This window comes from Lathyrus oleraceus, chromosome 4, assembly GCF_024323335.1.
Source record: "Lathyrus oleraceus cultivar Zhongwan6 chromosome 4, CAAS_Psat_ZW6_1.0, whole genome shotgun sequence".
In the NCBI taxonomy this organism is placed as follows: Eukaryota; Viridiplantae; Streptophyta; class Magnoliopsida; order Fabales; family Fabaceae; genus Lathyrus; species Lathyrus oleraceus.
Genome location: NC_066582.1, coordinates 54,639,037 through 54,711,125, shown reverse-complemented (window position 1 = coordinate 54,711,125; position 72,089 = coordinate 54,639,037). Strand labels below are relative to the sequence as shown.

Sequence of the window (72,089 nt, the reverse complement as noted above, 5' to 3'; positions counted from 1 at the left end):
ATGTTTCAATAATAAGGTTGGCCCTAGGATCAGGAATTCCTATGCAATGTAATCTCTTGACCAATTGTTTTAATTGTCTAACACTCTCAGTCATGGAATCATCCTAAAGAGTGTGTGTGTGTGTGGGGGGGGGGGGGGGGGGTTCTAAGTCTTTTAAATAAGGGTAAACAGATATTTCTAAGATTAAGGATAAAATCAGAAACGTAATTAAGACATCCTATAAACCTTTGTAGTTATATTTTGTCTTTTAATTCAGCTGGGAACTTATTAACAAAATCTAAGGATATGCTAATAGGAATATACATACCTTGGCTAATGTCAAAACCCAAAAATCTAATCTTACTCTGAAATAAGTTAAGCTTCTTTTCTGATGGAACTAAATAATTATTCTTAATTAAATCATAAAATTGATTAAGGTGTTGCATATGCTGATTAATGGAGTCTGAGAAGACTAAAATGTCATCAAGGTGTTGCATATACTAATTAAATATTTTTTATTAGGGATGGGGTATCTAATCCACTACAAAGCCTTATTAATAGGCTTGTAATTAATCACAAGGCGAGGACTACATCGTTCTAACTCAGTTGCGTTAACAACATAAAAAGCATAACAACTCCAAGGTGACTTGCTTAGTCTAATTAAACATTTTTCTTGATAATCATTTGCCTTTTTTTTAAATAATATAAATATTGTTTATTCATTTGTATTGGTCTAACCTTAGTAGGCATTTCTTTTTCTTTGAAATCAGGTTAATATGGTACAGGTATAGTGCGGGTCTTTCTTTTCCAGAAAGCATTAGGTTGTTCTGAACAAAGATGTTTAACAAACCTATCTTTCATAATTTTAATTTTCTCTTGAATACCAGACAAGAGTAACTATTCTTCAATTCTTTTAAGATAATTTTTCTTATTTATGAAGTTAACTTGTTTCCTTTTATTGTTAATAAGATCAATAAAAGAAATTCAATTACTTTGGATAGAGTTAAGATCTATAATTTTTGGTCGATCTAAAAATTTAAGTTGCATCTCACGTCCTAAGGCTTTGGTAGTAATAACTAGGTTAATAATATATTTATTAATTTAATTAGATAATTGGATTATTATTATTATTATTTTGGAATTATTGAATTATTATTATTATTGGAATAATAATATAATTTGGAAAATATATAAGTTGGGATAAGGAAAAAGAGTTTCATTTTGGAAAATAAGGTTTTCACGTGAAACACAGAGAAGCGATTGTGAAAGAGGAAAAGGGCAAGAGGCAGAGCAAGAGGAAGAGGATTGAAGAAGAGAAGAGCTCGGAGCTTGAGATTCGCCGGATTAACTCAGGTAAGGGGGGTTTATCGTCGTTTAATGGGTATTATGGGTTAGCATGTAATGGGTAGTGATAAACCGTGAATTGACCCTAATTGGGATTTTGAAATGCTGAGAAATTTGATGAATAAGTTGTGTTAGACTGTAATTGAATCTGTGTTTGGGTTAGTTGTAAATTTCCGAAAGTGTAGCTTTTTACGGAATTGGAATCGGAGGTCCGGAAGTCCTCCAATGGCGGAAAATGCGGAGAATTCTGCATTCTGCCTTGAGTTAGCGCAGGAACAGCTTCTGTCTTGCGTTAACCGGTTAACCCAGGGTGTTAACCGGTTAACACTGTTTTGAATTGTGAAAAATTTGCTGTTTTGTCTGCGTTAACCGGTTAACCCAGGGTGTTAACCGGTTAACACTGTTGTGATTTCTGAAATATTGCTGTTTGTGCTGCGTTAACCGGTTAACCCAGGGTGTTAACCGGTTAACACTGTTAAGTCTTGGGACAGGAAGCGTGTTGTGCTGCGTTAACCGGTTAACCCAGGGCGTTAACCGGTTAACACTGTTGCAGAGTGGAAAATTGGTGTTTTAAATGTTGTGTGCCTATTTGAGGGTTGGTCTATGTTGGCCTATGATGTAACAGGGATTAATTCCCGCTGTTTTGAGCAGTATAGGTATTAGTAGAGTGTGCTAATACTGTGTTTAATTATTTGACATGATCTGATGTGTTGATGATGTATAATGATATGCATAATGCTGTGAATATGTATATTATGCATGTATTTGTGAATGGACTGTTGTATGGCTTAGAGTGTGAGCATATGTCCATTGTGGATTGTTGTTGTGATGTTGCATTGCTAGATGATTAGCGTGCATAGCATAGCCTTCGGGGCTGTAGCTAATTCCCATGGTGAGGAATTAGTGAGTGAATCATTGTGGATTTGTTGTTGATGTTTGCATGCTAGATGATTAGTATGCATAGCATAGCCTTCGGGGCTGTAGCTAATTCCCATGGTGAGGAATTAGTGAGTGAGTCATTAGATCTCAAATGAGTGGGACTAGTGAGCTTAGTAGCCGTATCTGGATTTGATCGGTGAGCTTGAACTATATGTTCAAGAATAGTCGGTACCGCATGTGTGGAGTCTCATTGCATAATGTAGGTATGGCGTATAATATGAATGGATGTATTCCAATATTATACGTGTGGTTGTGTTGACATTGAGTATGAGTATGATTGAGTTGATATTGCCGTTGCTGAATGTGTAATCTGATTTGGGTGATGAAATGTGTTATTTACTTAACATGACATGATAAATTATAATGCTTATTATATCGATTGAGGAACTCACCCTTACAACTATTTTTCAGGTAACGAGAACTGAGTTGAGTAGAAGCGAATGCTTGGAGTCTAGTGTAGTCTCCTTAGTGGGTCATGCTCTGATAGATGTAACATCGGGAGGGAGCCTTTTAATTATGTTGTTAATGATTGTTGAACCAGTTTACATGTAGTATGTTACATGTTTTGATTGATTTGATTTATATCCGCTGCGATTTATGCAAATGTTTAATTGATTAAATAAAGAGCATGACAGTTATTTTGGAACATGGTGTGAATGATTGTGTGACACCCTTGGATGCATAATTACTCTGATATATGTTTATTGTTTTAATTAAATAATTTGGGTATTTTAGAAGGGTGTTAAATTAGTGGTATCAGAGCATAGTCGGTCGAGTCGAGTCGTAATTATTTTGTTTCCCCTGTACGGTATAGGTGTTATGTAACCCTATCAGTACTCATTGTTTTAGTTGTTTGGGTTTTCAGAATAGAGATGGCTGGAAGAGGTAGAGATGATGCTGCGATTGCTGAGGCTCTGGGTATGCTAGCTGGAGTACTTGGAGGGAATCCAAATGTTGTGGGAATGGGAGCTGCTCGTCAATTGAGTGAGTTCCAGAAGAACAATCCTCCAATGTTCAAGGGAGCATACGATCCAGATGGTGCTCAGAAGTGGTTGAAGGAGATCGAGAGAATCTTCCGAGTGACTGAGTGTGCCGATAACCAGAAGGTCAGGTTCGGTACGCATATGCTGTCAGAAGAAGCAGATGATTGGTGGGTTGCTACCCGCACTGAGTTGGAATCTGCTGGGAATGCTGAAATCACTTGGGCTGTGTTCAGAGAGAGATTCCTGAGGAAGTACTTTCCAGAGGATGTCAGAGGAAAGAAAGAGATAGAGTTCTTGGAATTGAAGCAGGGTAACAGGTCTGTTACTGAGTATGCTGCTAAGTTCACAGAGCTGTCGAAGTATTATACTCCCTATAATGAGGCTGCTGGAGAATTTTCGAAATGTGTGAAGTTTGAGAACGGGTTGCGTCCCGAGATCAAGCAGGCTATTGGATACCAACGGATCAGAGTGTTTTCTGACTTGGTTGACTGTTGTAGGATTTTTGAACAGGATTCCAAAGCCAGAGCAGAGAGCTATCAGCAAAGAGTTGATAGGAAAGGCAAGAATCAGAATGATCGTGGAAAACCGTATGCAGCTGGCAAAGGTTTCCAGAAGCAGAGTGGGATGAAGAGGCCTAGTGGGGGAGACTCTAGTGCCCCTGCTAAGTGTTATAGATGTGGTCGGGCTGGACATCGTGTCCATGAGTGTACCAGTGCTGAGATGAAGTGTTTCAAGTGTGGAAAAGGTGGTCATTTGGCTGCAGAGCGTCGGTTGAAGACTGTAACTTGTTTCAACTGTGGAGACTTGGGTCATATCAGTCCACAGTGTCCTAAGCCGAAGAAAGAGAATCAGTCAGGAGGCAAGGTCTTTGCTTTATCGGGTTCTGAGACTTCTGCAGATGATCGTTTGATCCGAGGTACGTGTTATATTAATGGCTTTCCTCTTGTAGCTATTATTGACACCGGTGCTACTCATTCCTTTATATCTTTGGAATGTGCTGTGAAACTTAAGTTAGAGATATCTGAGATGTATGGTAGTATGGTGATTGATACTCCTGCAAAGGGTTCAGTGACTACTACTTCAGTTTGCTTGAGTTGTCCTTTGAGTATTTTTGGTAGAGACTTTGGGATAGACCTTGTGTGTCTTCCACTAGTGCAGATTGATGTTATCTTGGGAATGAACTGGTTGGTGTTTAACCGAGTTTCTATTAACTGTTTTGATAAGACTGTGATATTTCCTGAGATTGAAGAAGGAAAGAGTTTGTTTCTATCAGCCAGGCAGGTGAATGAGGAAGTAGCAGATGGGGCAGAGTTGTTTATGCTGTTAGCAACTTTGGAGGCTAAAGATAAACTGGTGATTGGCGATCTAGCCGTGGTATGTGATTTTCCTGATGTGTTTCCGGAAGAAGTGAATGAATTGCCGCCAGAGCGTGAAGTTGAGTTCTCGATTGATTTGGTACCTGGTACTAGACCGATATTGATGGCTCCGTACCGTATGTCTGCTGTTGAGTTAGCTGAATTGAAGAGTCAGTTGGAAGATCTGTTGGATAAGAAATTTATTCGTCCGAGTGTGTCACCGTGGGGTGCACCAGTGTTATTGGTTAAGAAGAAAGAAGGTACTATGAGGTTGTGTGTGGACTACAGGCAACTGAATAAAGTGACGATCAAGAATCGGTATCCTTTGCCGAGGATTGATGATCTGATGGATCAGTTGGTTGGTGCGAGTGTGTTCAGCAAGATAGATTTGAGATCTGGGTATCATCAGATACGTGTGAAAACCGAGGATATTCAGAAGACTGCTTTCAGAACAAGGTATGGACATTATGAGTATTCTGTAATGCCTTTTGGTGTGACTAATGCGCCTGGAGTATTTATGGAGTATATGAATAGGATTTTCCATCCGTACCTAGACCAGTTTGTTGTGGTGTTTATTGATGACATTTTGGTGTATTCGAAATCTGAAGAAGAGCATGCTGAGCATTTGAGGGTGGTTTTAGAAGTTCTACGAGAAAAGAAGTTATTTGCTAAACTATCCAAATGTGAATTTTGGTTAGAGGAGGTTAGTTTTCTTGGTCATGTGATTTCAAGAGGTGGTGTTGCTGTGGATCCTTCTAAGATAGAAGCGGTGTCTAAGTGGGAAGCTCCGAAGTCTGTTGCTGAGATTCGAAGTTTTCTTGGTTTGGCTGGTTATTATAGGAAGTTCATTGAGGGATTTTCTAAGTTGGCGTTACCGTTGACGATGTTGACTAGAAAGGGGCAAGCGTTTGTTTGGGACTCAAAATGTGAAGAAGGTTTCCAAGAGTTAAAGAGAAGGTTGACTACTGCTCCTATTCTGATATTACCGAGTCCGTCGGAACCATTTGAGGTTTACTGTGATGCTTCATTGTTGGGTTTGGGTGGTGTGTTGATGCAGAATAAGCAGGTTATAGCTTATGCTTCGAGACAATTGAGGGTTCATGAGAGGAACTATCCGACACACGATTTAGAGTTGGCAGCTGTTGTATTTGTTCTGAAGTTATGGAGGCATTATTTGTATGGGTCAAGATTTGAGGTTTTCAGCGACCATAAAAGTTTGAAGTATTTGTTTGATCAGAAAGAGCTGAATATGAGACAGAGGAGATGGTTAGAATTTTTGAAGGATTATGACTTTGGTTTGAATTACCATCCGGGTAAAGCAAACGTAGTGGCTGATGCATTGAGTCGGAAATCATTGCATATGTCTATGTTAATGGTTAAAGAATTGGATTTAATTGAGCAGTTTAGAGATTTGAGTTTGGTGTGTGAGAGTACTCACAATAGTGTTAAATTGGGAATGTTGAAGTTAACGAGTGGTATTCTGGATGAGATCAGAGAGGGTCAGAAATCCGATGTGTTTTTGGTTGATAAGTTGACTTTAGTGAATCAAGGTCAAGGTGGTGAATTCAGAGTTGATGAGAATGGTGTTTTGAAATTTGGTAATCGGGTGTGTATTCCGGATGTTACCGAACTTAAGAAGAGTATCCTGGACGAAGGACATCGTAGTGGCCTGAGTATTCATCCTGGAGCTACGAAGATGTATCATGATTTGAAAAAGTTATTTTGGTGGTCGGGGATGAAAAGAGAGATTGCGAGTTTTGTTTATTCCTGTTTGACTTGTCAGAAGTCAAAGATTGAGCATCAGAAGCCGTCTGGGCTAATGTAACCGTTGGCTATTCCAGAGTGGAAGTGGGATAGTATCAGTATGGATTTTGTTTCTGGTTTGCCGAGGACAAATAAGAATTTTGAAGCCATTTGGGTGATTGTTGACAGGTTGACAAAATCGGCTCATTTCATTCCGATCAGAATGGATTATCCGTTAGAGAGATTAGCTGAGTTGTATATTGAGAAGGTTGTAAGTTTGCATGGTATTCCGTCGAGTATTGTTTCAGACAGAGATCCTAGATTTACATCGAAGTTCTGGGAAGGTTTGCAGAAGGCTTTGGGAACTAAGCTGAGATTGAGTTCTGCATATCATCCGCAGACTGATGGTCAGACTGAGAGGACGATTCAGTCATTAGAGGATCTTTTGAGAGCTTGTGTTTTGGAAAAGGGAGGTGCTTGGGATTGTTATTTACCTTTGATTGAGTTTACCTACAACAATAGTTTTCATTCGAGCATTGGTATGGCACCGTTTGAAGCTTTGTATGGTAGGAGATGTCGGACACCGTTATGTTGGTATGAGTCCGGTGAGAGTGCTGTGGCTGGACCGGAGATTGTTCAACAGACTACGGAAAAGATTAAGATGATTCAGGAGAAGATGAGAATTGCTCAGAGTCGTCAGAAGAGTTATCATGATAAGAGGAGGAAGTCACTTGAGTTCCAAGAGGGAGATCATGTGTTTCTTCGTGTTACTCCGATAACTGGTGTTGGTCGAGCTTTGAAGTCGAAGAAGTTGACACCTCGATTTATTGGTCCTTATCAGATTTTGGAGAGGATAGGGGAGGTAGCCTATCGTATCGCTTTACCGCCGTCGCTTGCGAATTTGCATGAGGTTTTTCATGTGTCTCAGTTGAGGAGGTACATTCATGATCCGTCGCATGTAGTCCAAATAGATGATGTACAGGTGAGAGATAACCTGACTGTTGAAACATCACCTATGAGGATTGAGGATCGAGAGTTGAAGCAGTTGCGGGGTAAAGAGATTGCCTTGGTGAAGGTAGCTTGGGGAGGACCAGCAGGTGGCAATGTGACTTGGGAACTGGAGAGTAAGATGAAGGAGTCTTACCCAGAGTTGTTCGCTTGAGGTATGTTTTCGAGGACGAAAACTCTTTTAGTGGGGGAGAGTTGTAACACCCCGATAATAATATGATAATTATTTAAATTAAGTTAATAATATATTTATTAATTTAATTAGATAATTGGATTATTATTATTATTATTATTTTGGAATTATTGAATTATTATTATTATTGGAATAATAATATAATTTGGAAAATATATAAGTTGGGATAAGGAAAAAGAGTTTCATTTTGGAAAATAAGGTTTTCACGTGAAACACAGAGAAGCGATTGTGAAAGAGGAAAAGGGCAAGAGGCAGAGCAAGAGGAAGAGGATTGAAGAAAAGAAGAGCTCGGAGCTTGAGATTCGCCGGATTAACTCAGGTAAGGGGGGTTTATCGTCGTTTAATGGGTATTATGGGTTAGCATGTAATGGGTAGTGATAAACCGTGAATTGACCCTAATTGGGATTTTGAAATGCTGAGAAATTTGATGAATAAGTTGTGTTAGACTGTAATTGAATCTGTGTTTGGGTTAGTTGTAAATTTCCGAAAGTGTAGCTTTTTACGGAATTGGAATCGGAGGTCCGGAAGTCCTCCAATGGCGGAAAATGCGGAGAATTCCGCATTCTGCCTTGAGTTAGCGCAAGAACAGCTTCTGTCTTGCGTTAACCGGTTAACCCAGGGTGTTAACCGGTTAACACTGTTTTGAATTGTGAAAAATTTGTTGTTTTGTCTGCGTTAACCGGTTAACCCAGGGTGTTAACCGGTTAACACTGTTGTGATTTCTGAAATATTGCTGTTTGTGCTGCGTTAACCGGTTAACCCATGGTGTTAACCGGTTAACACTGTTAAGTCTTGGGACAGGAAGCGTGTTGTGCTGCGTTAACCGGTTAACCCAGGGCGTTAACCGGTTAACACTGTTGCAGAGTGGAAAATTGGTGTTTTAAATGTTGTGTGCCTATTTGAGGGTTGGTCTATGTTGGCCTATGATGTAACAGGGATTAATTCCCGCTGTTTTGAGCAGTATAGGTATTAGTAGAGTGTGCTAATACTGTATTTAATTATTTGACATGATCTGATGTGTTGATGATGTATAATGATATGCATAATGCTGTGAATATGTATATTATGCATGTATTTGTGAATGGACTGTTGTATGGCTTAGAGTGTGAGCATATGTCCATTGTGGATTGTTGTTGTGATGTTGCATTGCTAGATGATTAGCGTGCATAACATAGCCTTCGGGGCTGTAGCTAATTCCCATGGTGAGGAATTAGTGAGTGAATCATTGTGGATTTGTTGTTGATGTTTGCATGCTAGATGATTAGTATGCATAGCATAGCCTTCGGGGCTGTAGCTAATTCCCATGGTGAGGAATTAGTGAGTGAGTCATTAGATCTCAAATGAGTGGGACTAGTGAGCTTAGTAGCCGTATCTGGATTTGATCGGTGAGCTTGAACTATATGTTCAAGAATAGTCGGTACCGCATGTGTGGAGTCTCATTGCATAATGTAGGTATGGCGTATAATATGAATGGATGTATTCCAATATTATACGTGTGGTTGTGTTGACATTGAGTATGAGTATGATTGAGTTGATATTGCCGTTGCTGAATGTGTAATCTGATTTGGGTGATGAAATGTGTTATTTACTTAACATGACATGATAAATTATAATGCTTATTATATCGATTGAGGAACTCACCCTTACAACTATTTTTCAGGTAACGAGAACTGAGTTGAGTAGAAGCGAATGCTTGGAGTCTAGTGTAGTCTCCTTAGTGGGTCATGCTCTGATAGATGTAACATCGGGAGGGAGCCTTTTAATTATGTTGTTAATGATTGTTGAACCAGTTTACATGTAGTATGTTACATGTTTTGATTGATTTGATTTATATCCGCTGCGATTTATGCAAATGTTTAATTGATTAAATAAAGAGCATGACAGTTATTTTGGAACATGGTGTGAATGATTGTGTGACACCCTTGGATGCATAATTACTCTGATATATGTTTATTATTTTAATTAAATAATTGGGGTATTTTAGAAGGGTGTTACACATCTCACGTCCTAAGGCTTTGGTAGTAATAGCTAGGTTATTGACAATAAAATGATATAGAAGAGCTAGGAACGGTAAGCATGGCAACATAACCCATATCCGCGGGTACCCACCCGAACCCGCCCCGAAGTTGACGGGGAAAACCCGCTTTGACTGGGTTTGGGTTTTCCCCGATTATAAAATATGGTGACGGATCGGGTAATGGGGACACTAGTACCCACCCCGAACCCGTCCTCGAACCCTCCCCGTTTATTTCATTATGTATATTATTATTTATTTTTGATAATTTAGAATATTAAATATGTGTTTAATGTTTTGATATTTTAATTTGAATTTATTATTTAAAATATTTGAAATGTATGTATGAAATTTTTTTGGATTGTTTTATTTTATTATTTGTAATGTAATTTTATTTTGAAAAAAATAAATATTTCTATTAAAAAAATATATTTTACTAAATGAGTGGTGACGGGTCGGGGATACCCGAACCCAACCCTAACCCGTTTGGGACGGGTTTGGGTTTTGATTCCCCATCCCCGTTTGGGCTTAGGGCGGGAAACGGGGATTGTTTGGGGATTTGGGTTTGGGTTTGGGGGAGGTAACAATCGTCCCCGACTCGCCCCGTTGCGATGCCTAAGGAACGGGGTTCCTAGAATAATAGCTTCTTGAATATTTTTTACTAAAAGATAAAGATGTTAAATGTTATAAATGTGGATGTTTCGGTCACTATGCTAATAAGTGTAAAGTTCAAGAAAAGATTAATCAATTGAGAAATTTGGATATTATTACAAATCTTTTTTAGAAAATAATGTTGCGAAGCAGCAATTATCTCAACGGATTCAGGCTTTGATGCCAGAGCTTAACTTAAAGGAAATTTACAAAATTATCACATATGATTACCATAGTAAGAAAATTATTCATATTGTTGAATATGCTAAATTTATATGTAACAAACATGGAACTATTAACTTACTTGACAGAAATTTGCTAGAAAATCATCATAAATAAGGATATCATTATATCCATCTAGGCTTAATCCAGATTGTTGTTAAACCTCTTCATAAATTAGGACTTAATACTCATATACTTTTAGTCCTTGTGATACCCATATTAAAGATTTTTACAATCTGACTATTGTTATAGTTGAATCTAACATTAATGATGGTCCAGTTTACTTTAACTGCCATCCGAATTACTCTATGAATTTATCTGATGAGTTTACAAAAAACTCTTTAGTTGTCTATGTTCAAGGCATATGCGATACTTTTAATCATGGAGTCTCTAACATAGATGCCATTAGTAGAATTACATACAGAGTGTCTAATGTCAACTATAATTTCAAATCTCTTAGATCTACTCCCAGATGAAACTTGCACTATTGAGGCCAATCTTAGTAAGTCTAATGTTATGACCCTTGAGATTCTTATTGCGAATGATATTATTGATAAATCTCCTCAAGAGTGGATTTTATTAGATGTATTTAAATTTGAAAAGATTGAAGTTAGATCCATTAGATATTCCATTAAAGACATTGATGGATCTCATATAATTAGAATGAATATGATTCAATCATTTTGTTATAATCGTCTAGAAGCATAGTTTTGCATCCAGCGCTAGGCACTCTGTAGATTCTACCATTAGGGTCAACTTTGCATGGGTAAATTTTGCTCCTACAGTACCTCAGCCTTTATACACAAAGAGGGCTTATAGATCAGCCTCTCCTACTAAATCTCAAACTTTGGGAGTCATTACTCAAGAAGAACCCTTTGTCATTGATAAAGCTTGGATTAGAGCCGACTTTGAGGCTGACTATAATTTTAAAAAAAGAAACAGGTATTCATCATCGTTTTCCAAAGAACATACTCAAATGTATTTACAAGAGTTTTATCACTTCTTAGAATAACATAAGATCAATGTTTACTTCTTTATCTAGTTTGAATTATTTTGTCTAGAAGAAAGAATAGATAGCCTTTTTGTTACTAAAATGTACTTAGATGTTAATGTTAGAATTAGTATCAAGTGGAAGACTATCAAGAAAGAGATCATAGGGTTTACCCATCCTCCTTTAGAAGCATAAAAATTACACCTTTTAAAGAAAATATAGAGATAGAAGCTTATCCCTTTAAGTCTATTATCAATCCCATAGAACAAATAAAAGATGTTAATAATTTACACAATCAGATGAATTACTTGAACCAGATAGTACATACTATTTCTTAACAGTTAGACAAAATAGTAAACTTTGTCCTTCACCCTAGAGATGTTAAAGACTACAAATTAGATCTTACTCGTCCTATTTATCATTATTGTACACTTTACACCTAAGAGTTAAACGGTATGAGCTTAGGTCATGACACTAACCATAAAATAGACTAATTAGTTGAAAAGTTAAAAACATTGAAAGTAGGAAGTTTTTCTGGAGAAATAAATACCTTATCTTGTGGAGAAGAATTTGATAACATGATTAGAAAATTAGGTGGAAAATCCCCAAAACCTAAAACCCGAAACTATTACCCTAGACCTTCATCTGCAGATGTGCAATTTGAAGAGAGAAATATCTTTATAAAAAATAACTATTCAGGAGATTCCATTGTGGAAAGGAATATTGATGGAGCTTCTGAGCAGCAGTTTTAGATACTATACAGAATATGACCATGGTGACTACCACCTTTAAACTTAAAAGAAACTCCGATAAGCAAACCAAAGATATTCTTGTTATGGGTTTTACATGTCAATTAAAGGGATGATGGGATAATCTCCTAAGTCCTGGATATAGCTATTAAAATTGAATCTAATGAAGTCATTTGTGTTACTACTCTCTTATACACCATTACCAAGTTCTTTGTAGGAGAACCTCTTAAGTTTCAGCAAAGAGCAGCCGATTAATTATTAAACCTCTATTGCCCATCCATGTCAGGTTATAGGTGGTACATAGATATGTTTCTCTCTAAACTCTGCCTTAGATATGACGGATCTATGGATTATTGGAAAGAAAGATTTATTAGTGGCTTACCTAGATTATTTGCTAAAAAGGTTAAGACTAACATTAAACAAAATTTTAATGGAACTATTCCTTATCAGTCTTTAACTATAGGTTAATTATCTAATTATATTATAGAAACGGGAATACAAATATGTACTGATTATAAACTCCAGAATAAAATTAAAAATGAGAAAATAAATAATAGGCACGAGATATGTTCCTTCTGTGAGCAATATGGAGATATCCCTCTTAGAGCTTCCAGTAACCCTAAGAATAAGAAAGTTGTTAGTAAAGGAAGAAATAACTTTCGTTACCACAAAAAAAAACCTTATAAAGAAAACTCTGAATTTGACAAAGCACCTTACAAGAAAAATTATGGTAAAAAATCCTACAAGAAGTCGTTTACCAAGTATAAAGATTCTTAAGCTCTACTAATAGAGCCTGAATCCGTTGAGATAGTTACTTCTTCACAACATTATTTTATAAAAAAGATTTGTATTATTTCAAGGTTTTACTTATCATTTCTTTCATAACCCTGACTCTTGTTTTCTTTGTTGGTACCTGCTAGTAGTGTGTAGTCCAGGTAGTAAGACTCGTTAAGTGAGGCAGTGAATCTGTCGGTTTAACACATTATAGTTACTTCTTAGAAAAAAAATTATAAGGAGGAGAGAGGAGTTGTAAGTTTAACTGAGTTATAAAGAATCATTTTTTGAATTTGTTTTGTAAAGCTGTGACATTGTCTCAATAGTCATGTCTCAAATCATCAGAGCCTTAAGTGAGATAGGGAGTAGTTCTCATAGTATTAGAAGAAGACCTTTGATTCTCATTACTTCTAATAATGATAAAATTGAATTAGAGCAAGATACATTTCAAAATCATGAGGTAGAAATCCAAGAATTAGAAAATAGATTAGTTAACTAGTCCATGGTATCGAAAGTAATTTAAGACACATGAAAACAAAAACAAAATTACTTTAAATAGTGATTTTATTTTTGTATGGAAATATAATGGTTAAAAAATTAACTTTTATTTTAATTGGAAAAATAAAAATCAAACACTTAAAATGAACTTTCATTGTTTTAAAGTTTAATCTGTAAGATAATGGAAATCGTGTCCTTCTCATTGATCTGAATAAAATATATATACATCAATATGTAACATTTGGTCAACTATCTAATTATGATACAACATAATTATATGAAACTAATTATGACTAATTATAACAAAATATTTTATTCTATCACACCTCCGCAGTCAAAGCGAGAGGTTCACGGACGCTTAGACTGGTCCGAAAATCATCAAAGAGAATGCGAGGAAGTCCTTTGGTGAAGATGTATGCGATCTGATGTCTTGAGGGAACATGAAGGACGTGATCCTGACCACGAGCTACCTTTTCCTGAACAAAATGAATGTCCATCTCAATATGCTTAGTACGCTGATGCTGCACGAGATTACCAGATAGATAGATGGCACTAACATTGTCACAATACACCAAAGTGGCCTGAGGAATAGGAAAATGGAGTTCCAAGAGAAGATTGTGAACCCAACACGATTTGGAGACAGCATTGGCAACCCCCATATATTTGGCTTTAGCACTAGAACGGGAGAGAGTTGGCTGCCTTTTGGAAGACCAAGAAAGGTTGTCACCTAGAAAAACACAGTAACCAGATGTATAATGTATGGTGTTAGGACATCCACCCCAATCAGCGCCAGTGTAGGAGATAAGTTTTGTAATGGGAGATGGGGATAAGTGTAGTCCAATGTATGATGCCCTAAACATAGCGCAAAATACGCTTAAGAGCAAGCATGTGTTTTGTGCAAGGGGCATGCATGTGAAGACAAAATTGTTGAACAACATATGATATATCAGGCCGAGTGAAGGTGAGATATTGTAGGTCCCCTGCAAGACTCCGATATAAGGAGGGATCCTCATAAGAAGTGTCGAAGGAGGGGATGGGTTTCTTCTTGGTGTCAACAGGAGTCGCTGATGGTTTATAGGACGCCATGCCAGCACGTTCAATGATCTCTAAAGCATAAGTGCTTTGACTGAGAAATATGCCATCAGGATGATAAGATACTGCAATACCCAGAAATTAACTCAGAGGGACCAAATCCTTCATTGCAAACTCAGATGCTAAGAGTGGCATAATTGATTGGCGAAGGACCTGAGTGGAGGTGATGAGGATGATGTCGTCTACATACAGAAGAATGTAGGTCATGCCTAAACCTTATCCATATATGAAGAGGGAGTGGTCTGATGTGTTATGGCGAAAGCTTGACGTCAATAAAACACTCGGGGAAAGCTTGACCCCAAGTTATGGATAAGCTTGACGTCAATAAAACCAGAGTCGCCACCGCGCTTTTATTGTTTCCAAAGGAAAATGGAAAAGTACGAACAAAACCCAAAGATAAGAAGTTTTTAAATCAAAACTAATAAAATGTCAGAGATTACAGGTAAGGAGGTTGGTTACATAGAGGGAAGGTGTTATCACCCAAAGTGTCCTATGTACTCCTAGGGAGCCCTTTTTATGTGTGCATGTGTTTTTTGGTATAAATGATGTTTGAGAAAAATGGAGTGTGGGGGTGAGAAAAGAATTCATTGGTTATATTTTTGTGTTTGACAATACCTTCGGTCTTGTGCCTACGTACCAACATAAAAATAAGGGATCAAAACCTCGTAGTTCATGGTAAAAAATTTAAATGAGTTGGTGCATTTCTTTTAACAAAAGTTAATAAGAAAAGGCACAAAGGTGCCCAAAGTTTGAATGGAGTTGTTAGTTCTTTTTGTCTTTTGAAATATCAAGTCAATATGATTAAGTTTATTTACAAATTTGATTTAATAAAGAGTTTGAAAATTCAATAGCATAAGGCCAAAATTTCTAATTATTAAAACAAAGTCTAAGTTTGAAATCACAAGCAAAGAAAGTTTTTAAAAAGGGGGGAGATTTTGAAATTTAAGAAGTGAGAGGAGATGAAGAGGCTATCCTAAGAACAAAATTAAAAGTTAAAAGTTGAAAAGATATGACCAATGAGATGCAACCCAACAGACAAGAATGTCGTATAGAAACCCATTTTCCTTTGAACTTTAATCAAGCAACAATCAAATCAACAATGAGCAATATCCAGACATCATGAAGATCAACGCATCAAATAAAGATAGCCACATCCAAGCAAGCAACTCCAATAGCTAGCAGTCTTCATTATCTTTCAATGTATCAGATGAAATATTCCTTGATCAACTCAGAACAAAACATCAGACACAAGATCAAAATAATAATTAAGCACAAAGACAGAGTGGCAAATGGATCAAAGAAATTCTCAAGTCTTGCATTAATGAAAGTTATCAAGAATAGATCAGTCTCAGATGTTGGCATTGGCCAAGTCCTTTAGCACAAGGAAAGTTGCCTAATCCTAAGTCCAAAAGTTTAGATCAAGTTCAACAGTCCACCAGATGTTTTTTAGGGTTTTTCTTATTAATAGGTATTTTAAGGTCCGAAGACCATAAACAAAACCAAAACACACAAACAAAATATATACAATCACAAGATATGACTCAAATGAGCAAAGTGAAAATGACATAATCATAAACAAGTTATATGAAATGTAAATGGGAATGAATGATAAATGACTGAAATTTAAATTGCATAATATAAATGACTTGAAAGTAAAGCAATATTAACAAGAGTTAGTCAAATGTTAGTCAAAAGTTAGTCAAGTGTTAATGATGATTTTAATTGATTAAGTCATTCTTTGGAGAACACTCAACCATTCATTCACAAGTATGAATCCTTAAACCAAGACATCTTCCATGAGATGGGCTCCAACTTGGATAATTCAACAAGTATGCCACTAGCTCCCAGGAAAGAAAAAAAGGTCAAGTCTCCACACAATGCCATGAAGAATGGGATACTTACAATCTCACTTACTAGAATGTTATGCCTTAAGGGTCAAATTTAGCTCTATGTTAAGCAATCATACTTGGACTTATGTAGAAGTCACAACTATTTGAGACCGGGCAAAAAAAATATAGGTGTTAATGTATGTTAGAGATTTGGTATGAAGAATCAAACTCCTAAAACATACCACACACTAAAAGAAAATATCAAAAGGAAGGGCCCTATCTCAGTCATACTTGTATTGATTCATCTGACACAAGGTCATTGATGAATCAATTAGCCTTTAGACATTAGAGATTTCATTGGCCCAATAAGGAAATGAGAAAGAATAGGGATGAAGATGAATAGGGGGGAGATAGAAACACAAATTGATCATGGGAGGACTTTCATCAAATCAAAACCATCCATTCATTTTGGGAGATGAAATATACATTTCATCAATCCCCTAAATCCAATGGTTTTGATCCAACAAAAGTCAAATTAACCTTGACCAAGGCCAAAACAGAAATTCAAACATCACAAGACCACAAAAATGGCTCAACATAACTTTCAAGCATTTAATCAATTTAAAAATAAATTAAAATACATTTTTATTTGGTGAAAACCTAAAATCCCTTCAAAAAACTAAATAAATGGCCAAGGGATTTATCCTAGGTCAAACAAGGTCAAAGGACTTTAGACAAAAAAAATCACTATTTTTAAAAAGTCAGAAGTATTTTTAAATAATTAAAAATATGCACAAAAATATTTAATTCATGAAAAATACCAAAATTAATCCAAAAAATAATTTTAATTCAAAATATGGAAGAGGAAAATATTTAAAGATTTATGGTGAAAGTCCCATATTTTTTCGATTAAAAATGATATTAATATGAATTAAACAAAATAAAGGGATTAAATGAAAATTTAGAAAATAAAAAGAAATTCAAAAAACAAGGGCCATCAGATCTCCCCCAGTAATCGAGGTGGCAGATCTGATGGCCACACACGCGCTATCCACGATGGACCAAGTCAAACGCGTTGCAAAGCTGGTAATCAAAATGGACGCTCAAGATTAAAACATTGGAACCAGATCAGATGGCTTGGACCTTGCCAACGCACCACCGGAGCCCTAGCTCCGATCATCGTCTCCGGTGGACCTCACCGGACTGGTCCACCCTCAACCAAATGAAAAATGGAAAGTGAGTACATGTTTTTGAAGGAAAAATGCCCAGGAGCACGAATCTGACCTCCATTTCTTCCAATTCCAAGTATATTGAAAGACACATGGATTTGAAATTTGAGGTTCATGATTTGAGTTGCTTCGATTTGACCTCAAAGCAACTCAATCTTATTGCCTACATTGGTAGGACTCCAGCCAACCAAACATCAAAGAGAATAGTGTAGAATTGAGAGAGAATCGAAGGCTCAAAGTTTCTGAAAAATCACTTTCGGGTAGCTTTAAATTGTCTTGATCTCGATCTTAATTTGCTTGATTCTTCCTCCCCTTGCTTGCAGTGATCAATTGAGATGGAAAAGGCTATGAATCCTTGGAGTTTGAACTTCAAAACAGTAGGTGAAATTCAAACTCTATTTCAAAGAAATCTTCAAGGAACTCTATGGTGTGAGGTTCTGAGTTCTCTTGGAAAAGCTTGGGCAAGGTGTGTTTGTCATTTATGAGGCAATGAGCTTGTTTAAATAGGCAATAGGATTCCTTTTTGCACCCTTTGAAAATTTTCCAAAATGAGCAAGTTGGTGCATGGATACATGGGCAATAATTTGGGCTCAATTCATGATGCAATTACATTCCAATTCGTGTACAATGGATCCTAAAATGATAACATGTAAGCATGTAAAAGGAAATGGACAATTGAATTCAAATCTTACCAAAACAAACCTACGAAAGGAACCATGCGCAAGTCCCTCAATCTTGGACCAAATGAGGTGATGTTGGAATTTTTGGAAAGGTGAAATCAAGGGGGAAAACTTTTATGTTGAACACTTTTCCATTTGGAGCTTGGATCATGATAAAATTTTAGGTGGAAGTTTGGAAAATCAAACATAATTGAAAATTTTCTAAGTACCAAGTCAAATGTTCACTTCTTCCACCTTGAATAACTTTTGTTATGAGCTTCAAATGGAAAACGTTACTTCATCAAAGTTGTATATATTTAAATCCTATTAAATTTTGTCACAAATTTTACCTCATTTAGATTTGGCATGAAGGAGTTATGCATTTTAGAAGTTGAGGAAAATTGCTTGTTCAATGGTAATGGCCCAAAATGACCTATAATGTTTCCTCTTGGCACATGCCCTTGCAAGTTGAATTTGAAGTTTCTCAAAGAATAAAAGTTGGAGAGGACATCTTGAAATTGATCATGAAACTTAAATAGCATTCATATTATAAAAAATTAGCAAGTTATCGTCCTTGGAAGTTGACCTCCTAACTAGGGCACAAACAAAATGACCTATAATCTTTCACCATACAAATTGACTTTCTAAGCAAAACTAGATCTTGATGTAAACATGAAAGTTGTTTGTAATGTCATAAGGAGTAACTTTTCTCTTGGAATGATTTTAATATGACAAAAAGTGTAGGATATAGGGTCTAGGGAACCCCAGTTTTGACCAGTTGATTTCCTCTGGTCAACCTCTTTGAACCAACTTGCAAACTTGAAGTTATCTTGATATTTTGGAATCATGGAGAATCATATATGCATAAGATGATGTATAATAAAGTATCCCTTGATATATTTGATCAAATGTTGAAGAAACTTGCCGAGGAAGTCACACAATATACCTAGATGGATTAGGGCTTCCAAGGCAAACAAGCTTCAAACTCTTGATGAATTATTGATAAAAATGATAAATAAAGATTATGGGGACCCATATATGATGTATAGAACCAAATTTGAACCATATCTTGATTGATCTCCTTGCATTGAGGGTCTCAAACCCTAGTTATGAGTTTGATGAGGCATTGGTGGATGCACACACTACCTACAAAAGAAACAAAGTTATACATAGACATATTTTTGGTACTTTGGTTAGTAAATAATGAAAAAAAAGTATGATGCAACCAAATATGCTTGGTGATCCCTCCCAATGCAAATGATGAGATAGCATGAGGGGTAAAGAGGATGTCAAGGTGTGATCCCAAAGCCAATGCAAATGATGAGATATCATGAGGGATCTTAGGGTCAAAATTGAGGTCTTACAACGAACTACGAGGTTTTGATCCATCATTCTTATGTTGGTACGTAGGCACAAGACCGAAGGTATTGTTAAACACAAAAATATAATTAATGAATTCTTTTCCCATCCCTCCACTATGTATTTTATCAAACATCATTTAGACCAAATCACTTACACACAAAAAGGGCTCCCTAGGAATACCTAGGATATTTTGGGTGCTAACACCTTCCCTCTGTGTAACCAACCCCCCTTACATGTAATCTCTGGAATTTTATTAGTTTTGATTTGAAAACTTCTTAACCTTGGGTTTTGTTCGCACTTTTTCCTTTTCCTTCGGAAACAATAAAAGTGAGGTGGCGACTCTAGTTTTATTGACGTCAAGTTTATCCATAGCTTGATGGTCATGAATTCACCTCTATAGATGCCCTCCAACCAATCCTTCGTGCGGCCCATCAAGGAAAAACCAAACAAACATAATTTTACCTAATCGTTGGAGATTTCACCACTTGGTTTACACATCGAGCGAGTCTTATAGAATTTAGAGAGATGCTCCCAAGGATCTCGGATTGCTTGCCTATTGAATAGGTTCTCCTTCAAACCTGTAAGTATAGAATTTTAAATGTCAAAGGTTACAGGAATATCCTATTGAAATCCTAAACAACTTTGTTCTGAGTCAGTCCTCCTGTAATAGACCCCCAACATTTGGTGTGATGGTAGCTTCTATAAGATACAATATGGTCCTTCCAGCTTATATGCTCTATGTGGTAGCTTCTAGAAGATACGATATGGTCCTTCCTAATTGAGGTGCAATTTTCCCTGTTGGGCAGGCAAAACGACTTGTGTCAACACCAAGTTGTCATCTTGCATTTCAATTCGCACCACCTTAGTGTTATATATTCTAGAAGACCTTTGCTTAGTAGAGAATTCCAGGATGTGGGTGACATATGTTTTCTCATAAATTAGATCTACAACGCACCTTAGCCTGTACTTATTTACTTATGGATTAAATTGAGAATGTTGCCATGAGGGTGTGTCGATCTCCACGGGTAGTATCACATCCTCTTTGTATACCATGGTGAAAGGAGTCTCCTTGGTGGTTGAATTAGGAGTGGTATGGTATGACTATAATATTTCATGGAGTAATTCAAACCATAGTCCTTTGGCATCATCCCATTTCTTCTTTATCCCTTTTAGGATCACCTTGTTTTTTGACTCTACTTGTCCATTGGACTGAGGGTGGACGACATATAGGACTTTAGTTGTACTCCTAAGTTATGACATAATAGTGATGGTGGTGATGTAAAATTGGGTCCCATTGTCTGATATGACGATGCTTGGTAATCCGAACCTACACATGATTTTTTTCTCGTAGATACGGTAAACTCTTTCTGCCATAATCTTTGGAGACAACCTCCACTTTTATCCAATTTGTAAAGTAATCAACCCCCACAATCAAAATTTTCAATTGTCGAGGCTCCAGAGGCAATAGGCCTAGAATGTCCATGCCTCATTGGTAAAAAGGCTAAGGAGATGAACTCCCACAATCAAAAGCTATGGAAGAATTTCTCTCCATTGACTCCACTGTGCTCCAAAATCGCCCAATGAATGTCCTTGGACGTCACTTTCTCTCTAAGATTCAGAACCCTTGAAAAAGTAGCCAAACATCCCTTTAAATAGCAAAAAGTGTGTCCGCCAAAAAGCGCCTCATCGCGCCGCGAAAAATCAGTATTACATCGCGATGCAAGCCTTATTGCGAAGCGATGGGATGCATCTCAAGCGCAAGAATTCCAGAAGAAAACCCTTTGTTTTCTTCATAAATTTCACTAAGACTTTGTTTCTTCATTGCTTTGGATTTTTGCTTAATTCTTCACACTTTTACATGGATATTGATAATTATTTTTCATAATTCACCCGAATTTATTCATAAAAATCACATAATGACGATTTTCACCACTGGGCCAATAGTAGCATGCCCTTAGTAGTTTGTGGAGGCCTCAACCTCCAACGTGGTTGCCGCATGCTCCTTGATGAACCTCAACGGGGACTAAGGAAATTTCGTGCTATCCTAGACATTTTAGCGTAGGTGATACCTTCCATAACTTGTATACATTTCCCTCCAAAAGGGTATAGTTAAAAGCACGCTTTTGAGCCTTATTTGCTTCTATCTCATCCTGTGGAAGCTTATCCTCCTGCAAGTAGTACAATATGGACGAGATCCATCCCTATTCCAAGATGGCTTCCATAACATAGGTCTCACCCTCCTTAATACCGAGGCGGTGAGAGTCTCTTATATCACTGTTCGATTATACCTCTATGTATTCGTGTTTGCGAGCTTAGACAAATGGTCTGCTCTGAAATTTTCTTCCCTGGGTACATACATTACTTTGAAGGACTTGTAGTGTGTTGATATTTCTTGTAATTTGTGGAGGTACTTAATGAGTTGACGTTATTTTGCCTAATATTCAACAACGATTCTATTAGCTACCATCTGGGAACCTCTCTTCGCCTTTAAACATTAAGCACCCATTTCTAAGGCGAGAACCATGTCGACTATGAGGGTTCATACTCGGTCTAGTTATCTTTGGCCCTGAATTTAAATTTTAATGATGGCTTGATTATTACGTTTACTCGGCCTTCTAACATTATCCTGGTGCCACTCGTAATATTCGAGGTGTCGCCCATTGAGAGTGTCCATATGTTAGATGCCCAAAAGTGCTTATTTGAGCTATCAAATGTGGGCATCTTTCACTCCTTTTTATCGTTAAAGTGTTCGAAACCGCCTTTGCCTTTGATGATTTGCAATACAATGTTAAATGATCTTGGTACCCTTAATTTGTGTGTTATTATGCAGAAATTAGACATGAAAGAATAGAAAATAAAGGCACATGAATGATGGCAAAGGGACCAAGAAAGGAAGCATTCATCAGCATGCTCGTTAAGCGAGTGTTGTAGCGAAGTGCTCGCTAGGCGAGCTTCCAGCGAACATCCCCAGAATTTTACAGTAGCAAAGTCAGCAAACTCGCTAGGCGAGCACCCAGCGAAGGAGGTAGCGAACACTCCCAGACTTGGGCAAATTCACAGCCAGCACTTACTCGCTAGGCGAGCCGCTAGCGAGCTTCCAACGAGCAATTCCAGTAGCAAAACCACCTAAACTCGCCGGAGCGAAGGAGGAAGCGTGGGCTTCGCCTAGCGAAGGTTTCTTCGCCTAGCGAACATGCAATCTGAACTTAGATATTTTTCTGGGCGCAGGCACTTCTGGTGGCCTATTTTCGGGCTCACTAGGCGAACCATTCTGCTCGCCTAGCGAGCATGATAGCTCAGACAGCAGTACTATAAGTAGCAGGGGCTACTTTTTGGAAGAGATGCTTTTTTTAGACTTAGATATTTTCTTCATTTTCTTGGGATCATATTTTGTAACCTAGAAACATTTTTTCTTCATTTTTCTTCATCTCTTAACATTATTCTACAAAAAGAAGGTGGATTCCCATCCAATCTCGATTCTTCGACTTGGATGTTGATCAACCTTCAACCGAAACTTGTTGTACAAGCTACCATAAAAATGAGTAGCTAAGTCCTTCATTTTGTCAAGGTTAGATGTAGATGATCATAAGCTTTGTGTGTATATGAGATGATCTTCATTTGTAAACTCTTTAATGATGAATATATGGTGAAAACTTTGTTTTATCGATAACTCTTTGTGTTGGTTTATGATCGAGAGATGCTTACCAACTCTTTACCTAGGTTTTCATCCAATCTTGTTTGTTAGCTAGAGATAGTAATGAATGATTTTGTTCACCATAAAGTTGAACCAAAAAGTTGTCATTTTGATAGATTGTGTGAGAGATCAACAATGGATCAAAATGGGAAGACCCACAATGTGTGTTAGAGATAAACACATTGGGAGGACTTTGTGAAATAGTTTATCATCTAAAGGAGTTTATAAGTTTTGTTGGTCGAACATATGCATGCAAAGTGATCGTCGAACCCTAACTTTGACAATCTTTATCAAATAGAAAAACCAAAACTTTTACCGCATTTTCTTACACTTTTATGCAAGCTACCGTGACTAAAACCAAAACCCCCCTTGTTACTACGAGTTAAGAATTAAAACAACTGTCGAACGGCGGTGATATCTCACAATCCCTGTGGAGATGATAACAAAAACCCGACATACCAACCCTCTTCAAACAAAATGGCGCCGTTGCCGGGGATTGTGAATTGATATTGCGAGCATCGCAATAGTTGCTTAATTTTTAGCTTTCGAATTTTTTGACTTGTGCTTGTAATTTGTTCGGTTTAGTGTGCAGCTTTCGTTTTATGCGAGGGCAGGTTCCTGAGGACGAACTTCTTTTTAATCCCGAGATCGAATGAACCGCAAGGAGACTGAATAGCAGAACGAGACGAAGGAGGCAACAAGCTAGACAACGACAAGAGCAAGGAGAAAGTTCTTCTACAATACATCCACCACCTTTCACACCTATCATGGATCAACCACCACAACCACCGCCCATCTCCACACCTTGTGTCAACAGTCCAAGGAATACTGCTCAGTTTGCCAACCACACGGGAAGGCAAGCCGAGATGAAGACGGGAACTCTTAATTTGCTATATGGAAGTCAATTCACCGGAATGGACCAAGAAGACCCCTTTGCTTTTCTCACCAAATTTTACGAGATAGCATTGGCGGCCGGAGTTGATCAAGCTCAAGAGCTACCGTTGTTCAAAAGATTATTTCCTCGTGCTTTTCTCGGCAAAGCCAAAGATTAGTACTTGGATCAAACACCTGCAGTCATGACGGATTGGAACGTGTTGGAAGAGAAGTTCATTGAAAGATTTTTCTCCCACAACCGTTTCATGGAATCCAAAACGGTAATCTCCGTGTTTTCACAAGGGACCAACGAATCATTGAATGAGGCATGGGAAAGATTTAAATCCATGCTTCGGAAGTGTAAAGGGCATGGTTTTGACGAATTGACTCAAATCCACATTTTCAAAAATGGCCTTCAACCAAATTGCAAGACTTTGTTGGATGCTACCTCGGGTGGTTCTTTGTTGTCTAAAAGCGTCAAAGAAGCTACTGATATCATTAACCGTATGGCTCTAAATGACCTTCAAAGTCAAAGTAGAGGTAACTCTTTGAAAAAACTGGGAATGCTTGAACTTGGAACGAACGATGCTATTCTTGCTCAAAACAAACTCATTTCACAACAAGTTGAACTCTTAACTCAACAAATAAAAGAGTTGAGAGAACCTTCAAAAGCTAAACAAATAGCTTATTGTGAGCTTTGCATGGGTGATCATGACACCGGATTTTGTCCACCTCCCGGGTTCGAAGAAGTGAATTACATGGCGAACCAACGAGACTACCAACCGAGGCAACAACAACAACAACAACCGTATCAACCACATCCTCAAAATCAACAACAACACTTTCAAGGGAATCAAGGGTTCCAACCAAGGGGTAACTACTACCATAACCAAGGTTATGGGGGTGGTTCTTCTTGCCGTCAAAACCCTCCCCAAAATCCTTACCAACCTCAACAACCGCCGGTCGTGACATCAAAGTTAGAAGAGACATTGACACAATTTATGCAAATGTCAATGGCTAATCAAAAGAGCAACGATGCGGCAATCAAAAATCTCGAAACTCAAGTCGGACAACTTGCTAAACAACTAGCGGAACAACAAATCGGACCATCTTTTTCGGCGAACATGCAAACGAATCCTAAAGAGCATTGCAAAGCAATAACGACGAGAAGTGGAAAGGAGTTGATTAGTGAGAGTGAAAAGAGAGATGAGAGTAAAAAAAGAGAGGATGAGAAAAAAGATGAGGAGAAAATAATAGAGGATAGTATTGATGGTGAAGTTGGGGAGTGGAGTGAGGAAGAAGTTGAAAAGGACGAAAAAAATGGTGAAGTAGAAAACAAAGAAAGTGTGGAAGTAAAAAATAATAAGAGTGATGAAGGGATGGTGGAGGGAGTGAAAAAGAAAAGAGCGAGGAGTTCTAGAGTTGCTAAAGGAAAGGAGGTAGTGAGCGCTACTCCAATCCAAAATCTTCTGTATCCACATGCTCCATCTAAAAGGAAGAATGAATGGTATTACGCCCAGTTCATGGATATATTCAAACAACTGCAAGTGAACATTCTGTTTGCCGAAGCATTGGAGCAAATGCCTAAGTATGCAAAATTCATGAAAGACATACTTACTAAAAAGCGGAGGTACACGGAACTGGAGACCATGTCCTAGATGCAAGTTGTAGTGCAATCATCCAACAGACGCTTCCAAAGAAAGAGGTTGACCCGGGACGAGTTACTTTGCCGGTTAAAATTGGTGATGTCTATGTCGGAAAAGGACTAATTGATTTGGGGTCAAGCATTAATCTAATACCATTGTCTATTGTGAAGAGGCTTGGCAACATTGAAATGAAGGCCATCCGGATGACTTTGCAATTGGCCGATAAGTCGACTACCCATCCTCATGGCGTAGCCCAAGATGTTTTGGTCAAAGTTGACAAATTTTTCTTCCCGGTTGACTTCATTGTGATTGATATAGAAGAGGATGATGATGCTCCGCTCATTCTTGGCCGACCGTTCATGAAAACTGCACGCATGATGATAGACATTGACGACGGTTTGATGAAGGTAAGGATCCAAAATGAAGAAGTTACTTTTGATCTATTCGAAGCCATGAAGCATTCAAAGGATAGAAGTGATAGCTTTCGCATTGATGTGATCGAAGAGGCAACTTTTGAGGTTTCTAAGCATATTCATGAGATATCTCCTATGGAGTTAGCTCTTGATGACTCATTTGAAGTTTTCACAGTTGAAGAAGATCAAGCTCTTGATGAATGTCTAAGGGAACTTGATAGTCTAGAAGAGTTGCATCCATGGGAAGTTGAGGAGGAAGACTTGAAGAAGGAGGTTAATGAAGAAAAATCGCCGATTGAATTGAAAATGTTACCTTCCACTTTGAAGTATGCCTTCCTCGACGAGACCGAAGCAAAGCCGGTTATCATAAGCAACCTTTTGACAAAGAATGAAGAAGCCCGTTTGATCAATGTTTTGAAAAAGAATCAAGAAGCCATGGGTTGGACTCTTTCCGATCTCAAAGGAATTAGTCCTTCCTATTGCATGCACAAGATCTTAATGGAAGAGGATTTTAAGTCGGTAGCTCAACCACAACGCCGCTTAAATCCTACTATGAAGGAAGTTGTTAGAAAGGAAGTTGTTAAGTTGTTGGATGCGGGAATGATTTACCCGATTTCGGATAGCCCATGGGTTAGTCCTGTGCATGTGGTTCCGAAGAAAGGTGGCATTACCGTGATTCGGAATGAAAAAGATGAGTTGATCCCGACAAAAGTTGCAACGGGGTGGCGTATGTGTATTGATTATAAGTGGTTGAATATCGCAACTCGAAAAGATCATTTTCCACTCCCGTTCATGGATCAAATGTTAGAAAGACTCTCAAGGCAACAATATTATTGTTTCTTAGATGGCTATTCCAGGTATAACCAAATTGCGGTTGACCCGGCCGATCATGAAAAGACGGCTTTCACATGTCCCTTTGGAATTTTCGCATACCGTAAAATGCCTTTTGGGTTATGCAATGCACCGACGACTTTCCAAAGATGTGTGCAAGCTATTTTTGCCGACCTTATCGAGAAAACAATGGAAGCCTTTATGGATGACTTCTCAGTATTTGGTGGTTCCTTTAGTCTATGCTTGGCAAACTTGGAAACGGTTCTTGAAAGATGTGTAAAGACCAATCTTGTGCTTAATTGGGAGAAGTGCCACTTCATGGTGACCGAGGGGATTGTGCTTGGCCATAAAGTCTCTTCAAGAAGGCTTGAAGTTGATCGTGCTAAAGTTGAAGTGATTGAAAAGTTACCTCCTCCGGTGAATGTGCAGGGAATCCGAAGCTTTCTGGGGCATGCCGGTTTCTATCGGCGCTTTATCAAAGACTTCTCAAAGGTAGCTAAGCCTTTGAGTAATTTGCTAGCTAAGGACCAGGTATTTCTTTTAAGTGATGAGTGTTTACAAGCTTTTGAGATTTTAAAGGAAAAATTGGTTACCGCTCCAATTATAGTCGCTCCAAATTGGAATTTAAATTTTGAGCTCATGTGTGATGCGAGCGACTATGCAATCAGAGCGGTATTAGGCCAAAGAAAAGAGAAAAAATTTCATGCGATACATTACACAAGTAAAGTTCTTAATAAGGCTCAAATTAACTATGCCACCACTGAAAAAGAATTACTTGCGATAGTGTATGCGCTTGAAAAGTTTAGGTCTTATCTTATAGGGTCCAAAGTCGTAGTGTATACTGACTACTCGGCGATTAAATATTTGCTCACCAAACCGGACTTGAAGCAAAAGCTCATCCGTTGGATCCTCTTGTTGTAAGAATTTGATGTTAAAATCAAAGACAAGAAAGGATCTGAAAATTTGGTGGCAGATCATTTATCTCGCTTAGTTAATGTGGAGGTTACCGCTTCAGAGAAGAAAGTCCGAGAAGAGTTTCCTGATGAAAAACTTTTTAAAGTTCAAGTTAGGCCGTGGTTTGCGGACTTTACGAACCACAAGGCTAGTGGTTTGGTGCCTCCCGACCTAACTTCGAACCAAAAAAGGAAATTTCTCTCGGATGCCAAGTACTACGTATGGGATAACCCATACTTGTTTAAGTTGGGTGGTGACAACCTTTTGAGAAGCTGTGTTACCGGTGATGAGGCGCAAAGCATTCTATGGCATTGTCACAACTCGCTTTACGGCGGCCACTATAATGGGGTAAGAACGGCCACTAAAGTCCTTCAGTCAGGATTTTATTGGCCTACTATTTTCAAAGACGCACATGCCCATGCGCAAGGTTGTGATAGTTGCCAAAGAAGCGGTGGGATTGGTAAGAGAGACGAGATGCCTCTCCAAAATATCCAAGAGGTTGAAGTATTTGATTGTTGGAGTATCGATTTTGTAGGACCATTCCCACCCTCTTATGGTAACGAGTATATGCTTGTGGCGGTTGATTACGTTTCTAAGTGGGTTGAGACGATTGCCTCACCTCGGGCAGATGCGAAAACGGTAATAAAATTCTTAAAGAAAAATATATTTTCCCGTTTCGGAACCCCCCGAGTGTTGATTAGTGACAGAGGGTCACACTTTTGTAATGCACCGTTAGAAAATGTTTTAAAACATTACGGTGTATCACATAGAGTGGCGACTCCGTATCACCCACAGACTAATGGTCAAGCCGAAGTCTCTAATCGTGAGATTAAGAGAATTCTTGAAAAAACCGTGTCAAATTCGAAAAAAGAGTGGTCACAAAAATTGGATGAGGCGTTATGGGCATACCGTACCGCTTTTAAAGCTCCAATTTGGCTAACTCCTTTTCAATTGGTGTTTGGTAAAACTTGCCATTTGCCGGTTGAATTGGAGCACAAAGCTTTGTGGGCTCTGAAATTATTAAACTTTGATAAGGATTTGGCCGGTGAGAAAAGGAAAGTGCAATTGCTTGAGTTGGAAGAGATGCGCAATATCGCATATCACTCGAGTTGGTTGTACAAAGAGAAGGTAAAAAAGTATCATGACAAAAAGCTTCGAAAGAAGGAATTTGTTCCCGGACAGTTGGTCCTATTGTTCAATTCCAGGTTGAAGCTATTCCCCGGAAAATTGAAATCTAAATGGTCCGGGCCATTTCGGGTCAAAGAAGTCAAGGAATATGGAGCTATTGTCATTGAGGACATGGAAAAGAAAGAGAGTTGGACGGTTAATGTCCAACGTTTGAAGGTTTATCTCGGAGGTCATGTGGATCGCGGGAGCTGTGCTATCTCCTTGGATGCTCCTTTGTGAGCATCGAACCGTCGAGCTTATCCGACGTTAAACAAGCGCTTGTTGGGAGGCACCCCAACATTGTAAGTATTTACAGTTTTTTTGTTGTGTTGGTATTGGTGTTCAACTTGAAGAAACTTGCTGAATTGTGCTTTGCATGCTGTTTTAAAAGAAGCAAAATACTGTCATGCTCGCTAGCTGCTCGCTAGGCGAAGGCAGTATCGAGCTGATTCGCTAGCTGCTCGCTAGGCAAAGCAGTAGCGAGCGCTGCGTGGCAGAAACTCATTAAATCCTCAGCAGGCCACTCTTTTGGGTCCAAAAACCATTTTTAAGTGTTGTAGTCTGAACTAGAACTCACAGTCACTCTCTCACTTTTCATCTCACACAAACCCTAACATTGCATTGCAAACCTAACCGGGAATTTCAAATTCAGTCGATCTCTTAAATCAGGTTTGCCCTTTCTCCATTACTTTAAGTTTCCAATTTGTAAAATTCTGAAGTATGTCACATTTAGGGTGAATTTGGGAGAGTGGGTATCATTAGGTTTTGCATGTGGGTCTAGATTTGCATGTATCTTAGAACTATGCCTCGCATGATATATCACTTAGTTTCTGAAAATGGATACCATGAGACTTAGGGTTTTCTGGAATTTGGTTGTTAAACATTGCAGAACCCAGAACCCGTAACATTCGCTAGCACCTCGCTAGGCGAATCAGTGGCGAGCATTCTCTACCACTTCGCTAGGCGAACCTGTAGCGAAGCTTTGCTAGGTCCTCGCTAGGCGAAGCAGCAACGACCATGACAGTAGTTGGATTTTCTGTTTTTCTTTCTAATTTGTTCTGTGGTTTTGTGTATTTCTTTTCTATAACTTTGCAGATGGCATCCAGATCGAGCGCTTCTAAAAAGAGAAAGGTCGGGAGCACTTCCCGTACCGTGCCCATACAGTTCGACACCGACAAATTTGTCGGGGAAAAGCAAGCCGCTTGCTATGTGGTTTTGGAAAAGAGAAAAATTTTGCCAGAGAAAAGGTTTATAATCAACCCCGAAGGCGAATACCGTACATTTGCTGGGTTGATTCATAGCAAGAAGTGGGACCGATTAATTGCTCCGCTTGAGCACTATGACATCGAAATAGTGCGTGAGTTCTACGCGAACACACTACCTAACGATGACGAGCCATTCACATGGATGACTAGAGTGTCCGGTCGTCTGGTTGCTTTCGATCGGGATGCAATTAACCGTGTACTGGGCGAACCGCTCCATCTGGGGGCAAATGAGAGGGACACATACCATAGGGATTTGAGGCTTCACCGGGATACCGATTCTATTTCTGCTGCCCTATTATTTGAGGGGAAATCAGTTGAGTTGAACCCATCTGGGGTTCCGATGAGGTACCATAGGGAGGACATGATTCCCATGGCTCAGCTGATCCTTATGTTGGTTCTAACAAAATATTAAACCCAAGTCCCACACTTCAACCGTGCCAATCCCAGTGGCACACTTGGTTCACTGCATTCTCACGAATATTCAGATTGATGTGGCGAGGATAATTGCTTTAGAGTTGAAGTCCGTGATTGAGAGCGGGCTAAAGTCGGGGGCACGAGTTAACTGTCCCCTTGCTTTCCCGTGTCTCATCATGGCTTTGTACCAATATTCGAGGGTGAAGCTACCCTCCCGGAGTCAAGTGAGGATCCCGCCAGCTATCGATGACAGATATGTGGCCAAGTACTGCAACCCGAAGAATTTCAGGAGTAGTTCAGCTGCTGATGTTACCGGGGCTTCTGATGGTCCTAATACTTTTGCTCAGGGATCCGATCCTTTCCAGCAGGCTGTCTGCAACTATAATTGGGATTGGATGGCGACAACTCAGCGCGCCATGCTTGATATTCACGATTCTATGCAGTTGTTACAATTGCAGGTACGTGACCCCTCCGGTGAGCATTCGATGATGACACGTGAGCAGTTTCTGCAGCACGCTAGCTGGCCTGTGGACAGGCCTGTGTTCGGAGAGGGGGCGGGTGCCGGTGCTTCTGGTGCTGATACTTCTGGTGGTGCTGAGGATGGTGATGACGATGATGATAGTGATGATGCTACCGGTTCTGAAGTCGGTAGTGATGAGGGTTCTGAGTCCTTTGAGGGCTAAGTTTGTTTTATTTTATTGTATTTTCAGATTTGTTGTATTTTGGTTTTGGTTGTGTACTTTTGGGGTGTTTTGTCCCCCACGCACATTTTAAATTTTTTAAGTAATAGTTATTGTTTATGTTTTTAATTTGTGTGTTTGGTTTAAATTTCTTTTGTTTAATAAATGTTTGGTTGTTGAGTGTCAAACCTTCTAGATTGGTTGCTCCTCAAAGAAGTATCCAATGAAGGTGCATCCGAGCTTGGATGGCAATGATAAAAATAAACAAGCGAATAATGCTAAGGTACATGGTTACCTCCGGTTAGAATTTTAGAATGCATTAAGAACTTTACTCTTTTTTGTAATTGAATATTGTTCTTTTTGCAACATAATTGAATGAATGTTTCATCTAGGACTTAAAACCACAAATTGTGAGGAAACCTCCATTGTACACTTAAATGCTGGATTCTAATAAACTTTGTTGATTCATTTGATTCATGCTTTGTCTTTTATTATTATGAATTTGTGGAAGCAATTAGAAATGATCAATGCGCTTGTTTTCTTATGAGCACAACCAGTTCCAAATACAACTTACCCATGAGCAGAGAGAGTATTCGTTAACCCCTTTGAGCTTAAACAGTTGAATCTGAGCTTGAAATAAAGCGAGATGTCAAAAATCTTTTTTCTTGAAACCCGAAATTTTTTGATAATTGTTCTTTTGCCGTAAAAAGTCAAGAGCATTCACTTAGGGTGAGTAAGAAATAAGTTGGGGAGAACGAAAAAGAGAATCGGTAAGTGCCACAACTCTTGAAAAACCGAGCAAGCATTGAAAAAAATAAAAAAATTAGAAAAGAGAAACATCTATTTTGTGAATACGATGTGAAAAGAAAAGAAAAAAATAGAGAAAATGAAAATGAATGCTTTATTGGAAGAAAAATAGTGAAAAACAAAAATTGAGTTGTGAAATAAAAGTTGTGAAGGTTTCAAATGAGAAACAAAGGGAACGAAGTTGAGATGTGTGAATAGTGTACAGTGAATGTCTCTTTTGCATCGACAAATTCGTTTTCAATGGCCTTAGAAATGACCATTGTTTGTAAACCTAACCAAGCTACAACCGGAAAAGTTCTTAGTGATCTTCGCGCTTCCGCATTTCCATTTATAATTGTTAGACATTGTATGAATTAAATTGATTTCTTCATTGTTTGTTGGAGAGTGAGATTATTCCCGCGGTTGCAAACGCGTAATTTCTTCAATCCTTATTCGAAGAGGAGAGATAGGGTAATTCATTCAAGATGATATTGTTGTGGATTGTTACATGTTTTACATTGCTATAAAGTTTTAGTTCTTGTGTATTATGTAATTCTAACCATTGGGAACTTGTGCCTGGTTGATTTTCTTGTGTTTGAGCCGTTTTATCCGATTTCAGAGAAACCTTCTTCTTAAAGTGTAACACCTCAAAATTTGTCCTCCTCTCTTGGGACTAGCATTATCATATTTGCATTTCATTTTAGGTCATTAGGCATCTCATATTGCATATCATGTGGTTACATTGCGCAGGCTATCCTCCCAAGTCTTGATCAGAAGATGAGGAAGTCAAAGTGCAAGCCTAGGGTTTTATTGATTGATCAGGGCCATCTGAGGATTGGGCTGTGAATTAGGGTTTCATGATCCTCAAGGGTATTGGTCTTCATCTTGATTGAAGTGATACATCATCATCATCATGGTTGGATGTCATCAGAAGATTGAAGCTTATTCCTTGAGATTAGGGTTTTGACCACTGGTCAACCCTAATCAGTTGTATTGGGCCAAGCAGGGCTGGATCAGGAGATGAGGTTTATGAAGGATATGGGGTTCATTATTTGATTATATTGAGCTAATTGAGGCTAGGGTATCATGCTTGAGTCATTTCAGTTGGAGATTGGGGTTAAAATTGATCTATGCATTGCCAGATTCATCTGTCAGATGAAAAAGTCAACTGTGGTCAACTGTACATGATCTGATGGATTTGGAGGTGGAAATGAGTTGGATACACTTCATTCATGTTGGAACAAGTGTTATATGACATCTCAAAGCTTAAGAATGAAGAAAATCAAGTCAGGACAAAAACTGCCAAAAATAGAAAGTGGCTTGTAATTGAAGTTTCCAAAAATGGAAAGTTTTGGACCTCAAAGCCACGTGTCCAAGGAAGCTTCAAATGAAAATTTGTTCAACATGAAAGTTGTAGATCTTGTTCTCACCTTTCCAAAAAGTCCAAGAACTTGAAAATCCCATGTATGGTTGGAAAGTTGTGGCTCAGTGAATTTCAAAAATGACCCGTAATCAGGAGGCCATAATTTCCACATACTTGGTCCAAATTGCAAGTTCTTTATATGCGCAAACTCCATTTGACATGTACTTTGAAGGTGCATCATTGGATTTGTTCAAAAATGGCCAAGGCAAAAAGTCACTTTTCAACTGGACAGCTGAATTGGATCAGGGGCAAAATTGTCCAAATGTCAAAATAATTGGAATTTTTGAATGGGACTTTTTCCAACACCTCAGGAATGGCATTTTAAGCTTGTTTGAATTTTCATTTCATGCATAAGGCTTATAATTTGGAATGTGGTTTGAAAAATGAAGTGCTAAAAATGGACATTTTGCAAATACATGGTGAATTTGAGAAATACTCCACCAATGGACATGAAACAAGTTTCTACACATCACATGTGTCATTTAGAAGGTGTATGTGCTGTCAAAACAGCTGGCACTAGCTGGCATGATGTATTTACCATTTTGCCCTTGTTTACAAAATGACAATTTCACTTAACATTCCATTTTGCTAATTAAGTGGATTAAGGCATGATTAAGCTACCATATATAATCTAAATCATCTCCTAATCATAACAGCATTGCACAATTACCAAAACCAGATCTGAAACTTCCACATTCTCTCAAAACCCTCAAGAACACAAACACTTTCAATTCCAAAATTCTCCATCAATTCTACACCAAAGTTCGAAATTCTTTTTGGTTTGAATTCACATAATCATCCTCTCAAACTGTTTTGATGATTTGGAGGGAGAGGAGTATGAAATCGCAGCTGCATCTTCAAGCATCATCCATGGTGAAATTGAATTTTGAGCATTAGGAGCAACATTGATCGAACCTGAGCTTCGCACCTTGCTTCTTCATCCTTATACAACATCTGTTTTGGACTAATTCACGCGAAGAACAACTCCATAAGCACTGCCATTCCAGGTACCTTCGAGTTTCGATTGTCATATTTTGCTCAATAATCATGTGCTTTCGAAAGAGCTTGCTATGTAGATCATCATGATAGTTTTGGAATTGCGAATGGATGATTGTGTAGGGAGATATTCGGATTCGAATTTTGGATGTGAAACCCTAGATCGAGTGATTCGTGAGTTTTAGGAATTGTTAAGTTGAATAGAGTTGATATTCATGATCCTCTTGTTTAGACGGTTAAAACGGTTATAAGCATGCCAAGTTTCGTGAACTTTTGATGTTCATCCATTTTGTGAAAATTCTGGAAATGTGTGTGTTGAAGACGATGAGAGAGATGAGTTTGATCCAAAAAACTGTTTGAAAATTTGAAAATAGTGTTTCCCTCCCGCGCCATGCTGTAATTACAATAATGCCACTGTACAAATTCAATTAATTTGTTTAATTCTAAAAAAATTCCATATCACATTAAAAAATTCACAAAAAATTGTAGAAAATTCATAAAAATGTGAGGATTTTTTCTATGACTTTGTTGATGAGTGTAGAATTTTTTTGACCTATTGGTCAAAGTTGTGCATGGTATATTTTTGGTTTGACCTAAGGTTCTTTCACATGTATGACATTTCGACACATTTTACCATTTGGTTCATGAAATGCTCATAGTGTTAAATAAATTCTTGAAATTTTTTGTGATGATTGTGGACTCATTGATGTTCATTTATATGTAAATTTCATGCATTTTTGATACCTGGTCAATGAGCAGCAAATTCTGGAACTTAGGTGTGACAATTTGTGTCACACCTCATTATGTCAACTTGCTGGATTTTTTTGAGTGACCTATACTTGTTGGATTAATGTGAAATTTTGCATGATGGTTGATTAACATGTCAAGATGCTATGTGAATTTTTGTGGAATTTTATGTGGCATTTTCAAATTGATTGCTATTTTTCATCTCTGGTGATCATTTATGCAAGCTCATGTGACATAGGTTGGTAGATTGATTGGGAAATGCTCATATGGTACTGTATAAACATGAGATTTGACATGCTTGTAATAGACACATGATAGGACACCCCTGTTTTGGTCTCATCCATTTCTTTGTTGTTTTCATCAAGCTATGAATTTTTGAAGTGGATGTATGCATTGATGTTGTGAGTTGAAGCATGAAATTGTGTCTGTTTTTGTTGATTTTCATTGACATGGTTCCATTTGCCCAATTAAGCTCAAATTTGACATGGTAGACCTTGATTATCCCCTGTTTAGGTGTATTTAATTTGAGAATTTTTGGATGTATTTTGGTATGGATTTGAATGCAATACTTCTGTTTGTATGTTTGATGCTTCATATGAACCAATAGGGATTGTTTTGTGCATGAATTGAACATAATGGATGATATAAACATGAGACCAATGATGTTTGCTCTTGTTTGATGTTAATTTGAATTTGGTTTGAAGATACCTTGCTGTTTGAGATTTTTTTCTTGCCTTTGGACCCTAGGCTTGGCCTAGTGGTCTAGTTGCTAATGTTTGCTTGATTTTTCAGGATTAAAAAGCAATGCACATGGATAATGGTCCAAATCAATTTTGATTGATGTTGTTGATGTTTATACACTAACATAATTGTGTTTTGTAGGTTGTGAAGCATAGGCTTGAGCTTTGGCTTGCTTTGTTTGTGCATAGCTTGTATAGTTTGATTGATTGAACACTTGCTGTTTAGTTTGTCTGTCTGGGTACTAACTGTGTTTGATTGTTTCCAGGTACTTTAGTTGCTCAGTTCCTTGTGAACTATTGCTTTGCTTTGCTTAAGCAACTTGCATTAAGGTAGGTCCTCTAACTTCATGTAGTCTGGAGACCCGGCTGTTACCGGGCCGGGCAAATAAATGTCTGAAGTCCTCCTTAAGAGGCAATGATTGTGGTTGTTTATTTTTAAGCCCAAGCAGGTGAAAGTCCTTTAAATAAGGCAATTGGTGGAAGGTAGGGGTATGCAGCCTACCCCCCACTATTCAGTTGAGTCTTCTCCTTGCTCCCATTACATGGTTGTAGCATTGAGATCAAAAGCCCAAGATCTGTTGTGTCATAGTCTTCGAGTATAGAAGGGTTCCCCTATTCTGGACCCATGCTCATTTGTCAGCTCTCCCTGGTTAGGGATAAGAGCTGTGAGGTCTGATCCTCACTTCACCCATCATCTGCTTCACCTTAGCCTCGTAATGGCAAGGTTAAGAGCAAACACAGCCTGTACAGACGATTGCTTAGGCAGTCAAACCTGATTGATTGAGCCCCTTGTTTGGCTATAGTGCGTGTTATGTGGATATCTGATTGACATGCTTGTTTGAGATACCTGTTCTCATTTGATGATATATGATTGTATGCTTGTGTGCTAGCTTCTTTCCTGGTTAGGTTAGTTTGCTTATGCAAGTAGGATAGAAAACCGAACTTAGGGTGACTTTGCATGACAACATTAGGCTCGAGTCTCAGCTCCCTAGTGTCGTGTTTTCCCCTCGGTTTCTGGTTAGCAATTTAGTCCCTTTCAGGGGAACTACATCGCCCTGATCCTCGTTCCAGACGAGGTATGTAGGCAGGTGGTCGTGCGAGACCACTCCGGGCAACCTTTTTCTTTTTTGCGTGTGTTTACTTGTTATCTGATGGTGTGTTTTGGCTCGGATGCCGACGTAAGTCCAGTGATTGGCTGTCGGGCTCCACGTTTGCCGTTTTGATTGCGTTTTGGTTCGGATGCCGACGTAATTCCATCCAGTGGTTGTCGGACTCCATGTTTGCCACCCTTGTTTGTTTGTGTTGTTGGTGTTGTTTGGCGTGCGTAAGCCGAACTACAGAGGCTCTGATTCTTGTTTCAGACAAGATATGTAGGCATAAGGTGCGATACCTTATCGAGCTCGTTCCTCCTAACCCCACCTGCGTTCCCCGTGTGTGTGTGTGATGTTTAGCAACCTTTTCTTTTCTTAGAACGTGGATCCCGTCGAGTACGACGGACGTGAGGGGTGCTAATACCTTCCCCTTGCGTAACCGACTCCCTTACCCTGTCTCTTTGGTCGCGAGACCATGTCTTTCCAGGTTTCTCTGAGCGTTTCCTTTCCCTATCTTGGGATAAATAACGCGTAGTGGCGGCTCTGTGTGTGTTTTATTTTGAGTCTCGCCGGTTGTTTTTTCGCAGGATGCGACATAAAGCAAATCCTCTTGTCCTTCAAGAGGCATACTTTGCTTGAGGACAAGCAAGAATCTAGTTGGGGAGAGTTGTTAGATGCCCAAAAGTGCTTATTTGAGCTATCAAATGTGGGCATCTTTCACTCCTTTTTGTCGTTAAAGTGTTCGAAACCGCTTTTGCTTTTGATGATTTGAAATACAATGTTAAATGATCTTGGTACCCTTAATTTGTGTGTTATTATGCAGAAATTAGGCATGAAAGAATAGAAAACAAAGGCACATGAATGATGGCAAAAGGACCAAGAAAGGAAGCATTCATCAGCATGCTCGCTAAGCGAGTGTTGTAGCGAAGTGCTCGCTAGGCGAGCACCCAGCGAGCTTCCAGCGAACATCCCCAGAATTTTACAGTAGCAAAGTCAGCAAACTCGCTAGGCGAGCACCCAGTGAAGGAGGTAGCGAACACTCACAGACTTAGGCAAATTCACAGCCAACACTTACTCGCTAGGCGATTCTCACAACGTCGCGGGCAGCGAACCGCCCACGTCGCCGCAATCCGAACACTTCACCGGACCATTCAATCGGTAGGAGCGACGGGCGGTGTGTACAAAGGGAAGGGACGTAGTCAACGCGAGCTGATGACTCACGCTTACTAGGAATTCCTCGTTGAAGACCAACAATTGCAATGATCTATCCCCATCACGATGAAATTTCAAAGATTACCCGGGCCTGTCGGCCAAGGCTATAGACTCGTTGAATACATCAGTGTAGCGCGCGTGCGGCCCAGAACATCTAAGGGCATCACAAACCTGTTATTGCCTCAAACTTCCGTGGCCTAAGCGGCCATAGTCCCTCTAAGAAGCTGGCCGTGGAGGGTTACCTCCACATAGCTATTTAGCAGGCTGAGGTCTCGTTCGTTAACGGAATTAACCAGACAAATCGCTCCGCCGCTAGCGAGTTTCCAGCGAGCAATTCCAGTAGCAAAACCACCTAAACTCGCTGGAGCGAAGGAGGAAGCGTGGGCTTCGCCTAGCGAAGGTTTCTTCGCCTGGCGAACATGCAATCTGAACTTAGATATTTTTCTGGGCGCAGGCACTTCTGGTGGCCTATTTTCGGGCTCACTAGGCGAACCATTTTGCTCGCCTAACGAGCATGATAGCTCAGACAGCAGTACTATAAGTAGCAGGGGCTACTTTTTGGAAGAGATGCTTTTTTTAGACTTAGATATTTTCTGCATTTTCTTGGGATCATATTTTGTAACCTAGAAATACTTTTTCTTCATTTTTCTTCATCTCTTAACATTATTCTACAAAAAGAAGGTGGATTCCCATCCAATCTCGATTCTTCGACTTGGATGTTGATCAACCTTCAACTGAAACTTGTTGTACAAGCTACCATGAAAATGAGTAGCTAAGTCCTTCATTTTGTCAAGGTTAGATGTAGATGATCATAAGCTTTATGTGTATATGGAATGATCTTCATTTGTAAACTCTTTAATGATGAATATATGGTGAAAACTTTGTTTTATCGATAACTCTTTGTGTTGGTTTATGATCGAGAGATGTTTACCAACTCTTTACCTAGGTTTTCATCCAATCTTGTTTGTTAGCTAGAGATAGTAATGAATGATTTTGATCACCATAAAGTTGAACCAAAAAGTTGTCATTTTGATAGATTGTGTGAGAGATCAACAATGGATCAAAATGGGAAGACCCACAATGTGTGTTAGAGATAAACACATTGGGAGGACTTTGTGAAATAGTTTATCATCTAAAGGAGTTTATAAGTTTTGTTGATCGAACATATGCATGCAAAGTGATCGTCGAACCCTAAATTTGACAATCTTTATCAAATAGAAAAACCAAAACTTTTACCGCATTTTCTTACACTTTTATGCAAGCTACCGTGACTAAAACCAAAACCCCCCTTGTTACTACGAGTTAAGAATTAAAACAACTGTCGAACGGCGGCGATATCTCACAATCCCTATGGAGACGATAACAAAACCGACATACCAACCCTACACCAACACCATACAGAGGTATCTCTTCATCTACTAGCAAGCTGAATTCTGCTTGAAAATTTGATAACACTTGGGGTTTGATGCTTCCTCTTGGAACATATTATATTTCATACTCCAACAATTATACCACCAAGGACATTATCCTTCATGTGAGGTTTGGCTTATTGAGGACCTATTGAACAAGTTAGTTGGTTTTCACTAATACTTTGTGGCCTTGGAAATAAGGTCGGAGCTTCCTCGTAGTGGCTATAACGACCGACGCTAGATTCTTGATCTTCTAGTAATGAGTCTCGGCGCCTTTGAACACTTTGCTTATGAAATATATAGGTTGATCTTCCTTGTGTATTTCCTGGATGAGTGTTGTACTCATCGCCTGATCTGTGATAAAAAGGTAGATAAGCAATGGTGACCCAACTCTTGAGTGAGTGAGGTTAAGTGAAGATGAGAGAAAGGTTTTTATTCTTGATAATGCTTCCTCACATTTGAATGTCCACAAGAACTTATCGTTCTTCTTCAGGGAGACGAACAAAAGAAAGTTCTTGTCCCTTGCACAAGAAATGAAACAAGATAAGGTATAAAGATGACCCGTTTAATTGTTGAACCTCTTTGTCATTGGAGGGGATTCTCAAGTCAGTGATGGCTTGTCACTAGTATGGGTTTTCATCTATGATCCCTTTTGGTTAACATGAAGCCAGGGAACTTTCCTGCTTGTACCCCTAAGGAGCATTTGACGGGGTTTAGGTGCATGTTATACTTTTTGACTGATCTCGGGACGTCCTCTAGATCTGCTACACGACTTTGCCCTTCTGTTGTTTTAACTATCATGTCATCATCATAGACTTCCAATTTGCGCCCTATATGTTTTGGGAACACTTCTTCATGAGTCGCTGGTAGGTGGAGCCTGTATTCTTTAGCCCAAAAGGCATAACATTATAATAGCAGATGTTGTAGTTTGACATGAACATCATCTTGAGCGCATCCATAAGATCTATCTTAATCTAGTTGTACCTTGAATAAGTGTTCATGAAACTCACACTCTTGTAACCTGATGAATTGTCAATTATGTGATCAATATTTAGCAAGTGATAAGAGTCCTTGGGACATTATGTATCGAGGTCAATGAAATCTATGACTATGCGTCATTTATTTGATGTGTTTCTCACCAGAACAATGTTGGCTATCCAGGTTGGGTATTTCACTTATGTTATGAAGTTGGGGTTTTCCAACTTATATACCTCATCCTCGATGGAAACTCTCTTCTCCTTGTCAACCTTTCGATCTATTTGAGATACTGGTCTCGCGGTGGGGTCGATGGTGAGTCGATGGCACACCTCAATGGTGAGCCCATACGAACAAGTCGATGTTCCTTCTGAGTTGGTCGACTAGTTTGCACTCTTCTTCTTTAGAAAGTGAGGTGTCTATCTTTGTTACTTGGTGACTCTAAGGTCTTATATGAACTTCCTTTAGATCCTCTGTGAGTGTGTGTCATTTGTTCTTCACACCCAATCTAGCATCCCAACTTGTCATATCTATGTCATGCGCCTCGGGAGGATTTGAAGCTTCATGGGTGAAAACTTCTTTCCTCATTGTTAGGTTGATTTGATACCATTCCTGGGAACTTTCTCGGTCTCCTCGAACCATCCCAACTCGTCTACTAGGTAACATTTATTTCAGGATTAGATATAGGATGGATAGAATTACCCTTGATGAATTTATGATCGGTCTTACAATGATGAAATTATAGGGTGATAAGACATTTACCACGAGATAATTCACTTTAATCACCTTATAATCTTCTCTTACACTAAAGGTTGTTTCATTTACTTGTACATGTTTGGCGGACATACCCACTAGTGAGCCTTGGAAGGATTTAATGATGCTAGGATCGAGTTAGAGCTTCTGAAAGTTGTTATAGAATAGGATGTATGCAAATCTTCCGGGATCTACCAAGACTCATTCTACATACCAATTATCGTATTGCCCCATGATAACCATGTGATCATTGTTGTGAGGGTAGAGACTAATGGCGTCTCTTCTAGAGAAAACTATTATTGACCCTTGCTTTATTTGTGTGGCTTTGGAGAGGTTAGGGGATACTATGCTTGCAGCCAATACTTGCATGGCATATTTTCTTCTGGAGGAGTTGGAATTTCCTATGTCGGGGTGTTGACAGTAACATCTGAATCTTTCTTGGACATTTTCGAGATAAAAGGGTGAATATCGTGATGGTAATGGAAGGTGTTGCGCATGTTAGTGTTATCGGGGCCACAAGGTGGGTGTCAACTGTAATTTCTTAAAAAGTACAGATGTATAACAACCCTTAGATGGTAAAGATTGCTAGAGGCTTTAGGGTTTTTTGTGGTGTCTATAGCAAACTCACGAGGGTGGGAAGCTCTAGTTTAGAGTTTTATGTCTGCTAGAGATTTCTCTCTCTTAACCCTAGAATTGAGGTATTTATATAGGCCTTTAGACCCGAATTTAGGGTTCTTTAGAAGTAACAACCATTCACCCTAGTAATAGGAGTGAACCGATGTATCCATGTTTCCTAGTGGGAAGGTATGTTATTCCCATGACTCGTTTTCTACCCCACTTATGAACTAAAACACGCCGCCTTTCACGTTTTCCTACTCTAGGGGAGTGATATGTATCGTGAGCGACACCTTCGAGACGTGGGTGATATCATATTGTCTCCCCTTGTGGGTTTTTACAAATATATCACTACAAAGTTTGCACTAAAATAATTAGGCAATCCTGCCGATTTTCTAAGTATTGAGGGAAAATATACAACTCAGGGGTCTATTGTCTTGTCTTGTTCCAAGTATATTAGATATTTGCTCTAAAAAGTCAACATCGTGATGTCAATGGTGTGCAAACTCCCATTCTCATCACTTGCAAGTTAAGTTAACATGGTTATGATTTGTTCTCTTATCCACAACATTATAGGTCAATAATTAGTGCACTGGAATATGTCACATTCACTCGGCTAGACATTGCTTATAGTATGAATAAAACTTGTCAGATCATGTATAATCATCTCAACACCATTGATCTACAGTTAGAGGATTCTATGATATCTTAGTGGCATAATCTCATAATTTTTCCCTTTTGGCCTCCATTGTTGATCATAAATTTTCTCTCGAGGCCTATGTGATAGTGATTGGGCTAGTGACACTTATGACACGAGGTCTACATCTAGCTCGTGCATCTTCTTTGGACAAAATCTAGTTTCACATAGCTCCAAAAAGAAATCCTTTGTGACCAGTCTAACGCATAAGTTGAGTACAAGGCACTTGTTCACACGACTTCTAAATTTTTGTGGTTTGAGTCACTCCACACTGAGTTAGGTATCACTTTCTTTCCTCCCACTCTTCTATGCGACAACCTAAGTGTTGCTCATCTCTCACGAAATCCCGTGATCCATGTCCTTACCAAGCATATTGAGCTAGATATACATTTTGTTCGAGAAAGAGTGGTGTCTAAGAAACTGTCAATTCAACATGTGTATGTAAGTCTACAGATTGCTAATACATTGACCAAGCCACTTGACAACTCTATTTTTCAATAGCTCAAGTCCAAACTCGAGGTCTCTCAACCCCCTTGATCTTACGAGGGACTATTAGAATAACTACTAACTTAAAGACTAAGTTACTCAAAGGTTACTCATGTTTTATCTTGTTACTGACTTAGAGACTAAGTTAGTCAAATGTTACTCATGTTTTATTTAGTAACTAATTATGTTTGACAATTAGGAATAGTTTACTTAGTTGGTATGATTCAAAGTTAAACTCTATACTAAGAGTGTCATCCTAACATTGTATTCATCTATTCAATAATGAAATTGAGATTCAACTTGAGCTCTCATAGTCATTTGGTGTCAAAATTAGGACTTTCTTTTATTTGTGAAAATCAACTAATTTATTAGATGGCAAATATACATTCATGGAATGATGAGAATGATATTCACAAGGAAGCAACAAATATTAATTAATAAATAAAGAAGATCAAACCACTTGAGAACAAAATGCAGTCTACTTGAAAAATGAATGTCTAGATTTCTTGGCACAAATGCAAGTCACTAGCCGGTTTGTAAATTTCTATAAATTGGCATCCATTACTCTATTTTTGGGATTGCTAGTTTTTCCTTCAACCACTTTCAAAATGAAATGCTAATTAGATGAAACAAAGAATCTAGTACAATTAATATCCCGTATCATTTAGTTATAATTCCATAAAACAGCCTATGATATTTACATGAAATATTCATGTATATCTCTCTCTGTCTCTCTGTTCTTTAGGCTCATCTGCACCCCCTCCAAGGTGCTCTTTTAGTCATAATTCCATAAAACAGCCTATGATATCTAGATGAAATAATTCATGTATCTCTCTTCTTTAGACTCATCTGCAGCCCCTCCAAACTGCTCATTCCATTTGCGCAGTTCATCCATAATAGATGAGTCAAGCTTGAAACTAGCCCGAACCTACAAATAAGAAAACCAATTCGTTAACTAAATTTTTAAGTCAACAACTTCAATTCATAAAAGAAATGGAATAATTGATATACTTCTTTTAAGGCATGCAACAGATCCTCCATCTTTAATGGACGGATATCTACGCTGCTATATAACTCACTTCCCTCCTGAAAAAGATGTATAATTTTGAAAAATGTATAGTACAAACTTGCATAACATCTGAATAATTTTAAACTAACCTTTTTTTCTATCTCTAATCTCTCCCTAATAGGACAGTAGGCAGCTGCCACACACAAATCCTACCATGAAATTTATAATATCAGATTAGTTTCTACATAAGAAAACACAACAATCTTAGTAGCTCAATGAAAAAAAAAACCTTGAGATCACTTCCGGAGTAACCACTAGTCTTATTAGCCAGTTCTTCTAAATCAACATCCATTGACAAATGATCGGCAGCTAATATCAACTTAAGTATTTTTTCACGGTTTGAAGCGTCCGGTAAATTAATCAGTAATCTGTATATAATGTTGAAGAAAGAGCATGTTGTTAGATTGAAATTTTGTTCGTATGTCAAAGTTAAAAGACAGTTTGGGAGTAATATATGGTTTGAAAATCATTAGTAACATTAAGGAAAACATTACATAAAATACTTTAAAATAAAAAACTACCTTCTTGGGAGCCTCCTGATAACAGCGTCGTCAAGATCCCACGGCCTATTAGTAGCAGTAAGAACAAGTACGCGGTTGTTTTCGTTTGTGCGGAGACCGTCCCAATGGACAAAAAACTCTGTCTTAATTTTGTTATAATGAGCATCATTATACGAACTATCTGCTCCTCCACGTTTCCCTAGCAAACTGTCCACCTATCACAAATAACACAACAAATTAACAAATAGCTGAAAGTAAGACCAATTTATCTATAAATGGAGTTTTTATTTTAAAATAGAACTAACAAAATAAAGAAAACATTAGGGGTCAAAATGTAGGAAGTAACCAACCTCATCTATAAAAATTACGGTTGGTGCTATTTTGTGAGCTATAGAAAATAGTGCTTTTATATACTTTTCAGATTCGCCAGACCACTGCAACAAACAAACGTGAGTTTAGTCACTAAGTTAAAGGACTTGGACAACCAAGAAAAACATAACTAATCTCAACATAATTACTACCTTGGAAATAATGCTGGACAATGAAACATTGATAAAATTTGCCCCAGCTTCAGTAGCTATGGCCTTTGCCAGCATTGTTTTCCCAGTGCCAGGGGGACCAAAAAGTAGTATTCCCTTGCATGGCTAAACTCAAAATAATTACATTCAATGTTAATTAAAGATAATATACTAAAAATATAGTTCATAAATACAAGACTACCTTAGTAAGTTGCCCTTTGCTAAACAACTCCGGCCTCTGAAGAGGAAGCATAATCAATTCTCTCAAAGTATTTTTTACATTTTCTAATGCTCCAATATCGTTAAAAGTGATTCCAATATCACTCGGAGATATAACATCAGCCATCACTTTCTCCTCAAGCTCACCGTCAATAAAAACATCCTAAAGAAATACATAAGCATAAAAGATTTAAAGCTTGAATATATCAATATGCCAATATGGTTAAAGAAATTGAAAAGGGCAATGCTTATTACCTTTACTGAATTATTTAACTTCTTTTCTGAATTTTGAATCTTCTTCAAAATGTTGTGCCCATAACTAATGCTACATTAGTGACATAAAATTTTGTTACTAAATACAATTTCATATCAAATAATTTCATTTTATTGTGTGCCTAAATATTGGTGGCCTAAGTAATCGAAATGCAAGAAAATGGAGAGGTTAACCTTTCCGAAGACAAAACTATAGAAGAGTCTTTAACAGTAACACCAGGATAACTTAAAGCCCAGCCAATAATTTTGTGTGCATCTATCATAAAAAAAATTAAACACAATATATCAATAACATAGAAAACACATTTCAATTTTCAAATGCGTAGTGGGATAGTTAAGTTGTTTAAATTTCAAAAACATTAAACTACTCTGAGTGGTTAGTGCTTGATCGTCAATATAAAGAGACTCAAAGTCTGGGCAATGCATAGCACTTTTGTTCATAATCTGAAATCAAACTCAATTATAAGCAAATAAATAAATAAAAATACATCAACTTTTTTCACTCAAATATAAATAATCAACTAATTTATTCATACTTATTGTTGTGAAAAGCTGACAAGTCATATAAGAGATAGGTAAGTTTGTAAATGTATTTTTTCAATGAAACTAAATTAAATATATTTAGCAATCATCCTTAGTAAGTGTAAAAATAGTTTCTTTATACTATATTCATTGGCCAAGATCATTTAAATGTGGGATTTGAACTGTCTGTTATATGGATTTAGATGAAATGTGCCACACAGTTGGTCTTGGTCCAAATAGGTTGCCAAAATCATTAAAATGTGGGATTTGAACCTTATATTCTCAAATAAATGGTTGAAAAAGCATACAATACAACATGAAATGTGTGTTTCAATTGCAACTTATCACAATATCTATCATATTATTTGACAAACTAACTTGAATGGATTTTGCTTTTTACATAAAATATTTATTTAACTATTCAAACAATTTTAAGTCTGGTTAGCTAGGAAGGCAACATAAAATAGTACATGCTACTAATGGCTAGTATGTACCCAGAGGAGCAACAAATAAAGAAGTAAAAGTATTATTCAACAATAAAAGAAAGGATAAAAAAGCTTAGAAAGAGAGAAAAACTCACAGAGCGAATGGTGACGGCATTTAACTGAGCATTTATACTTTTAACATGATGCTCCAACTGCTGCTTCCAACGAGATAGTGAGGTATGATCCTGCAAATGTTCAAAAAGTAAGATTAGATATCAAATAGTAGAAACAAATTTTATTTTAAAAAATACTTTAACTTTAACACCTTAGGGAGATGTATGGTCAACTTATTGGGGAAAAGGCCACCAATTTGCTCCATAAGTTCATCAGTGGGATTGTTGCTTCCTTCAATCTGTCTACTCCGTTTCTGCTATGCAAAGCAACAACATTTTTACAATAATAATTAACTCATAAAGGTATTAAACTACCAACTCAGCATTCTTTTCAAAGAATTTTGGTCCTTGAGAGACTAACATGTAAACTAGTACATAACATAATTTTAAAACATTTTTAAACATGAATAAGGGACACATGAATGTTATCATGATGTAATATAGAATAGAATTTCTAACATTATCATGATGTAATATAGAATAGAATTTCTAACATGAATTAGGTATTATTAGAGCATAGTATTACCTCGAGTAATTGAAATTGTGACAGCCCTTGTTTTTATGTAATATAGAATAGAATTTCTCACATGAATTAGGTATTATTAGAGCATAGTATTACCTCGAGTAATTGAAATTGTGACAACCCTTGTTTTTGATTAGGTTGGGTCTAAAAATATAACAAAATACAATAAAATTAGATTTAAAACATTTTCTATAATCACATTAAAATGCATAACATAATTTTCAACTGCATTCTTCAAAAAGATAACACAATAAATAATACCTTCTCTTCAAAGCCTTGTGTGTGAGACACTATTAACACAACGTTAGATGGCAAATTTTCAACTACATTCTTCAATACATGCCATTCTCCCTCCACAACCTTCTCTAAGTTTTGAAGGAGGACAACAAGTGAACCTTTTTCACCTTGATTGGAAGCAAACTAAATACACAAAAAAATATATAGATAAATGTATAAATAATTACTTGTAATACTATAAAATAAATAGTTTTAAATTTGTAACCACCTCAAATATTCTGTTCACGAGCTTTTTGTTAAAGTCATCCCCTTCATTTTGAGTTTCAAGCAAGTTTAAATGTCGAGCTGCACCATCAAACTATAAGTCAATGCACAGTTAAATTAAGTCAATATACAATCAAACTATAAGTTCAAAAAATAAAAAAATACCATTACAGAAATAACCGTAACCAACTTCACAAATGCCTCCAAGGTCATTGCCACCTTTAAAAGGTTTATCAAACCTCACTCCAACTTTTGCACGACTATTATCTTCAAAATAAAGGAGAATTAAGCCGGTAGAGCCATTCACTGGTTCCCTGCCAAATGCAACAAAAGAATATAAAGAAATTTTAACTCTCCACATGAGTTCTAGTACAAGAAATTATAAAATTGTATTTAATCACAACCTCCTATGGGAATATGATTCTAAATATCATTATAAATGACTTCCGCTATACAAACAGAAAGTAGTATAGTAGAGAAAAACTGTATCTAGTACATACATTTAATACTATTTCTTTATACTATCAATCTATTTCTACACATTTCTAAAACTTTGCTTAGACTAAACTACTTTATTAATTAATTTGATGCAACACTTAATTAGTTGAATGGTCCAATTCAAATTTAAAATCCAATAAACTTGTCCCGTAACACTAACAATGTCACCATACTTAAACCGTCTTCATGAATACTAATGAGAAAATCTCAAGTCCACATTGATTAGGGATAGAGTCTCTAAAAAATTTATATAAAGGATCACCTCTTAATTTATAAATCAGTTTTATTGGAATGAGTTAGGTAACTCTAATTCTTATATGATATCAAAACTATTGATGGACGATGGAGCACCCACCATTTATAATCACGCACCAAGTCTAAAGAGGATTGGCATGAGGGACGTATTGAGAAAATCTCAAGTCTCCCATTGATATGGGAGACAGAGTCTCTAAAGAGTGTATATAGAGGGGCACCCATCCCCTACTGGGTCATCATGGGGTCTAAGATCATCACATTGGACTTTCAACCGTCATTTCAAATGAGTTGGACACCACGTATTAACACAAAACTTTAAGACATTGAATTTATTAGTGTTTTAACTTATAAAGTATTTAACATTCAATCACACATAATATATCATCATCTTACAAACAGGTTTTAATAGGACCCTGAGAGTCGAGTCTGCTCGTTAATCAAATAATAATTAGTTATGATATTTTCTTAATTTTAGAGATATTCTACTATAAAAAGAAGGAAAGGTTAATTTTAGAGATATCCTATTATAAAAGCGAGGGAAAGGGATTATGGAATTCATTGAGAAATATTGTTACAAAGTTGTTAGGATAGTTATTCTCTGGTCCAAGAGCAATTATGCCCTGGTTAGGAGTTCATAGAACTCTGGATTATCATTTCATGCTCCATTTTCACACTTGTAAGAGCTTAAACCTCATCTTTGACATTCAATAGAATACAGTTTGATTATCTTGATTTTAAGATTCTATCATTTGTCCGACCTACCGGATTATCAAGGGGTGCCAACATTGGTCTCATTCTAAGATGATTGAGGAAGAAGAAATGTTGGAAGCAAATGGCCTAGAGAATTGACGCATTTGAAGCATGAATGGGAAGATTTGAGGAATCTGTCAAATCAATTATGGTGGAGTTCATGGCACAGTTTCGTCCATTGATGAGAGCAGAGGTGGCAAAGTGTTTCGGAGATGCGTTATCAGAAAAGGATCTTGATGACGATGGTCACCTGTTGTCCTCTGATATGTTAGAAGAAGGGAAGATCAACACTCTGGTTCTTGGGGAGAAGAAAACAACAAGTATGGAGGAGTCACACAAAAGACACCCCATACTTTAAGAAACGACGCCAAAATCAAAGTGCGGTGGTGATCAGAAATGTCGCCAAGTGTCTACAGAAATTCAAGTGGTGGGAGAATCGGTTTACTTAGAACCTGGAATCAAGCAAAGAAGAGAGAATGAAGTAGATGCTAAAGGAGATGAGTTTGAGACTCAAACTCTCAAAATAAGCATAGTAACAAACGAAGAAGTATAAGCGCTTGTGGTGTGCGACGCTGGGACTTTCGAGAATAATAAAGAAAGAAGTAAGGTTGTGAAAGAATCAGCCTTGATCTACACCAATTAGTTCGTTCTTTTCTCAGCAAATTTCAATAACTCACGTTGTTCCCTCCATAAACCATTCTAGTGAGTTGCTGAAGCATTCCAAACCAAAGACAAGTCTCGAGGAGAAGCAAAGAGTGGGAATAGAATTGCAGATGAGTCAGGTGATTCAAATCATCTTACCTTGTTCTCCTCAATTGGCAAATAAAATCATAAATGGCATCTAAGGGTATTAATCTACTGATAAGGGCAGATAAATGGCATCAAGAAAATGTGAGGGAATATCTCACTGTGTTGTTGGACTATTCCTATCTTAACTCTGGTGAATATTGGGTTTTATCTGTTGAAGATGAACATGACAGGGAAACAAAGATGGTCACAAATACATTAGATTCTTCTAATAAACTCTCTTTTCTTAGTCCAACTTATGTTGGTTGCAACGTAAACCTGTCTAAATTTGGAAGAGTTTAACAACTTTTCACCAAGTACAGTGAAGCTGAGACTATTCGGGTGGTGTGATATTTTGCAGTTAGCTCGGTAAGTAACCAACAGTGGGATCCTGGAAAAAACTATGAGGCAGCCGAAAACTTAAAAACTATGGAAATTGTATTGCAGTGGCAGTTTGGTTGCTGTTTATTCCACTACAGTTCATGTGTTTGCCATACCTTGTTCTGCATAGCTCATGCATGGATTCTCCCACAGTTGTTTATGCTACAACCACATAAGAGTCAACTCAGAAGTTGTTCATGTCTCAAGCTCAGATTTGAGGACAAATCTATTTTTAAGGGGGTGGTGGTGATCTGACCATGAGTCAGGACCTTAGTCTAATAAGAGTTAGTTATATTCAATTAATTTTAGGGAACTCCAAGCGGGGGAGTTTGATTAAAAAGGAACTGGAGTGCTACAATTGAGGTTTACACTAATGTTGTTTATGCATTTTCAATTATTGACCGGATATCCTCGATAGAGTATTATATATTTCTCAAAGGAATTTTTGTAACTTCGAGGATTAAGAAGCAAAACATTGTGGTCAATCAAGTGTTGAAGTTGAGTTTCGATTTATGGCACATGGTATTTGTTGATTATTTTGGTTGAAGTTTATCATAGAAGATTTGAAGATCAAATTAGTTGGATCTATAAAGCTCTATTGTGATAATAAGTCAGTATTACTATAATTCATAATCTAGTTTAATATGAACAAACAAAATACATCGAGGTGGATTTGCACTTTTTAAGTTCTTTTATAAGGTCAATTTACAACAGAGATATCCAGCTTTTGAAAGAATTATGTTCAAGCTGAGAATAGATAATACATATTTATCGGTTTGAGAGGGAGTGTTAAAAATTAAAATATTAATTCTCCATTTTCTCATTAATTCTTCATTTTCTAACTAGCTAAAGTTCATTGTACTATGTATTTAAAAAAGTTGTGTTAGCTTAATTATTCTCTTGTAAATTGCACATGTCTATTTATAACCATAATGCCTAAAAATCAAGCCTTATGTTGAATGCAATTCATTACCCTGGAAAGTTGACACCAAATTCATTCTCATATGATACTCTAGAACCTGAAAAATTACATAATGATCGCGTCACAAAGAATAAAAAAATAATATGATAAGTAACATGATTAGCAAATACTACCTATTTTATTTTTTGGAATAGAACATACCTGCTTTCAATAACTGCTCTTTCAATAATATTTTATGCTTGGAAATTCTCTTATTAGAAGAACCGGCTTTAGTTTCCTAAAGAGAAAATTTGTTACATAATTAGAGCATTCAATAAAAATTAGCAATTAAAACAATAAACAAATACTAATCTGTTATTTTAAGAGGTAAAGTTGAATTTTTATAGGATAAGAGAAAAATAAAATTTCAGTAAAAAATAAAAAAGAATATAATAGAACACATACAGCCGAAAATGAAAGTAAATCCACAATGAGTAGTCTTGCATCAAAATGCTTAGCAATGGCCTTGGACAAAGCTTCCTGATAAATTTCTGAAACAATACAAAAATTATATTATATAGAAGTATAAAAATATAACACAATTTTAAACAAAATTATCAACAGCCGGAACCAAAAATACAACCGCAGTACAAAGACAGGACCAAATTTCGCTACTTCAAACTACCCAACACAATTGACCTTTTCGGATAGATTAATTCACTATATCAAAAAAGAATGCCCGAACCAACTCCCCATAAAACTTCCTGCATTTTTAAACGCCACAACAAATGTGGTGCACCAGTTGCTTGGAGGTCAAGAAAGAAATCACTAGTAGCATTGTCATCGTGTGAAGCGAAATACATAGTTGCTTTTCTCTGTGTATGTCAAGCAACATGGATGGTGAATTTGGTCGAAAAGGTTACAGAGAAGAATCATGGAGAGATTACCATGAAGATTGACAACATGTTTGCTATTAATCTGGCAAAGAATCTGATAGGCCACGGACGAAGCATTCACATCGAAATGAGGTTCCACTATCTTCGAGAGGAAGTAGCAGAAGCGAAGTTGAACTTCAAACATAGCATAGCTGAGAATCAAATTGCAAATATCATGATGAAATGAGTGCAGATCGAAGTGTTTAAGAAGTTAAGGTCTATGGTGAATATAGATAGCTTAGACACAATGAATTAGGCGGTTTGTTGAATTTTAATTCGTTGTGTCGAAGCAGGTTGTTCGATGGAAGAAAGGAAGTGTCGAACCACCTAGGTGTCGAAAGGTCGAAAAATATTTCGATAGTAATGTTAGACTTAATTTTGTTTGTTTGTTTAGCTAAGTTAGTTAGGTTACTTTTGGGTCTTACTTGAGGAGCAAGCAAACCCAAAATCTATAAATATGGAGTAATTCCTGTTATTGTAAATATATACTTGCAGTTGCAAAGGAATAAAAAAAATTAGTTTGAGAGCGTATAATTATTCTGCAGAATTTCTTCTTCTTTTTCCTTATTCGAAAATCCTAATCTCTCTTTCTTCCTCAAATCAATTTTATTTCTTTTTATTATCATTGTGCACTAAAATTTTGCAATCAGGGTTGATTGATTCATTTGACTGAAGAGTGGAAAACAAGAGGAGTAATCGATCAGATAGATTAATTCTTATTCATCAAAATTTCATTCGGAACTCTCCATAAATTTTGATGAATTTTTTAAAGAGAAATTGATGAATTTCTAACCATTAATATTATTCAAGAAAACCCATTAAGGATATAAATAAGAATTTAATTCCTTTTAACTCCAAGAACTAGAAAAAGAAGACTAAAGCTGCCAAAGTAGAAGGTGTCACTTACAACACCCAATTGCAAGGTGGATTTCCCCAAAATTGTCCACCAAAATCTTATATGGGAACGCCATAGGGATTGGGAACCTTCCTAGGAAAATATTCTAATATTTTTCTTTTCATTTTGTTTTTCTTTCCTTTTGTTGGGTCAGGTCTAGTTCTCATATTTGTATATATTTTTTCTTTATAATGTAGCATTTAAATTTTAAAAAAAATGTGTTTTTTTTGCAAATGGTTATTGCTCTAACATTTAGTACTCATAAATTGTTTTGATCTTAACATGAAAGATAAGTTCGAATTGAGGTGATTTAATATGAAATATTGAAAAATAAAATAGAAAATATACCTGCGGGGCCGGTTAGTAAAATCCTTTGTGTCTCTAACAGGAAGTTAGTAGGAGCCACTTTTCTAACATTGGTCGAGTTTGCATCAAGGTGAATGCCAGTAGAAGCAATCATAAAACTCTTTGTGTTATCACTGTTATAATTATTAGAGTAGTATAATTAGAGTAAATTAATAACCAATTAAACTTTCAAAAGAAAATATAATTAGCAATTTAAATAAAATATTAATTAAGTTTTAAAAGAGATGGTTAATACCTAATGAAGTAAGGAAAATCTTTAAATGATATTCTAATATCATGTGGATGAATAATTTTATTCATCAAATTTTCATCAAATTTTTTTCTTTCCTTTTCAGCTAACATGTCCTTTTCTACAATAGACCGTAGCCTCCTTGCACTCACAAATTCTAGCTGAAGAGTCTAAATGATACGCCTAGTTAAGATTGCAAAGATCATAAAAGAGTTTTAATATAACCTGTAAAAAAAAATCATTTTTTAATAAAAATACATTTATAATAATATGGACCTATAGCATTTTGTTAAAGTTTAATATATAGAGAGAAAGAGAGAGAGTTTTGAATAAGACATTTATGAAGCATAGAATAATAAATAAATAAAGATTCAATTTAAGATATTTATAATAATAATAATATATAAGTAAAAAGGATACATAGACGGCGGATTGAAACTTCAATTCGTCTCCATCGCTAACCAGCATCCGTTTACGGTTAACTCTTTCATGGTCACTGTTATTCACTGTTACCACACCCTCTATAAGTTCCATCAAAATGTATGGTAAATCTCCACCCTATATAAAGAAAATAATAGATATATTATCGCTAATTATTTTGGAGAGAAAAATAAAAATATGTCCAACTATTTAACAACCTATCATACCTCAATGGGACTAAAGTTAGCCAAAATACCACAGCAGTCAAGCTTGAAGTTGTCTTCAGTGAAATCAATATGAGGATACTACATACATGAATAACAAAAAGTCACACAAATAATGATTGTTAAAAAGCTGAATGTCATAATGTAAGTTTATATGTGAAAACTCAAAGTAGCCTTCATCCATCTGTCGAAAACATTTCATCAAACAGTTTCTATGCTTCATACGTACATCATTGTAGCTAATGCAATATTTTCGATATATTGCATATGTTAGTATTAAAACTAAAAAACTAGTAACAGTATTTTTCAAAAATAATTATAAAAAAAAAATATATTCAGAACTGTTGATTAAAATATGGTTATACATACATGTAACTATTTTTATTTTTGACTACATACTGATACAACTATCTAGATCCATCTTTGTTTCTTCCAAAACCTAGAAACTTGTATTAGAACAGTCATTTAGAAAATGGTTGAAAGTTCAAACGAAATGAAGGTGAATGTGTAATGGAAGTAAACCAGAATCTGATGTCGTGAATGATTTGATTTTGGAAACGAAATGTTTTAAAAAAGTTACCTGCTCACAAAGAAAGACTAAAGAGGAGCGAGGAAATGAAAACAAGAGAGAGATAGAGTGAATAGAATAAGCTGTTTATAAAATAAAAGTGAAGAAAAATAATATTATACCTCTGATGAAGAATGTGAAATCAGTCTTCCCCATGAAGGATTCTTCTCCATTGAAGCTCGTTAGTGGTAAGAATGAGAAGCAGAAGCAAGTTTTTGATGAGTTGTGGTGGTGGTGGTGAAATATGAAGAAGCTGATTTGGGTTTGTTATGGTGGTGGTACGTGTGAAACAAATTTGAGCTTGCAATGGTGGTGGTATGTATATGAAGAGAAACTAACTTTTGAGTGTGGTGGTGACATGATGGTATCTTTCGTGATTGTACTGAATCATACTTATCAACAAATACTCAACCAATGTGGAGAGAAGGTGGAATGCGCGGAGAGAAGGTGGAAGAATGAAAATCTGTTATACCGTTCTTTCGTGCTTGTCTGCATTATTTCTAAATTACTGATATGCCCCTGGTTCAGACTCACAATTACTTGTATTGTGTTTTAAATTATAGCCTCAAAATTTAAAGTACTAAGATACTACATTGTTATATAATCACATGGATAATAATTATTGATAAGCATAATTTTTATTTTAATAAACCAATGCTTTTTTTTTGTCAGACGCAGCAATTGCCATATAGTAGTAGGTGATAGTAATTGTTACTCCTCTAGGTCTCGTGTATATATATATATATATATATATATATATATATATATATATATATATATATATATATATATATATATATATATATATATATATATATATATATATATATATATATATATATATATTGATAAATCAATTAGAATTTCATATATTGCATTCTGTTACAATGAGATACAATGACTCTACTTATATAGAAAAAATGTTGTAATTAACTATTACAGTTGTCACTAACTATTACAGCTCAGCATGTTGTAACTAACTATTACAGCTCAACACTGTAATCAGACAAAATGTTAACTAATACATTACTCTATCATTCCCCCTTAGAAGTGGAGGGTGTGTCAATCAAGCGTTGCTTGTTGAATACCTTGAGCTTATCACGTATAGGAAGAAATTTCATTGCAGATAATGGTTTAGTTAAAGCATTTGTCCACTGGTCCTGAGCAGAAACATGAGCCACAACAAGACTCTTGTTGAGCACCTTTTCTCTCACAAAGAAAATATTCAACTCCATATGTTTAGTCCTGTTATGCAGAATAGGATTATGAGCAAATGTGACTGTACTGAGATTGTCACACAGAATCTTTGGAGTTTGAAACTCACAGTGTAGTTCTTTGAGAAGGGACTGCACCCAAAGTATTTCTGCAGCAAGTTGAGCCATACTCTTGTATTCTGCCTCTGCACTTGACCTGGCAACCAACTGTTGCTTTTTAGACCACCAAGACACAATATTAGGACCAAGGAACACACAAGCCTCCGAAGTAGACCTTCTATCATCAGGATCTGATGCCCAATCAGCATCACAGAACCCAAGCAAAGACAGAGGTTGTTGAGCTGATGCAGGCTAAATGATAAGACCATGATGAAGATTGCCACTTAGATACCTCAATATCCTCTTTACAGCCTTCCAGTGATCCTCCAATGGATTTGACAGAAACTGGCAGACTTTATTCAAAGAAAATGAGATTTCGGGTCTTGTCAATGTAGCATATTGAGTGTTAGTGATGTTTTGATTTTCAATTGATTAAGTCATTCTTTGGAGAACACTCAACCACATATTCACAAGCATGGATCCTTGAACCAAGACATCTTCCATAGGAAGGAAAAAAGGCCAAGTTTCCACACAATATCATGAAAGATGGGAGACTTACAATCTCACTTACTAGAATGTTATGCCTTTAGGGTCAAATTTAGCTCTATGTTAAGCATTCGTAATTGGACTTATATATAAGTCACAACTATTTGAGGCCGGACAATAAAAATTTAGGTGTTAATGCATGTTAGAGATTTGGTATGATGAGCCAAACTCCTAAAACATACCACACACTAAAAGAAAAGATCAAAAGGGATGGACCTATCTCATCCATACTTGTATTGGTTCATCTGACACAAGGTTATTGATGAACCAATTAGCCTTAGGATATTGAGATTTCATTGGTCAATGAAAGGGATGGGAAAGAATATGGATGAAGATAAAGGGGGGGGAGTGAGAGAAACACAAATTGGTCATGGGAGGAATTTTACCAAATTAAAATCATTCATTCATTTTGGGAGATGAAATTTACATTTAATCAATCCCCTAAATTCAATGATTTTAATCCAATAAAATTCAAATCAACCTTGACCAAAGCCCAAACAAATAGTCAAACATCACAAGACCATAAAAATGGCTCAACACAATTTTTACACAATTAATCAATTAAATATCAAATTAAAAATACATTAAAATTTAATTTAATTTGGTCAAAACCTAAAATTTCTTCAAAACACCAAATAAATGGCCAAGAGATCTATCCTAGGTAAAACAAGGTCAAAGGACCTTAGACAAAAAATTTCAAGATTTTTAAAAAGTCAAAAGTATTTTTAAACAATTAAAAATATGCATAAAAATATTTAATTAATGAAAAATATCAAAGTTAATCCAAAAAATAATTTTAATTCAAAAAATGTAAGAGAAAAATATTTAAAGATTTTTGGTAAAAGTCCCATATTTTTTGGATTAAAAATGAAACTATTATGAATTAAACAAAATAAAGCAATTAAATGAAAAACCAGAAAATACAAAAAAAACAAGGACCATCAGACCTCCCTCATTAATTGAGGTGGTAGATCAGATGGCCACGCACGCGCTATCCATGGCGGACTTAAGTCAAAGCGCCACACGCGTGGTAATCATAACCAAGGGCCAATATTAGAACGTTGGACCAAGATCAGATGGTTGGAACTTTGCCAACACACCACCGGAGCCCTAGCTCCAGTCATCTTCTCCGGTGAGGACCACCGGACTGGTCCAACCTAAACTTCATGAAAAATGGGAAACAATGACACCTTTTTGAAGAAAAAATGCTCAGGATCACGAATCTGGCCTTAATTTTCTCCTCCAAGTATATAAAAAGATACAGGGATTTGAATTTTGAGGATCATGAACTGAGTTGCTTCGATTTGACCTCAAAGCAACTCGGTTTTATTGCCTACATTGGTATAACTTCAGCTAACCAAAAATCACAAAGAATAGTGAAGAATTGAGAGAGAATCGAAGAGATGAAGTTTCTGAATTTTCACCTTCGAGTAGCTTCAAATCAGCTTGATCTTGATCTGAATTTGCTTGATTCTTCCTCCTCTTGCTTGCAGTGATCAATTGAGATGGAAAGGGCAATGAATTCTTGGAGTTTAAACTCAAAATAGAAGGTGAAATTCAAACTCGATTTCAATGAAATCCTCAAGAAATTCTATGGAGTGAGGGGTCTGAGTTGTCTTGGAAAAGCTTGAGCAAGGTGTTCATGCATTTCTGAGCTCAGGATACTTGTACTTATAGGCTTACTCAATGCTCTTTGCACACTTCCATTAAAAATCCAAAAATAGCAATGATCTCATGCAAGCTTGCACGGGCGTGTACAAAGCCCAATAAATGATGTCAAAGGGTCCAAACGAAATTCCAAATGATGTTGAAACAAAATCAAGGGACCATGCAATGTTGAAATGAAAATTGGTCACAAAATTTTCCAAATGGGGCCATGCATTACACCCATGTGAAAGTCCTTCAATTTTGATCCAAATGAGATGATCTTGGACTTTTTAGAAAGGTGAGATCAAGCGGAACAACTTTCATGTTGAACACTTTTACATTTGAAGCTTGGATCATGATGAATTTTGAGGTGGAAGTTTGGAAAATCAAGCATATTTGAAAATTTTCTAAGTACCAAGTCAAATGTTCACTTCTTCCACCTTGAATAACTTTTGTATGGGATTCAAATGGAAAAACTTCTTTCATAAAAGTTGTATTTCTTCCAAACCTATTAATTTGGTCATAAATTTGACCTCATTTGGATTTGGCATGAAGGAGTTATGCATTTTAGAAGTTGAGAAAAATCACTTGTTCAATGGTAATGGCCCAAAGTGACCTATAATGTTTCCTCTTGTCACATGCATTTGCAAGTTGAATTTGAACTTACTCCAAACATAAAAGTTGAAGAGGACATCTTGAATATAATCATGGAACTTTAATAGCTTTCATATCATAAAAATTGAGCAAGTTATGGTCTTGGGAAGTTGACCTTCTAACTAGGGTTCAAACAAAATGACATATAATCTTTCACCATAAAAAATGACTTTCCAAGCAAAAATAGCTCTAGAATTCAACATGAAACTTGTTTGGAATGTCATTATGAATAACATTTCTCTTGGAATAATTTTCATATGACAAAAATTGTAGGAGATAGGGTCTTGGGAACCCCAGTTTTGACCAGTTGACTTTCTCTGGTCAACCACCATAAACCATCTTGATAACTTGACATTATCTTGATCCTTGGGACTCATGGAGGATCATATATATGTAAGATGATGTAATATGAAGTATCTCTTGAAATATTTGATCAATTGATGAAGAAACTTACTGAGGAAGTCACATAAGATACCCATATGAATTAGGGCTTCCAAGGCCAACAAGCTTCAAACTCTTGATGAATTATTGATCAAAATGATAAATGAAGATCATGTGTGTCGCAACGCGAAAAACAACTGGCAGAAAAAAAACTGTTTACAGAGCCGCCACCAACGCTATTCATCCTATGACAGAAAGGAAGCGCATGACTAACCTAAGAAAGGGAAAAGGAACGATCTTACGACCAGAGATTGCAAGGTACGGGAGTCGGTTACGCAAGGGGAAGGTATTAGTACCCCTCACGTCCGCCGTACTCGACGGGATCCACGCTCAAAAAAATAGGAAAAGAATAGAATAAGGTTGCTAATAAAACTACTCAAAGAAATTGCACAAACTGGAATGATAAAACAGGTGAAAGAAGATGGAGGAAGGGGACTCGACAGGATGTCGCATCCTAGACCTACGTAGTTTGTCAGAAACAAACATCAGAGTCAACGTAGTTCGGGGAAAAGGGAGACATGCTCGCTAGGACATCACATCTTATGCCTACGTATCTTCTCTATCCAGAGAAAGAATCAGAGCACCCGTAGCTCGGCTAACGCACGCCGAAACAAAACACCAAAAAGAGACGCTGAGACGTCAAAAGAAACACTCAAAAGGAAACAGAATGCCAATACATGGGCTTATATCCGACTCCAAACAAACAACACAAACAAGGAAACAGAATGCCAATACATGGACTTATATCCGACTCCAAACAATAGCACACGCTAACCAGCGAACACCAAGGAAAAAGGTTATCAGATTGACAAACTAATAGGGAGTCTGGAACTCGAGCCTAATAGTTGTCACACAAACACAAAGAGACGCTGAGACGTCAAAAGAAACAAAAAGGTTGAAAAAAGAAAAAAGGGCGCCCAGAGAGATCTCGCTCGATCTCCTGCCTACGTATCTCATCTGGTATGAGAATCAGGGCGACGTAGTTCCCCTTAACAGGGGAAAGGAGATAACAAACTAATAGGGAGACTGACTCGAGCCTAATAGTTGTCACACAAACACAAAGCGACGCTGAGATGTCAAAAGAAACAAAAAGGTTGCCCGGAGAGATCTCGCTCGATCTCCTGCCTACGTATCTCATCTGGTATGAGAATCAGGGCGACGTAGTTCCCCTTAATAGGGGAAGGAAACAAACTAATAGGGAGTATGGAACTCGAGCCTAATAGTTGTCACACAAACACAAAGAGACGCTGAGACGTCAAAAGAAACAAAAAGGTTTAAAAAGAAAAAAGGGCGCCCGGAGAGATCTCGCTCGATCTCCTGCCTACGTATCTCATCTGGTATGAGAATCAGGGCGACGTAGTTCCCCTTAACAGGGGAGAAACTTTCTCCTAACCAGAGACCAGGGAAACAACAAACTAATAGGGAGACTGACTCGAGCCTAATAGTTGTCATGCAAACAATATCCCTAAGTTGAGGTCTCTAATCAGAACCTAACTCACACAGGAAGCAAGTCAGTTCAGAGGAAAGCAAATAAACACCAACAGCACAAATGAACAAGCATCACACACTATATACACACAAGAGGCCCAAACAATGGGTAGGCTTTAGTTAAGAGGGGTCATATCAACCTTGACAAATAAGCCAAGCTGTCAGGGTAATTAATTGGGCTCTTAACCACTAACATTGAACGTTAGGGTGAGCAGATCAAAATGGTAATGAGGATGAGACCTCATGCTCTTAACCCTGGCCAGGGTGAGCTCAATGACAATGAAATCGTGGGGATCCAGAAAGAGGGACCCTATTCCACTTGACCGACTCTATACAAAGATATTGGGTACATGTTTTAGAGCATCAGCACGTAGTGCGAGCATAAAGAACGACTCACTGAATAACAGGGGATTGGCTACTAATCCCTTCTATCCGTCAATTGCCTCTTCACTTAGGAGGACTTATCAAGTAACATGCCTCACTTGGAGGTCTTTGGCACAAATGTAAACAATCACAAACACAGCCTCTTAAGGAGGACTTCAGCCAAAATGCCTGCCAAAAAGGTGACAGGACTTCCAGACTACATGGAGTAAGAAGGCTAAACTACCTCAGTGGTGTATCAACCACAATCCAAAGCTTAAGCAAAAGCAAAGCTAGCAAGCCACTAATGTACCTGTACAAAAGTCAACCAGTTAGTATCTCAGACAGAAATCAATCTTTTGCATAATGCACATTTAAACATGTCACAAGATGTCCTCAAAAGGACCAACATCAATTCACAAGGCAAATGCATCAAATGATCAATGTAAAGCAAAGGCAAGCAAGTGTACACAAAATGGACAATCAAATTAGAAAATCCAAATCAAAACAGAAAAGCATCCAATGGCTATGAAACTTTTTATGCAAGTTACTCATGTTATGAACAAACATCATGCAAAAAATTAGATCCAGAAGATCTCAATTGATAAATGAACTAAAATGCACAAATGCAACATCCAAAATGTGACACAAATTGTCACACTACATCATCATGTGTCAAAAACAGTGATAGCATATGATAAAAATTCCAAACCAAAGCTCAAAAAATCATATCACATGTGAAGATCATGCATGCAAAATTTCAGATCAATTGGATTAAAGATGAGCATTTCACAAAGCAATGAATGTAGCATATCAATTTGGCACAAGGTTCAATCAAAAAATCACAATTAAGAATCCAGCAACAAATAAATCATGAAATAAATTCTATAAAAAACTAGAGATCAAAATGTAGGTGTTTAATTGGCTGCATTGTATGGTAAAACACTAGATGGATTCTAATGTCTTGACTGATGTCATGACATGTTGTGAAGGCGTTTGTGTAACTGCAATGGAGGTTAGAGTATCTAACTGTACTCTGATGTCTTGACAAATGTCATGACATACTTGAGTAACTTACTGCAGGATTAGCTAATACAGGATTTATTGAATGTCAAATTGGATGTGGTGACATTCATCCCTGTCAGCAGATACTGAGGAATAGAACAGTTGGTGTTCTGTTAGAGCTCAGTATTCATTTTCAGTCTGGTTATCAAGGAAATACCAGACCTGGCATAAGGCCTACTATATGAATGTCAAACTGGATGTTATGACATTCATCATGGACAACATATACTGAACAATAGACAGAGTGGTGTTCTGCTACATTTCAGTATGCAACTCAGTCTGCTTATTAAGAGGATAACAGACCTGAGGTAAGGCTCTATGTGTGAATGTCAAATTGGATGTTTTGACATTTATTAATGTACGCTGATACTGAAGTATGGACAGATTGGTTCTGTACAGTACAACAAATTGTACAGTCTATTTTCAGGAAAAACAGACTTAGCATATGGTTAATGATTTGGAAGTCAAACTGAATGTTGTGACATTCATTCCTGACAGCATATGCTATATTGTAGGTTGTTTAGTTTTTCTGTTTCAGCATTCTTCTCAGGCTAAAATCCAGGAAACCAACAACCAAGCTACAATTAAGGAACCTAACAAATAGCCTATTTGTTAGCACACTAATATGTGGAAATTAGTTAGAATCCTATGTGGCATTATTTGTGGAGGTCTTGAGATATTTTAGGAACTAAATATGGAGATATTGTAGGAACTAAATATGGAGATATTTTAGGAACTAAATATGGAGATATTTTAGGAACTAAAAGATTGAAGACCTTGTTTGTAGCAGAAAGTTTCTGCTGATGTTGTAACAGCAAAAGAGAAGTTTGCTGCGATTTCTGAAGGCCCAAATCCACTTGGGTGATTAGGTTATAAATAGCATATTGTAACCTAGTTTTTGTAAGCCTCATAGAATGAAAATTTAGAGGTGTGTGTAAGGTAAACCTCCCAACCTGTGGGATGGTTACCATGTGTTTCTCAGTGGTAAAAGCTGAGAGTAATTGTAACTCAAAGCCTGTAGGCAAGAGTGATTATGGTCTTGAACGAAGCTGTGAAGCAAGTTCAAGGTGTTTAGCATTACATTGTAATTGTAGTGATAGGAATGGAAACTGGAGGTTTCTATCTAGGAGTTCCTAGGTATAGATTGCATTGGGTACGGATTAAGTGAAGAGTTGTAAACGGGGGAGTTTAACTCTGAATTAATACTGCTGATAGTGGATCTTCTTCCTTGCTTGGTATGCCCCCAGACGTAGGTCATGTTGGACTGAACTGGGTTAACAATTACTTGTGTTTTTACCTTCTGCACTTTATAATTCTGTCTGTTATAAAATAAGGTCAACCGGTAATGCTGTAACAGATGATGTTCAAATCAATGTTGAGACATCATGCTGATAACTGTGCAGGATCAACAGAAGTAAGTGCTATGTTTGATCTCTGCTGTGTCTGTGTACCAGATGGACAGAACTGGGTGTTCTTCCATTCTATGGTGATATAGTAGCAGATGTCGTGACATCTGTGAATGTGTGCATATCAGTACTAGGTTTTAATTTGTATAACTGTCTTGCTGTAGTAGTAACAATGTTAGATCAGATGTCATTACTTGGAGTAGAACATCTAAACTCTGACTACACCAGAATTTCACAAAACAAGAATGTGGAAAAAAATTGGGATCAATTTGAAGCATTCTACTATTTTTTATGAATTTCCGAAGATGAACAAAATATATGAAATAATAGGGAAATGAGAGGGAAAATGGAATTCAGAATGAAATCAATCACATGTACATCAGCCAGGTTCGAACGCACGCGTCCATGGATACATGAGGATATTCAAAATAAATCAGCAAAGCATATCAGCAGGAATCGAACACGCGCCATGAAGGAAATGAGAAATCAAAATAAATCAGCAAATGAACACAAGCATGGAATCAAACACGCGCTAGCTAGGACAAAAGCGCCTAAGGAAACGCATCGTTTCATTAAGCTGCGTGGCATCCACCTAAGCGAGTCAGCATCCACGCGAGGCAAGTCAAACGCAAGCGAACCAATGAAACAGCCAAGCCAGCATACAGTCAGCGCCACATGGCGCTAACCCTAGCCAGTTGCAGACGGCGGTAACAACCGTCTTCTCCGGCCAAGCAGGCGGAGCTCCGCCGTGAATTTTTCCAGAATCGAGCAAATTGTACATCATTCAAACCAGCGTTCAACCAGAATTCCAAATATCATGATCATTCAACCTAATTCCTACTAAATCTCACGGATCGAAGAAAAACATAATTGACATCAAAAATTCCAGTTCATATATCAAGCTCATTTCTCTTCCATTTTCAAAACAAATCATATCAGCATGCTCAGTGTTACAAGATCTATACATTCATGGCAAGAAATTGGCAAAATAAGAGGATCGAATTCAACCTACTTGAAATTGCAGTGATCTAAACTCGTGTCCTCATATGCTCTAGAGCTCCAGCTTTACTCCAATAACCTTGCCTTGAAGCTTTAAGCACAAAGAAACCGTTGAAAACTCCTAGATCTGCTTCAATTTCAAGCTTCCATCTCCATGTTCAAACTCTTGATATGCACGAAAACCAACTCAATTATTCAATCCAGATGATGATCCTTGCTCAGAATTCCATGATCAACAAGAATATGCAAAGAAATTGAGGAATTATGTGAAGAAATTTGGATTTTCGAAGAGAGAGAAAAATGGAGGGAAATTGAGATTTTGGATCTGAAAAGTTAGTTCTCAGCAAAAACAGTTAGGGTTTGGCTTTTATATGAGGTGTTAATCACAATGCTAATCCACTTAGGCCTTGGTTAATCATGATTAATGGATTTTGAAGTAATATGCAAATGCAAAAATGAGCTAGCATGTGGCCATGTGCACGTGAACAGTACCATGCAAGGGTGTGACTTCACTTAAAATCAACCAAAAAACAAGATTTGAATGACATTTTGCTTGTAGCATCAACCAAATTTGAATTATCAAAATTCCCTCCAAAATGCACATGTGAGAAATGATGATCATATGAACTTCTTCCATGCATGGCAAGGGTTGATTTGGAATCTCTTGGTCATGACAAGCATTTTGCAAAAAGGATGGACCAATTTGGAGTTTTGAATCAAAAGTTATGCCACTTTGAAATTCCATGTATACTTTGTGATCATTTGGCCATAACTTCTCAACCAATCATCATATGATCATGAAATAGGACTTTTTGGAAAGGGGAGAGAAAGATATTCAACTTTCATGTTCACCAAAAATCCATTTGAAGCTTATTTGATGTTGATAAGTCAAGTTGAATGTGAACCAAAAACTTGCAATATTTGGAAACTTGAAATTACAGGTCACTTTCCATTTCTGGAAACTTTTGCCATGGCTTCAAAATCTTCAAGATAGATGTTTAGAATGATAAATGGACCTCTTTTGAACATGATTGAGGTGTCTCAACTCATTTCCCCACCTCATAGCCCTCAGTTGACTGCACAGTTGACTTGTTTGGTCCTCAGATGACCTTGAAATGCCCTGATCAGCTTGAGCCTCTACCACTTGGGGAAATTGCTCCAAAATGAAATCCTAGCTCATGTAAGCTTCTAAATATAACCATGTGATCTTCATCCCAATAAAATACCTCATCTCCTTGAGAAACCCTAGTTGGAAGAAAGTCATTGATTAGGGTTGACCAGAGGTCAAAACCCTAATCTAAAGGAACTTGAGCATGAACAATGAAACCCTGGATGATGATAGAACCATGATGATGGTAATATATCCTTGCAAACAAGATAATGCTTAAGACTCTTGAAGGATCAGGAAACCCTAAATGAAGTGCGAACCCTCAGATGGTTGATCATCAATTCATAGAAACCCTCAGGCTTGAATCATGTAACTTCTCCATCTTTTGAAAAGACTTTGGAGGATGGTCTTCTTATTTTCAGATGAAATGCAAAAATGAAATGCCTAATGCTCTAAAATATGAAATGCAATATGTCAAACTAGTCTCAAGAGAGGAGGGCAAATTTTGAGGTGTTACAGCTGATAACATGAAATTATATCACATTTTAGGACTTAATTCAATTAAAATACATTATTATTTACTTTAATTTATTTCATTTTATCAGATATTACGCGGTATTTCCTTTCTATTTATCTCAGGTATCTATTTGAAGCAAAAGTAAAAAAAGGAAGAAAAGGAGGTGCAAAAAGAAGTTTTTGGAAACAAATAGCAAAAGCCAAGCCCAGCCCAAAGAAGGCACAAGCGTTGTGCCTGTGACGAGCGTCACAGAGGTTGTGACGAGCGGCACGCTGTATACATGCCTGTGACGAGCGTCACACATGGTGTGACGGACGTCACACCATTCCCCTACATTTTTGCCTTCAGAGACGTTGAGTCCTATTTACACGCTGAATCCTATTTCCACGCCTATACCTCCGTTACGTGAAGACCCTTTGACGCGGACTACTTCTGAAGACCGTTACGGAAAGTGCCAATATAAATACCAGCTTTGCAAACCCTTCCTCGGTTCCACGCTCCCAGACAGTTTTCCAGTTTTAGTTTTTCTTTGCATTTTTTCTTTTTCCAGCAGCTTAAGCATATTCCTTATAGTACCTCTTTTATAATTGTTATATTGTTTCTTTAGCAATTCTATTTTCTTTTCTAGCACTTAATTAATTTTTCGCACAATAGTTTCTACACCGGGAACTATTGTGTACCTTTTGACGGATCTAACCTTACGTTAGAATCTAGTTTTTTTATTCCTTCGTTTTATTTTTTCTGCCTGATTGAAGAACTCAAGAACAAATTCAACCGGTCTGTGGTGGAGTGTTCAAGACTGCTATTTAATTATTCAGGTTCTTTATTTATTTGTTGAATTTATATATGCTTGTTTTTACTATTAATTTATACTGTTTGCCTGCGATGAGTCTGTTTATGCATGATATTTATTTAAGTCTGTTTAGCATGTCTGGCTAATTTATTTAGGTATCGGTACGTAAAGTAAGCGGAATGAAGGAATCAAAACTAAGTTGGTTTATTTAAGTTTAAAATTAAAATCACTCTTTTTACGGTCTCAATTTACAGGTTTAATAACAAAGTTTTTGTACGAAAGTAAAAGACATAAAGAAGTTAAAATCAATAGAGCGAGAGTTTGAGGTTTTGACTGGACAGTGTAAATTGGACATTAATTCTAGATCAGGGCGAGAGCAATTTTTAGAGTTAATTAAATTCTAACCTTTTTCAAAAAGTATTTTTAAAGATTGAATGTGAGGGCGAGAGTTAAGCATTTGAATTTAATTATATAACCTAAGTCAACAGAGCGAGAGTTTGAGATAAGGGTGTTTAAACGATTAGTGTTTTCTTAAAAAGAGTTTCTACGGATTCTATTGTTTTCAAAAAGTGGTTTTTGACTTAACTATAAGTGACAGCTACGTTAATATAAAATCATAGTTTATTCAACAGAGCGAGAGTTTGAGATAAAACTTTTAACCAATAGCGTTAACTGAAAAGATTTATTTTTAAAACCAAGAAACCAATAAAGAATTGATTCCCTAATTACGACGAATTACGTACCGATATCCGCTTATTAGATATTAACTTTAGATCCTATTTTAGTCTTAGTTTTTTCCCCCAAAAATCAAAGTATTACCTGCCTTAGCTTTACGAAGTAACCTTAGATAACGGTATATCGATTCATAAGTCCCTGTGGGATCGATATCTTTTAAAACTACGCGATAGAACTGTGCACTTGCAGTTTGTACCCCAATTCGACTCATAGAGTCGAGCGATCAAGTTTTTGGCGTCGTTGCCGGGGACTTTTATTTAGTCGATATCGTAACTCTCCTGTTACGCTGTAGAGACTAAGGCTTTTCTTTCTCTTTTCTTTCTTTCGTTGATTTGTATGCCACGCACTCGCTCACAAGGCGAGCCGCTATACTTACGAATCAACGATATCGAACTATATCTCCGAGTCTTACGACGAATTCGGGAATATCGTGCTGCAAACAATCTACCTCCTGTAGAACTTCCTGATTTCAAAAATATTTTCCCTTCGATACCCGAGATGGCAGAACCAGCTCGTGCTCTTAGAGATTACGCCGCTCCATCGCAAGATGAACCGCATTCAAGTATTGCTCCACCCGCAATCGAAGCAAACAACTTTGAACTCAAACCTTCACTGTTGCAGGCAGTGCAACAGAACCAATTCTCTGGAAATCCTACTGAGGATCCTAACCTTCATTTATCCGTATTTGTTTAATACGCTGATACTGTTAAAGCTAATGGTGTCACTTCAGAGGCAATTCGACTTCGTCTTTTCCCTTTCTCACTAAGAGATAGCGCTAGAAGATGGCTTCAATCTCTTCCTTCCAACTCAGTCACCACATGGAACGAGTTGAAGAAAGTTTTTCTTGCTCGATATTTTCCGCCAAGCAAAACAGCTATGTTAAGAGCCCAAATAAATGGATTTAAACAGAAAGATAACGAGTCTCTTTTCGAAGCATGGGAAAGATACAAAGACATGATGAGACTTTGTCCACATCATGGTTTAGAAGACTGGTTAGTAATTCATACATTCTATAATGGTCTCCTGTACAACACGAGGTTAACAATAGATGCCGCCGCAGGTGGTGCACTAATGAACAAACCTTATGCTGATGCTTACCAACTTATCGAAAGCATGGCTCAAAACCACTATCAGTGGGGAACCGAACGAACAATGGTGGAAAAACCTCAAACGAAAACTGGCATGTACGAGATAAGTAACCTTGATCATGTTAATGCAAAAGTGGATGCTCTGGTCCAGAAAATTGAAAGTTTAAATGTATCACCTCCAGCCACCGTAGTTGCCATAACTCAGAATTGTGAAGTCTGTGGAATCCAAGGTCACACTCCTGCAGATTGTCAACTCCTAACAAGATTCCAAGCGGAGCAAGTAAACTATGCTCAAGGAAGCCCCTACTCGCACACCTATAACTCAAATTGGAAGAATCATCCCAATTTTTCATATAAGAGTAATAATGCTCTATATGCACCTGGACAATCTCCAAATCAAGCCCCAGCTATACCTCCGGGATATCAGAAGCCGACCCCATCTACATCTAACAATAACACCCCTAGGAAATCCAACTTGGAAATCATGATGGAAAACTTTATAGCTTCTCAACAGCAAACCAATAAAGATTTCTTAAACCAGAATGTACACACTGGCGAACAAATTAAACAACTAGCAAGTAAAGTAGATGCCCTGGCTACTCATAACAAAATGCTGGAAACGCAAATATCACAAGTAGCTCAACAACAAGCGCCTACTGCTGCCCCAACTGGTACATTTCTTGGCCAACCCCAACCTAATCCAAGAAGCCGCGCTCATGCAATTATACTGAGAAGTGGAACGGAAGTGGAAGGACCGTCTGACCCAAGGATAGAAAACCAAAACTCTAAAAGGTCAACTGAGGAAAGTGAACCTAAGGAAAAGGCAGAGAGTAATAAGGAAACCGTAGAAAAGAAGGAACCTTATGTACCTCCACCACCTTATAAACCACCTATCCCTTACCCTCAAAGGCTTATTAAAACCAAAGATGCGGGCCAATTTAAAAAATTTGTCGACCTACTAAAACAATTAAACGTCACAATTCCGTTTACAGAAGCTATTACGCAGATGCTCTCATATGCCAAGTTTTTAAAAGAAATTCTTTCTAATAAAAGAAAACTTTAAGATAGCGAAATCGTTACACTTACTGCTGAATGTAGCGCTATAATACAGAATATGCCTCCTAAACTTAAAGACCCAGGTAGTTTCTCTATACCCTGTCACATAGGAAAATCTGTCATTGACAAAGCCTTATGCGATTTAGGAGCCGGTATTAGTGTTATGCCTTTATCCATATGCAAGAGACTTGAAATGGGAGAATTAAGACCAACTAAAATGTCTGTGCAACTAGCAGATCGTTCCGTAAAATATCCTGTAGGAATTCTTGAAAATGTTCCAGTGCGCATAGGTCAATTTTACATTCCAACGGATTTTATAATTATGGATATTAGAGAAGATGAAGTTACACCCATTATATTGGGAAGACCGTTCTTAGCAACTGCCGGTACAATCATAGACGTAAAACGAGGACGACTCACTTTCGAAGTAGGAGAAGAGAAAATTGAGTTCATTCTTTCCCAATTTTTGAAAGCACCTGCAATAGAAGATATATGTTACTTCATGGATATCATCGATGAATGCATAAAAGAAACGGAGTTAGAAAAGGACAAATCATCTGACTATCTTGTAGAAGACAAACTTAACCAAAATTTAGCAATAACACCGGACCCTACGCAATGCCTTAAGAAACCAACCTTAGACCTGAAAACACTTCCCAAGAATCTGAGATATGAATTCCTAGACTTAGAGCTTGAATGACCAGTGATAGTTAATGCTGACCTAGGAAAGCTCGAAACAGAAAAACTCCTGCATATCTTAAGAAAATATACAACCGCACTAGGTTACAACATCACCGATCTTAAAGGAATAAGTCCTTCTATTTGTATGCACCGCATCATGTTAGAAGAAGACTGTAAAACTTCTAGGGAACACCAGAGAAGACTAAACCCGATCCTGAGTGAGGTAGTGAAGAAGGAAATAACCAAGTTATTATAGGCAGGTATCATATATCCTATATCTGAGAGCAAATGGGTTAGTCCTGTACATGTAGTACCAAAAAAAGGAGGTATAACAGTCATTGAAAATGAAAAAGGAGAAACTATAACCAAACGAATCGAATCGGGATGGAGAATGTGCATTGACTATAGGAAACTAAACAAAGCAACCCGAAAAGATCATTTCCCTTTACCATTCATTGACCAGATGTTAGAACGATTAGCAAAACATTCACATTTCTGCTATCTAGACGGTTACTCAGGTTTCTTTCAAATACCAATTCACCCTGATGACCAAGAAAAGACAACGTTCACGTGCCCTTTTGGTACCTTCGCTTATAGACAAATGTCGTTTGGCTTGTGTAATGCTCCTGCAACTTTCCAAAGATGCATGATGGCAATATTCGCCGATTTTCTAGAAAACATCATGGAAGTATTTATGGATGACTTTTCCGTATGCGGACAAAGCTTTGAAGAATGTCTTGAAAACCTAGAGAAAGTTCTAGAGCGATGTGTAAAAGTAAA

The 72,089-nt window shown here is 37.3% G+C and overlaps 1 protein-coding gene and 1 non-coding gene across 2 annotated transcripts; both read right to left on the bottom strand.

Moving 5' to 3' along the window:
* Positions 1 to 44,149: 44,149 nt before the first annotated feature.
* Positions 44,150 to 48,375, bottom strand: LOC127073269 (outer mitochondrial transmembrane helix translocase). The gene is made up of 16 exons (XM_051014415.1): positions 48,209 to 48,375; positions 47,965 to 48,123; positions 47,800 to 47,847; positions 47,333 to 47,434; positions 47,163 to 47,252; positions 46,429 to 46,504; positions 46,235 to 46,316; positions 46,043 to 46,112; positions 45,771 to 45,950; positions 45,572 to 45,694; positions 45,401 to 45,484; positions 45,072 to 45,265; positions 44,780 to 44,918; positions 44,640 to 44,699; positions 44,493 to 44,567; positions 44,150 to 44,409 (listed from the first exon to the last, which is right to left on the bottom strand). The coding sequence occupies exons 4-16, from the start codon at positions 47,384 to 47,386 to the stop codon at positions 44,290 to 44,292; spliced, it is 1,347 nt and encodes a 448-aa protein (XP_050870372.1). The 5' UTR covers positions 47,387 to 47,434; positions 47,800 to 47,847; positions 47,965 to 48,123; positions 48,209 to 48,375; the 3' UTR covers positions 44,150 to 44,289.
* Positions 48,376 to 69,360: 20,985 nt separating this feature from the next.
* LOC127077793 (small nucleolar RNA R71) lies at positions 69,361 to 69,467 on the bottom strand. The gene has a single exon (XR_007787566.1). It is a non-coding gene; the product is annotated as a small nucleolar RNA R71 (small nucleolar RNA).
* Between the last annotated feature and the right edge of the window lie 2,622 nt (positions 69,468 to 72,089).

Excerpts from the sequence above, each read along its gene's own strand:
- LOC127073269 (XM_051014415.1), bottom strand. The coding sequence starts at position 47,386 with ATGGAGCAAATTGGTGGCCTTTTCCCCAATAAGTTGACCATACATCTC. Across the intron at positions 46,505-47,162 it reads ATGCCGTCACCATTCGCTCT|ATTATGAACAAAAGTGCTAT; the intron begins GTGAGTTTTTCT and ends GTTTGATTTCAG. Across the intron at positions 45,266-45,400 it reads CCGTAATTTTTATAGATGAG|GTGGACAGTTTGCTAGGGAA; the intron begins GTTGGTTACTTC and ends TATTTGTGATAG.